Source organism: Rana temporaria, chromosome 1 (genome assembly GCF_905171775.1).
Source record: "Rana temporaria chromosome 1, aRanTem1.1, whole genome shotgun sequence".
Classification (NCBI taxonomy): Eukaryota; Metazoa; Chordata; class Amphibia; order Anura; family Ranidae; genus Rana; species Rana temporaria.
The window spans coordinates 245,517,870-245,589,958 of record NC_053489.1 but is presented as its reverse complement, the minus strand read 5'-3'; the positions used below and the strand labels follow the sequence as shown (position 1 = coordinate 245,589,958).

Sequence of the window (72,089 nt, the reverse complement as noted above, 5' to 3'; positions counted from 1 at the left end):
TTTTTTTTAAAAAATTTTACACACTTTGACCAGAGAAATATAATGTTACCATAGTAACATTGTACTACTCTGGGGAGTGATCCATTATTTTTATTTTATTTACACATTATGGGCCAGATTCAGATACAATTACGTTGCTCCACGGCAGCGTAACGTATCTGATTTACGTTACACCACCGCAGGTTTACAGCGTAAGTGCCTGATCCTCAAAACTCTTACCTGTAAACTTGCGGCGGTGTAACGTAAATGCGCTTGGCGCAAGCCCGCCCAATTCAAATGGGGCGGGCACCATTTAAATTAGGCGCGTTCCCACGCCGAACGTACTGCGCATGCTCCGTCAGGTAAATTACCCGACGTGCATTGCGCTAAATGACGTCGCACGGACGTCATTTGTTTAGACGTTAACGTAAATGGCGTCCAGCGTCATTCACAGACGACTTACGCAAACGACGTGGTTTTTAAAATTTCGACGCGGGAACGACGGCCATACTTAACATGGCTTAGAACAACTAGGGCTCAGCCCTAATTTTACGCGGCGTAACTCGACGGAAACTACGTAAAGTTAGATCGACGGGCAGCGCGGACGTTCGGGAATCGCCGTAACTAGTCATTTGCATATTCTACGCCGACCGCAATGGCCTCGCCACCTAGCGGCCGGCCTAGAATTGCATCCTTAAGATCCGACAGTGTAATTCAATTAGGGCTAGCTATGCGTAACTGATTCTATGAATCAGTCGCATAGTTAGGACGGCCGGAACACAGAGATACGACGGCGTATCAGGAGATACGCCGTCGTATCTCTTCTGTGAATCTGGCCCCATGTTTGCTTATAGCCGTCAATTGAATATAGGCTGGGCGGCAAGTGGTCAAAATAGCCAAATGTATGTTTACATAGTATAATTAATTTACAATTACTTACAAGTCAGACTCAGATGGGACATCAGCATTTATAATAATCAGAGATGATGTTGAAATCAACTGTATCAAATTATGTATAAGCAAATTTGATGAGACCTACAAGTCATGGACAAAATCCTTTGTTTTTCAAAATATGTTTTACTTAGGCTGGGTTCACACTACGATTTTCCCGTCCGTCAGCCGCATACGATTTCAGTATTGAAAACGTACGGGCCTGTACGGGAAAACGCATACATAGACAATGCATTGCAAATCGTATGCACTCAGATGCATCCGGGTGCGTACGATTTGCTGGCAAAACGTTTTTTAACAGTACGCAAAACCGTGTTCAACCAGGGTTTTGCTGCCGTTTTTGAAACCGTATGGCAAATGCATACGTTTTTTTTAACATTAAAGTCAATGGAAAACGCACATATGTGCGGTTCCATACGTTTACGTCCGTTTCAGCCGCATACGTTTTTTCATATAAATCGTATGCGGCTGAAGGACGGGAAAATCGTAGTGTGAACCCAGCCTTATTAGGACATTTCTGAAGATTATTCATGCACATAATTAATTGTGTTTCTGCCATTCATAATTTACACACATCTATTATCTATAGAGTTTGATGCATTGCATTTAAAAAAACTAAAATAATTGATAAATTGCAAATTTATAATTTACCTTTATAAGTTAATTGTCGAGTGATTGCATTTTTAAAATCATGGTTCTTTAAAGTATAAATAATTGGATTCAACATTGGTGTCACCACACTATACAAGACTGAAATCATTTTGTCCTTGCCTAAGGAGTATGTTGAAATCGGTCTCACGTAGTTGGAAATAGAACTTCCATAGTACAGGATGACTACAGTAAGATGAGAAGCACAAGTTGAAAATGCTTTCTGTCTTCCTTTATTAGACCTAATCTTTATTATAGTCACAATGATAAATATGTATGAGACGATAATGCTAAGGAAGGGTATCCACCCAATGAAAACACCAATGGAGAGCAACAAGGCCTCATTTATTGATGTATTATCACAAGAAAGCGAAAGAAGTGGTGGGATGTCACAAAAAAAATAATTGATCTTCCTAATTCCACAAAAGTGAAGGCTGAAAGTTGAAACAGTATGAACTATAGAGTTTACAAGGCCACTCAACCAAGATGCAGAAGCTAAGTTGACACAAACGTTGTGATTCATTATAACCTTGTACCTAAGGGGGTTACAAATAGCTAAAAATCTGTCATAAGACATAATTGCAAGAAGAACACACTCAGTGCCTACAAATGCTAAAAAGAAATACAGCTGAGTTATACAGCCAACAAATGAAATCGTTTTTTTCTTCACTAAAAGAATCTGCAACATTTTGGGCATGGTGGTTGATGTATAGCAGATGTCCAGGAAAGCTAAATTACCCAAAAAGAAATACATTGGCCTGTGAAGGCCTTTATCGATCTGTGAAACTACAATCATGGCTAGGTTACCTGTAAATGTTAGAACGTAGATGAGAAGGAGGATACAAAACAGAAACACTTTTAGGTCTGGCAGGTCTGTTAAGGCCAAAATCAAAAAGTCTGTTGATACTGTGAAATTTTCATTCATATTTTTTGTAATCTTGCACCTGAAATGACAGCAATCATTTTAATTTATAAGCATTTATACAAGGTAACATTTTCTTTTAGTATTTTTAATTCCTAAATCCTAGTTTAAAAAAGTAAGCATCATGTTCATGTTTTCCTTATTCTTTATTGTCTTGATTTATCTCTCTGTCGGGTGTCATGCACAAGCACACGTGTAGTCGACCAATCTTTAACCCCCCTGGCGGTATTCCCGAGTCAGACAGACAGTCATTTTTGTGCTAGGATCGGTAACCCCGAGTCAGACTCGGGCTTGCCTCGCTGGATCCACAGACAGTGTTTACTTACCTTGTCCCTGGATCCAGCGATGCCACCTCGTTGTGTGAGCGAGCGGGACCTCGCTCGATTCACAGAGCGTCCTCCTGTGCCGCCGATCTCCGTTCCCTGCGACGTTACGACGCACCGGAGCGGAGAACTGCGCCAAATTCAAACACATTACAAAAACAAAAACAAACAAAACAAACACATTACATACAGTACTGTAATCTTATAGATTACAGTACTGTATGTAAAAAATACACACCCCCCTTGTCCCTAGTGGTATTCCCAGTGCCCTACATGTGCTTTTATATAAAAAAAACTGTTCTTTCTGCCTGCAAACTGTAGATTGTCCATAGCAACCAAAAGTGTATTTTTATGTCAAAAATGGTTTTAGAGCAGCTAGAAAACAGCGATAATAAATTATAATCACCTGCAGAATTGTGCGATAGCGATTTGTGGGGAAATTCGTCATAAAAAAATTAAAGTAATGACAGCGACAATTCTGAAACTGAGCAAATTTCCGTGATTTTGAGTTGATTACATTATTGAATAATTTTTATTATAATTATATTATTATTTGTTATAATTATTTATAATTATTTATTATATTATAATTTATAATTTTGTTTTTAAAAAAAAATCATACCCAGGATGCCTACAAGACTCTTGTTTGGTCAGATTTAAATTAGTTATTCCTAAGAATTACAGGCCTACAGTATAAAACGCCAAATTTCCTTGCAAATAATGGTACCGCTTTTAGCACCTTTTTTCTGAAAGAATCATACCACCAGGGAGGTTAAAGCCTAGTACACAAACAGGCCAAATGTCATCTGGCATTGGCCAGTCCAACAGAAACCGGACGACATTCGGCCTGTGTGTATGGCAGCTGGTCCGACAGAACCAGGCTGTTGATAGCTTATGGCTGAAAAAGGTCTGCCGACTGGCTTCTGGTCAGCGCTCTCAGCAATGTCTGAAAATGCTGACTGGAGTATTCTGGCGAGGGGACCATCCCCTTGTCAGAACACAATAGAACATCAGGGGAGAACGCTGCACTAACATTGAATTGGCTCCGACCTGAGCTGTCAGTTTTTTTTCGTTCAACCCCCTAGGTTGAAAAACAAAAAAAAATAGTGTGTACAAGGCTTAAAACAAGCAAAGAGCCAGGCTTTGAGAAAGTACTGTACCTAGCATGAAACAACATGTCAGAATAGAATGAATTCCTGCTAGCTATTTTAATAAAGAAAAATTGCTTTACATCTTGGTGTGTGACATTCCTGTTGCTGATACAGTTAATTGCTTTGGTGAAGACGAGCCAAGCCAGAACCTGAGATGTGAGTGTGGAGACTGATCGAATCTGGCGCAGCATGTAAAATATTTGGCAACGATTTTTAGGCTGCATAACTTCATTCCCATATTAAGACTTTTGGCCTGCTCCTAGTACCAATCTAAAACAGGCTTGGAGAGGGCTATGCATTGCATAAAGAAGTGCAGACAACCAGTGATGATGTCTCAGGCTAAGATGTGCAATAAAAATGCAAAGGTTTTGTTTAAAATAGTTTATATTATGTTGAGGAGTAGGGGTAGTCAGGGAAGGTAAGAAATATGTTGGCAAACCTTTCCTTTTAGCCATTATTTTATTTGTAAAAGGGTTTTCCCAATTAATTCATGCTATCATTTTTTATTTGAACCTAAAATACCTTTTTAAACACTGCTGCTTTTTTTTTTTACCTGATAGTAGACTGCAGAATTAATTTGCTAATCATGCTGGAAAGCTGGACAAGGAAGTGATTTGCTCAAGTTGGATTTTAACCTCTTTGCGCCCGCGCTTTAGCCAAAAGACGGCTAAATTGTCGGGAGGGCATATATGTACGTCCTCCCGAGCATGCGCTGTGATCAGCGAGTCAATGACAGCTGATCACGTGATATAAACAAGCCAGTAATTTTTTTTCCCCTCACGCTATTAGGAAAAAAAACGATTACCTGCTTGTGCAAACAGGACATTGGTCCCGCACACAGAGAGCCACTGCCGCCTCATCAGTGCCCACCAGTGCCACCTATCAGTGCTGCCTACCAGTGTCACCTATCATTGCCTATTAGTGGCCATCAGTGCCACCTATCAGTGGCCTTCAGTGCCACTGCCACCTATCAGTGTAGCCTCATTAGTGCCTCCTGATCAGTGCCCACCAGTGACACTTCATCAGTCCATCAGTGCCACCTATCAGTGCCCATTAGTGCTGCCCTATCAGTGCCTATCAGTGCATCCTATCAGTGTCTCATCAGCACACTTTAATGAAGGAGAAAACGTACCTGTTTGCAAAATGTTATGATCAACTATGAAAACTCTTTTTTTAGTGTAGAAAAGAAATTAAAACCCCAGTGGTGAGTATATACCACCAAAACAAAGCTCTATTTGTGTGAAAAAAAATTATAAAAATGTCATTTGGGTACAGTGTAGCATGACAGTGCAATTGTCTTTCAAAAAGTGACACAGCTAAAAGCTGAAAATTGACCTGGGCAGGAAGGGGGTTTAGGTGCCCAAAAAGTGATTAAAGATCTGAAAAATGTAAGCTTTTCTATGATTTGACAGTTGTCCGAATCGTTTGGCAGGTATAAAAATGAAATCCACAGCTAGTATGAACAAAAAAGAAGGAAAACAAAATCAACAATGTGACTTTAGTTATTAGCTTGTGAGGTAAACATAAACCCTAAGTTGTTATGCTATGTCATGGCTAATAGTTTCTAATTCTATACATCAAAAAGCTTAATATCAGAAGGAACAACATGAGAACTATCAAGCACTTGCTGACTGCCCTTTTATGTGATATTGCTGCACATCTCTGACATAAGATTTATCAGGGGATACTAGATTAAATTAATCCCAAAGTGTTGAATGTTGAGAGACTTACCTTTAATATACTATGCATGAGGGATTCTTCCACTGTAGTATTCCTTTTATGCCGAAATTAACCTTTTGCGTACAAATTACTTAGCAAAAAAACATGAATCATGTTGAAGTAATATTTAAATTTCCTCTAATACATAACACTGTAATACATCACTGAGGAATGTAAAGGTCAGCGAATGACACATATAAACTGTGTCTTGAAAAAATATTAATTTTGTCATGTTACAACAAAAAACCTAAATGTATTTTATTGAGATTTTATGTGATAGACCAACACAAAATGGCACATGATTGTGAAATGGAAAGAAAATGATAAATGGTTTTCAAATGTTTTACAAATAAATATCTGAAAAGTGTGGCGTGTATTTGTATTCAGCCCCCTTTACTCTGATACCCCTAACTAAAATCTAGTGAAACCAATTGCCTTTAGAAGTTGCCTAATTAGTAAATAGAGTATATCTGTGTGTAATTTAATCTCAGTATAAATACAGCTGTTCTGTGAAGTCCTCAGAGGTTTGTTAGAGAACCTTAGTGAACAAACAGCATCATGAAGGCCAAGGAACACACCAGATAGGTCAGGGATAAAGTTGTGGAGAAGTTTAACCGTTTGCCGACCGCCGCACGCCTATATACATCGGCAGAATGGCACGGGCAGGCAAATGGGCTTACCTGTACGTCCCTTTAAATTCGCTGCCCAGCAGACGCGCCCGCCGCGTGCCTCGTAAGTGTGCCCATGGTCCCGGGAACTCGATGTTCACAGGCGGCCCATGATTGCGGTTGGCAAAGGCAGAACAAGGGGATGCCTTTGTAAAGAAGGCATTCCCCTGTTCTGCCTAGTGACATGTCAGCAAACTACTGTTCCCTAACAGTTATGCCTCGTACAGACGGGAAAACATGTACGATGAAAACGGTCCGCCGGACCGTTTTCAGCGTACATGCCCGCCTGGAGATTTCTGTATGATGGCTGTACACACCATCATACAGAAATCCGCGCGTACACGATACGCGGCGACGAGGCCGCGCCGTCGCCGCGACGATGACGCGGCGACGTGCGCGGCCCTGGCAGTTCAATGCTTCCACGCATGCGTCTAAGTCATTCGACGCATGCGAGGGATGGCGGCCGCTCGGACATGTACGGTAAGTCTGTACAGACGACCGAACATGTCCGACGGACAGGATTCCAGCGGGCATGTTTCTAAGCAAGTTTAGAAACATTTGCCCGCTCGAAAACGGTCTGGCGGGCAAATGTACGCTGGAATCCTGTCCGCTCGGCTGTACAGACAACCGAACATGTCTGCTGAAACTGGTCCGCGGACCAGTTTCAGCAAACATGTTTGGTCGTGTGTACGGGGCCTTAGAATCACTCCATAGGACACACTTAACCCATTCAGCGCCACCTAGTGGTTAACCCCTTCACTGCCAGTGTCATTTTTACAGTAATCTGTGCATTTTATAGCACTGTTCGCTGTAAAAATGGCAATGGTCCCAAAAATGTGTCAAAAGTGTCCGATGTGTCTGCCATAAAGTTGCAGTTATTATAAAAATCAAATCACAGATCACCGCCATTACTAGTAAAAAAATAAACAATATAATGCCATAAAACTATCCCCTATTTTGAAGACGCTAAAACTTTTACGTAAACCAATCAATATACGCTTATCGTGATTTTTTTTACCAAAAATATGTAGAAGACATATCGGCCTAAACTGAGAAAAAAATGTGCTTTAAAAAAAAATTGTGGATATTTATTATAGCAAAAAGTACAAAATATTGAATAATTTTCAAAATTCTCGCTCTATTTTTGTTTATAGCGCAAAAAATAAAAACCGCAGAGGTGGTCAAATACCACCAAAAGAAATCTCTATTTGTGGGGAAAAAAGGACATCAATTTTGTTTGGGAGCCACATCGCACGACTATGCAATTGTCAGTTAAAACGACGCAGTGCTGAATCGCAAAAAATGGCCCGGTCATTTGGCAGCCAAATGGTCCGAAGCTTAAGTGGTTAAAGCAGGGTTAGGTTATAAAAAATATCCCTAACATCTCACAGAGCACTGTTCAATCCATCATCCGAAAATGGAAAGAGCATGGCACAACTGCAAACCTACCAAGACATGGCCATCCACCTAAACTGACAGGCCAAGAATGGAGAGCATTAAACAGAGAAGCAGCCAGGAACCCCACGGTAACTCTGGAGGAGCTGCAGAGATCCACAGCTCAGGTGGGAGAATCTGTCCACAGGACAACTATTAGCCATGCACTCCACAAATCTGACCTTTATGGAAGAGTGGCAAGAAGAAAGCCATTGTTGAAAAAAAGCCAATACGAAGTCCCGTTTGCAGTTTGTGAGAATCCATGTGGGGACACAGCAAAAATGCGGAAGAAAATGCTCTGGTCAGATGAGACCAAAATTGAACTTTTTGGCCTAAAAGCAAAACTCTATGTGTGGCGGAAAACTAACACTGCACATCTCCCTGAACACACCATCTCCACTGTGAAACATGGTGGTGGCAGCATCATGTTGTGCACATCGAGTTCCTCGGCCAGTTCAGCCCTGAAGCCACCGAGGAGCTCGGCGGGCCGAGAGCTCCCATAGAACAACGAGGAAATAGAGAACATGTTCTCTATTTCCTCGTCGAGCTCCTCGTCGGCTTCCTCGGCGAAATTGTACACACGGCCGGGTTTCTCGGCAGAATTCAGCCAGAAACTCGGTCGGAATCTGAATTCTGCCAAGGAAACTGGTCGTGTGTACGGGGCTTCAGTGTGAATCGCTTATATTTATCTCCAAGTTTAAAGAAGAGGAACTGTGTGTGCACACATCCATTTCCTGTTAAATAAAATGGCGAATACTGTCCCAAAAGGATCCATGCCATAAAAAAGAAGAAAAAACGAAACATACAGATGGATAATACGTGTGGTGTATGTGGTCAGAGATAAGGAATAGGATCTATGGTTGAAAGAAATCAATATACATGTGGTAATTCAAAAACAAACCATTGTTGACTGATGTATCCCCCCTATCAGACCAACAGACCAATAAGGTGCGTCGGAATGATTAGGATATTGGTGGTAAAAAGTGCATTGGTTAATGGAACCGTATAATATTCCTACTGCTCCGGATTCCCAAATTAGCAATCCTCTAGATTGTCAATGGAATCCACCAATATATTTAATCAAGATTACCGAACACACATGTGTAGCCCTCCGCGTCAAAGTCACGCAAGGAGAACACACATGTATGTTTATAGGTATAATGTCTTAATGACTGGGGAACTCCTGTCTAATACTAAGTTACATCATATGACAACCTGCTCCAATCTCATGACTAAATGGTAAAAACATATACCACCTGCAAAAACATAAAGCATAAAATACATCATAAAAAAAACATCATACATAAAAAGAAGATGTTCAAATACGGAATGTTTCATATCATGTGTGATTCATTAGTTGGGTTACAGAAACTCTATGGAATGGGAGAAATGTCCCGTAAATATGCAACCCGACTGAAAGATTCTTTCCCAGTTCAAATATGTTAATTCGAAACCCTTGGAGTTTTTATAAAGAGAAGTTGAACAAAAAGGGAAAGAAAACATGAATAGATTCCGTTTAGCAGAATCCTTATACAAAATACATGCCCTAATAACCTGTGGCTATATATTATTCTCAAATGATAAGCTGTTAAGCTATAAAACTATAAAAACCTGGCTATTGAACATGACTGGGAGAAACCCGAAACAGAAAAAAAGGACAGATATTTTAGGAAAACAGTGAATGGATGAACTAGCATCCATCAAAGGGATTCAAGATAAGAATCCGTTTCCTTCAAGTAACTCTGGAGGAGCTGCAGAGATCCACAGCTCAGGTGGGAGAATCTGTCCACAGGACAACTATTAGCCATGCACTCCACAAATCTGACCTTTATGGAAGAGAGGCAAGAAGAAAGCCATTGTTGAAAAAAAGCCATACGAAGTCCCGTTTGCAGTTTGTTAGAATCCATGTGGGGAACACAGCAAACATGCGGAAGAAGGTGCTCTGGTCAGATGAGACCAAAATTGAACTTTTTGGCCTAAAAGCAAAACTCTATGTGTGGCGGATAACTAACACTGCACATCACCCTGAACACACCATCTCCACTGTGAAACATGGTGTTGGCAGCATCATGTTGTGCTGATGCTTTTCTTCAGCAGGGACGGGGAAGCTGGTCAGAGTTGATGGGAAGATACAGGACAATCTTAGAAGAAAACCTGCAAAAGACTTGAGATTGGGGTGTAGTTTTAAATAGACTTGCAGATGTAATTGCAGCAAAAGGTGGTTCTACAAAGTATTGACTCAGGGGGGCTGAATACAAATGCACCCCACACTTTTCACATATTTATTTATAAAACAAATTGAAAACCATTTAGCATTTTCCTTCCACTTAACAATTATGTGCCACTTTGTGTTGCTCTATCAAATAAAACCACAATAAAATACATTTACATTTTATGGTTGTAACATGACAAAATATGGAACATCTCAAGGTGTATGAGTACTTTTTCAGGGCCCATCCAATGCAGCCTCTCCAGTGCACATCAGTGCAGTCTGTCCAGTGCCCATCAATGCAGCCTCACTTGTGCACATCAATGCAGCCTTACCTGTGCCCATCAATGCAGCCTCTCCAGTGCCCATCATTGCAGCCTCACCTGTGCACATTAATGCAGCCTCACCTATGCCCATCAATGCAGTCTCACCTATGTAGATCAATGCAGCCTCTCCAGTGCCCATCAATGCAGCCTCACCTATGGACATTAATGCAGACTCTACAGTGCCCATAGATGCAATCTCACCTATGCACATTAATGCAGCATCACTTCTGCACATTAATACAGCCTAAACTGTGCACAATAATGCAGTTTCACCTGTGCACAATAATGCAGCCTTACGTATGCACATCAATGCAGCCTCTCCAGTGCCCATCAATGCTGCCTCACCTATGCACATTAATTCAGCCTTACCTGTGCACTTTAATGCAACCTCACCTACGCGCATCAATGCAGCCTCTCCAGTGCCATCAATGAAACCTCACCTGTGCACATTAATGCAGCCTTACCTATGCAGCTCCACCTGTGCACAATAATGGAGCCTCACCTGTGCACAATAATGCATCCTTACCTATGCACAGCAATGCAGCCTCTCAAGTGCCCATCAATGCAGCCTCACCTATGCAAATTAATGTAGCCTCACCACTGAACATTAATGCAACCTTACATGTGCACATTAATGCAGCCTTACGTAAGCACATTAATGGAGCCTTACTTGTGCATATCAATGCAGCAGAGGAGCCAAGGTGGGGGCTGGCCACAAGGATGGGGAAAACAACAGCTAGATATGTGGGGCAGGCCAGCCAACCAGCCCCAGAGCCTCGGGGACAGGACGAAGCTGATGAGTGTGCCCCTGGGTGGATGCAGCTCTGAGAGCCCAGGAGATTGCCGAGATGGCAGTGGCCGCGGGTATGCAGCTGGCGGCAGCTGGGTGAGCGGACTAGCTGGGAAATTGTGACTGGGATCAAAGCATCCACCGCGGCTCACTTGGCAACCCCCCCGCCAGCCGGGTATATGACCTTGAGGACCTATGGTCTAAAGGATGCATTTGTCCAGATTTTTGCAACATCACCAGCAGCACAGGTTATTCACTGGCACTCTGCCCTAAGACCAGATTCTCTCCTTTCAGGCAGGACAAGCTTCAGGCCTAAATCCAGGTATAATCTTCCAAGGAAATATAGGCCATCTCCCTTCCCTCTGTGACATCATCCACCACCACTCTCAGACTGAAAACAAAGAGAGGAGAGCAGTAATAATGGTGACATTGCAGAGCTTCCTAATACCACACCAGTAGAATATTTGTGCTTTTAAGGAGGACTGGGTCACCCCCAGTCACCTGCCCCTTATCTATTGATTAGCACACCTGTGCTCCTACTGAGGAGACTTTAAAATTCATAGTTAGGATTAGGAACTGCAGTACACAGAGAGCCTTGACGGGGCCTGCAGCTTACACAGGTATTTGCAAATGCGTGCAACTAAACATCTGTTTTAATGCATACAGCTAGACAGGTTAATTTGGTTTGCTTTTTTGGTTGGTAACTTTGAGCCTGGTTATTATATATATATATATATATATATATATATATATATATATATATATATATTTATTTATTTATTTAATTATTTTTGAATAATTGCTAAAAACGCATCTCATTTAAAGTCCCAAAACCTCCCCCCTTCTATCCATATACAGGGATGGAGGACTATGGTTGTTTATCATATGCCTCATGTAAAGTCCCAACCTTATCCCCCCATTTTTTAACACCCCAACATATAATCTATGAGGCATAATGAGTCTTTTGAACGTTTCATTTTTTTCCAGAACTTTTCGGAAAATGTGGAAAAAAAAGAAAACACATTTTTTTCCCAACATGTACATAGCAAAAATTACACCCCAAAATACATTCTGCTACTCCTCCTGAGTATAGTAATACCACATGTGTGAGACTTTTACACAGCCTGGCCACATATAGAGACCCAGCACCTCCAGTCATTCTAGGAGCAAAATTACACATAAAATTTCATGACGACCTATCAAATTTTTGAAGGCCCTTCATATTTCTAACAGATAGAATGTACATATCAAGAATTACACCCCAAAATACATTCTGATGAGCAAAGGGTAAACAAAAAATTACCTGTGGTTTTAGTAGTGCAGTTGTCCACAGGAGGAGAGCCCTGATCCAGGCAGCAGGCAGGAACGTGGCTAGCGGCAGTGAATAGAATTTTGTCCAGGCAGCAGGCAGGAATATTGTCCATAGTCAGTACAGGCAGGGTTACTGTCAATATACAGTTCAGGGTCAGTGCAGGTAGAGATATTGCCAGCAGTGCTAAAATATTGGTCCTGGTAGTAAGCAGGAGCAGGGTCCATAGTACAGGTAGCAGATCAGGAAAGAATGGGGACAGGGGTAGAGACTTCTCTCACCCAAAACTCTTTGAAGCCTCCAGACCCTAATCTGGGAATGAGAAAACTAAAAGGTTAGGCATCCAGAAAAACAATTCTGGAGCACTCACATATGTGAGACCCAAGTGTTATGAATCCCACTACTCCAGTAGCAGAGTAAAAGATCAGTCCAAGAGGCAGGCAAAAAATGTGGTTAAACAGTCCAGAGACAGTTTCAGATCGGGCAGAGGTTGATACAGTTTAGTGTTTGGCAGAAGTGTGATCGTATAACAGTCCAGAGTCAGTTCCAGATCAGGCAGAGGAAGGTACAGTTTAACATTAGACAGAAGCGTTTTCATATAACTGGCCAGGGTCAGTTCTGGAGAAGACAGCGGTATGTACAGTTTTTAGTGCATTTGCGTAAGGGGTGTAGGTAAATGACAATTACATTTACCATACTTCCCTAATAATTAATGTTGAGGGGAATACGCCTTATTCGATTTCGCGATATATCACGAATATATAGACGAATATTCGTGAAATATTCGCTAAAATCGAATATTCGTGATATTTTACCCCAAAAAATTTTTTGCAAAATTTCGCTAATGCGAATGCGAAATTGATTGCGAAATTCTGAAACATTCAATTTCACCTGCCATTTGGAAAAAGTGTGGTTTTACGTAATGGACCCTGCAACTAACAACAAGGTATTAATAAAATAAATACATTATTATATAGATTTGAGGGTTTACTTTGACCAATTTGTATATTGATTAGTTTAATAAATATTGAATAACCATAGATTTGGAAAATACAGATCTCTCCTCTATACTGACCTGTATTGAGTTAGGTAAAGATCAACCGCACACTGGGGCCCCTGATTCTGTTGAGTTAAAAAAAAGCCAAGTAAACCGTTTACGTTGACATCTCTTAAGGCCCTGTACTCACGACCAAACATGTCTGCTGAAACTGGTCCGTGGACCAGTTTCAGCGGACATGTTCGATCGTGTGTAGGCAGTAACGGACAGGATTCCAGCAAACATTTGTCTGACAGACCGTTTCCCAACGAACAACTGTTTCCTGGTCTTGCTTTAAAACAGTCTGCTGGAACCGTGTCCGCTCGGACATGTTCGGTCGTCTGTACACAAAAGCAGCGTACAAAAATCCCGCGCATGCTCAGTCAAAATGAGGAGACGGGAGCGCTCGTTCAGGTAAAACTCGCGTTTGTTTGGGATATGGCACATTCGTCATTTGAAAGCTTTTATTCTAGCAAGAGAACAATGACTTAAAACGACGCAATAAACAACAGTTTATTGCGTTGTTTTATTCATTCTTCTCTTGCTAGAATAACCCCGTTCTCTTGCTGATGCAATTTCAACTGAGTTGTCCCATACTGAAATGTGACATTTCTTGCTTGTGATGTAATCATTTAAAAATGTTTTCTAGGCCAGACGTGTGTTTTTGTTGGTGGTCCTCCATTTTTTTCACTTTTATTTTTGTAAAGGAATGTTCATCTTTTTTTTTTGTTGGTGTGTTTCTAGTTATGTCACCATTTTGTTCATTTTGTTATTACATGTTATATTTATTTTTTAGTGCATTTTTTTTAATGTTTTTTTTTGGAATATTTAACCATGTTGGCACACCAAATGTTACCCCCCCCCCCCAAGGAGTTTGTGTCCTTTGTAAATGACCCATTGTATTTTTTTGTAATGTTTGCTGCCTAATAATCCCCACAGTATAACAATAGACAGGTTTTCAAATGAAAGCAAAAAGCCATTTATTTTGGCAAATGTAATCCAAAAAAATAAACAGAACGGCAGCACTAGAAAAGATAGCAAACTATATGCAAACTTGCATTTCCAACATGGTGAAGGATAAACTACCAAACCTCAGGAGGCAAACAAAAAAATCTGATGAAGCAGCAGCACAGAACCAAAGGAACCCAAACTGGTAGTCCAAACAATATGTCCTTTGTGTGGAAGGAAATGGAAGGCAGGGAATCACCGTTTCCTCCTCTTTCCAGCCTTCCCTCCAGGCTGCCTTCCAGCGGATCTTACACGGGCTCTTGCAGGTGGGGTCAATGTGGCAGCAGGAGGATGGTGTTCAGCAAGCCAGGCCGGGTCACATAGCCCAGTGTCTGGGGTCAGCAGGTCCTTCTGCATCCACCAAAGGACCTGGTTGATCAGGCCCTTTGCCAGTCTTCTCTGCTCCTCCCCCCTTCATTTAAATCGTGTGCCAAGGAGGCACTGTAGGCCTCTGTGGGGTTGAGGGGGCCCTCATGATGGCGCTTGCCTCCTGGATAATGCGGAGGCTTGCCTCCTCCACAGGCCTCAACTGCCTCCTTCGGCCTGATGGCCTCACCTGGGGGGGAGAAGACTGGCTGGTGGTGGTTGTCCTGGGCGGGGGGACCTGCTGCAGGCCACTGGGCCTGGCATCCACCTGGCTGCCACTGACCCCGGTCTCCTCCTGGCTGACAGAGACGGGAGGATCTGCCACCTCCTGGCTGATCTCTTCTTCCTGTGTCAAAAAAAGGGACATGTTTTACTATTTCGCCAAATCAAACCACACACATTTTCATGTTTTTCTTTTATTATTTTTGGTTCATTATAACTTGAATAGACTCTCCTTCTGACCCCTGCAGTTGTCATCCCTGACACCTATTTGTCTGGCGACCTTTTTTTTTGGTTTTCCCAGCTTGGCTTTTCTTTTACAATATCAACTCATTAATCCACCAATAATTATTTACGCCAGAAATATAGAGGAAACTACTATACCTCCTCATCGAAGGGTGGCAGATCTGCATCTCTGTCAGCCAGGCCCTCTTCCTCCGACTCTGCTTGGGTTCCTTTGCTTGTGTTGCTGCTGCTCCAGACTTTGTATATTTATTAGCTCTGTATGCTCTTCTATATGTGCTTCTCAGGTTGGCAAGTTTATCCTTCACCATGTTGGCAGTGCATCCTGGCACCCATGTTTGCATATAGTTTGCTAGCTCCTCTAGTGCTGCCGCTCGTACATCTTTATTGCAATATAAAGTGTTTTTGGAATCCCACAGGATGGGCGTGTCCTCAAATTTGTCAAGTAAGGCCTCTATTGCTTCCTTCGTTTGGAGGAGGTCCATTTCCCGGCCTTATTTGCTGATGAGATTTTTGAGTCTAGATTAGCAAAACATAAACCAAATAAAACTAGATATTAAAAAGGCTCAGCGTTGACCTTGATATAATATGTGTCTCTAAATTTATCACCTATATATAATTACAAACACAGTGTCTCTTGTTGTAAAAATGATGGCCAGCTCGGCCGCATTGGTTGTACCAAACATTGATTTGCTACATGCAGACCCTTTGGTAACATTGCAGTAAATAATTTTAATATAGAAACATAAACAATGCTTACAAATGAGAGCATTCATCTAGGCACTCTTTCATGTGTAGATATCCTGCCCCTGAGCATGGATGACATAAAAGACACTTCCTAATGACCTCTGTACAACCAACACTGAACAATACTTTGCCTGATCTGAATACACCATTCAAAAAGATTTAAATGAGGTACAGCATTGTTCACATCTATATTTTGTGAGGTGTCCAAAAGCATTTGGATACCAAAATAACATTGTGGTACTCAAGAGACAGAATAGCTTAAAAAGGGTGCAACCAACAGACCAAACCCCCATCCCATGGCTCTCCATTTTCTAGGCCTCTGCTGATCCCATTTTGAATTTCCTTACCTTCCTGTCTTGCTCCTCGTTTCTCACGCTCGCCTAATTACCGCGTAACCTGCGTAATCACGGCGTGCGCCTTTTATACACTCCGCGTATGTATGAAACGCCGCCCTCGTCAGCTTTGCCATGCCCCTAATCAATGTGTTTCGGAAATATGGCGTTAACTGTGTATGTTCTGGAATCGCTCGAATAGTCTCCGCGTAACCTACGTAAACACGTTGTTTGCATTCTCTACACTCCGCGTATGTATGAAACGCCGCCCTCGTCTCCGCCCATGGCGGAACATTTCCTCTTTTCCCTGCCCATAATCTCTGTGGGAAGGAAAGATGGCGATGTCACACGAGCGGGCACGATGCTCTCAGGCTGCAAGTGAAGGGACAGAGGCAGGGACGTCCCGATCCAGGCAAAGAAGATACAAAGCCACTAATATGCGGTTCGAGGAAATGGTGGAGTTAGGCCCCTTTCACATTGAGGAGTTACAAAAACGCGGTAAAAACGATGTGCGTTATTAGCGCGTTTTTACCGCGATTTTACCGCGTTTGCGGTAAAAATAGCGCTAACGCCCATGCATTATTACAGCGTTTTGAAAACGTTTTTCAAGCATCAGCTTTATAAAAGAAACACCACCCCCTGACATCATATCCTGTCTACTTCCTGTATTTTCGTAAAGGAAAGAGTACAAGGATAAGATGGAGTATTATGAGCTGCTTTTGTTGTTTGTGTTACATGTTTGGCAACGTATTCTCCAACAGAGACCGCAACGTAGTTTTTGGGTTCATCCCATCCACCAAATGCATTCTGAGAGAGGACAATTTGTACTACTTTATCGTGAACTGAGAGAGCACCCTGATAAATTCAGAAATTATACTCGGATGAGCATCTCAACGTAAGTAAAAATATCCTACTTGTCAAAGCCAGACCCTGTAGTCCATCATCCCAGTTCTTGCCTTAAAAACCCTAATCCCACCCCTTCTACTCCAAAACACAACTCATGAAACATAATCCTACTGCCACTTGTTTAAAATCATTATGCCTAAACCTTAAACTATAATTAGCGGGATTAGGGTTAGGGTTAGTGATTTGTCTATTTAATTAGCGGGATTAGGGTTAGGGTTATTGATTATTATCATTAATTAGCGGGATTAGTGTTAGGGTTATTGATTTGTCTATTTAATTAGCGGGATTAGGGTTAGGGTTATTGATTAATATCATTAATTAGCGGGATTAGGGTTAGGGTTATTGATTAATATCATTAATTAGCGGGATTAGGGTTAGGGTTATTAATTAATATCATTAATTAGCGGGATTAGTGTTAGGGTTATTGATTTGTCTATTTAATTAGCGGGATTAGGGTTAGGGTTATTGATTAATATCATTAATTAGCGGGATTAGTGTTAGGGTTATTGATTTGTCTATTTAATTAGCGGGATTAGGGTTAGGGTTATTGATTAATATCATTAATTAGCGGGATTAGGGTTAGGGTTATTAATTAATATCATTAATTAGCGGGATTAGGGTTAGGGTTATTGATTAATATCATTAATTAGCGGGATTAGGGTTAGGGTTATTGATTAATATCATTAATTAGCGGGATTAGGGTTAGGGTTATTGATTAATATCATTAATTAGCGGGATTAGGGTTAGGGTTAGTGATTTGTCTATTTAATTAGCGGGATTAGGGTTAGGGTTATTGATTAATATCATTAATTAGCGGGATTAGGGTTAGGGTTATTAATTAATATCATTAATTAGCGGGATTAGTGTTAGGGTTATTGATTTGTCTATTTAATTAGCGGGATTAGGGTTAGGGTTATTGATTAATATCATTAATTAGCGGGATTAGGGTTAGGGTTATTAATTAATATCATTAATTAGCGGGATTAGTGTTAGGGTTATTGATTTGTCTATTTAATTAGCGGGATTAGGGTTAGGGTTATTGATTAATATCATTAATTAGCGGGATTAGGGTTAGGGTTATTAATTAATATCATTAATTAGCGGGATTAGGGTTAGGGTTAGTGATTTGTCTATTTAATTAGCGGGATTAGGGTTAGGGTTATTGATTTGTCTATTTAATTAGCGGGATTAGGGTTAGGGTTATTGATTAATATCATTAATTAGCGGGATTAGGGTTAGGGTTATTGATTAATATCATTAATTAGCGGGATTAGGGTTAGGGTTATTAATTAATATCATTAATTAGCGGGATTAGTGTTAGGGTTATTGATTTGTCTATTTAATTAGCGGGATTAGGGTTAGGGTTATTGATTAATATCATTAATTAGCGGGATTAGGGTTAGGGTTATTAATTAATATCATTAATTAGCGGGATTAGGGTTAGGGTTAGTGATTTGTCTATTTAATTAGCGGGATTAGGGTTAGGGTTAGTGATTTGTCTATTTAATTAGCGGGATTAGGGTTAGGGTTATTGATTTGTCTATTTAATTAGCGGGATTAGGGTTAGGGTTATTGATTAATATCATTAATTAGCGGGATTAGGGTTAGGGTTAGTGATTTGTCTATTTAATTAGCGGGATTAGGGTTAGGGTTATTGATTTGTCTATTTAATTAGCGGGATTAGGGTTAGGGTTATTGATTAATATCATTAATTAGCGGGATTAGGGTTAGGGTTATTGATTAATATCATTAATTAGCGGGATTAGGGTTAGGGTTATTGATTAATATCATTAATTAGCGGGATTAGGGTTAGGGTTATTGATTAGGATCGATAGAAAACATAATTCCGTTTTTTAATAATCCTAATCTCATTTTTGTTAACAAAACACACTTTGAATACTCGTAAATCTCCTTCCTATAGTCCCAAACTCCGAAGCTTACCCTAATCACACTCTACAATTTTAACCCCACCTTTTTTTTTTAAAGATTTGATTTTCTTCTTGATCTTCTGACACCATTCTTGTCAAGACAGGATACTAATTGCAGGTATGCAATCTCACCATGCGAACGCTTACTTATAACGTTACGGTAATTGGATATTTTTTTATTTTTTTTTAGAAACATTGCAGAATACTATAACAAAATCAGTTTTTTGGAACACAAAGATTTATTTACGGTAATTGAACATTTGTCAATATTTGTATTCTTCAAAATACTAAATGTCAACATTTAGAAAATAAATGCATCTATATCAAGACATTTTCGGGGTTAAATTCACCCAAATTAAAAACCTTGTTGGCTATTTATAACAACTTACAAATGTACCCAGATTTTTTGTACATAGTTATTCTCTTTTTTTGTCAAAAAGAAACATATCAAAAACACATCAATATATATATTTTTTTAAAACGAAAATATTGAAGGTAATCATTACATTACACCTCATTTTTACGAAAATTGACAAATGTCTAGAATGTAGACAAAAAAACATAAAAAATATCATTTTACGACAATTATCAACCCAATTTACGGCTCTTGGTAATATAGTTGCTGCAGGAGGGATTCCTCTTGCGAAATAGATGGACGAGGAGGAGGAGGAGGAGGAGGAGGAGGAGGAGGAGGAGGAGGATGGTGCATCTGAGAATATTGTTGGGGGAAATCATAGTGTCCCATTTGTGGCCTTAAATTATATTGTGGGGTGTTTTGCATAAAGTTTGGATTAAAGTGTGGCTGATATGAGATTGGAATACTATACGAAGTTTCTGGATTCTGGTGCCCATATCCTCCATGATATGCTGGTTGACTTCCAAGGGTCGGGGGGCGAGCAGCTGTGGACAGGTCTGCGGTTTTATGTTGATAATTTTGCACAAGTCTAATTATGTCCACTCGTAGATCACACAGTAGGGAGGGATCCACTTTGTCCACCTGTGGCATGAGGCTTTTGAAAAAGGTGAGCATTTCACTGCTTTCGTTTTTTTGTGCCGAAATGAGATGTTTTACTACTTCTATGAATTCGACATTTTGTTCTTTGTTAGTTTTTTTTCTGTACGTTCCCCCTTTTTTTGGGTGGCTGTACAGTGTCCTGTAGATCTTCATTCTCAAAATCCTGCGGTTCATTGGTCTCACTAGTCCCGGGTTCATGCTCTTGCTCCTCGTCCTCAGTGTTGTCTGAGCTGAAATTGCTTTCAGTTCTGCCCAAATGGAAATTAAAGAAGGTTATACTATGCTACACGGTAATTTTATTACTTTAGTTAATAATAACATTTTTGATAAAGTTTTAAGTATACTTACGGTCTCTGCTGCATGACTGGCTTCAAGAATTGTAGCTCAGCATAATGGCAGTATGTCCGGGAAACCTTTGCTCCCGAACCACTACGCACATTTTCTTGACGGAGATGTTCACGTCTATAATTATCCCTTAATGTTTTCCATCGCGATTTGATGGTTTTCACTGTAAATAAATAATATAATTTTATTTTTACAGATATCTTGCCACAGGGAATAGTTATTCATCACTGCAATATGAATTTAGAATTGGAATCTCAACTATAAGTGAAATTGTGAAGCAAACATGTGATGCAATATGGACCCTGAAATGTAGATTCATGCCAATTCCAAGCAAAGAAAAATGGGAAGATATTGCCCAGCGTTTTTGGATGAAAACGAACTTTCCAAACTGTTTAGGAGCTATTGACGGAAAACATATTAGGTTAATAAAACCATGCCATAGTGGAAGTCAATTTTTTAATTATAAAAAGTTTTTTTCCATAGTTCTATTGGCTGTGGTCGATGCAGACTATAAATTTATTTATGTTGATATTGGAGCTTTCGGAAGCAGTGCAGACTCTGGTGTTTTCAAGCATAGTAAATTTGGAAAAAAACTGGCATCTAATGAACTAGATTTGCCTGACAACCAACCCCTGCCCGGAACAGAAGGACCAGATATGCCATTTGTTTTTGTAGCCGATGATGCATTTGCTATTCACGAACATCTAATGAAGCCCTTTTCATTGAGAAATCTTGATACACGAAAAAGGATATTTAATTATAGGCTGTGTCGGGCACGTAGACTGGTAGAATGTGCTTTTGGTATACTATCAAACAAATGGCAAATCTTTCTCAAACCAATGAATCTCAAAATAGAGAATGCAGCAAAGGTAGTAAAGGCTGCATGTGTGCTACATAATTTAGTATGAGAGAGAGATGGAGTAAATTTTGAGGATACATTGGCAAACAATATGGAACCTGCAGATTTTATTCATGTTCGTGGTCCAATAGTGGGTTTCTCAATTAGGGATGAATTTGCGGACTACTTTATGAGTCCTGCCGGGGCAGTGAGTTGGCAGGAAGATATGATTTAAAGTTTAAATTGACCAGCTTCACTATAGTTGACATTAATACTTTCATTAAAAGCTTAAGATTTATGTGATATTCTAGTGTGTTATTAAATTTATCAATGCAATACTGGCGTCTTTATAAATTCACTCTCGATCATTTTGGTATATTATTTATTAGAATTAGTCCATTATATATGTATAAACATTAAGCACTAGGTTTAGAAGTATGGGACTAATAGGGATGTGACTTGGACTATTATAAGTGGGATTAGGACTTCTAGAACTTCGTTTAATAATACTATTAGTAAATATGACTATTCTTCATATAATTAGGAGTATTAGATAGAGGATTTTGACTATTATAGTAGTCATAATCCCACTTGAAATAGTCATAATCCCACCCCCATAGTCATAATCCCACTTGAAATAGTCATAATCCCACCCCCATAGTCATAATCCCACTTGAAATAGTCATAATCCCACTTGAAATAGTCATAATCCCACTTGAAATAGTCATAATCCCACCCCCATAGTCATAATCCCACTTGAAATAGTCATAATCCCACTTGAAATAGTCATAATCCCACTTGAAATAGTCATAATCCCACCCCCATAGTCATAATCCCACTTGAAATAGTCATAATCCCACTTGAAATAGTCATAATCCCACTTGAAATAGTCATAATCCCACCCCCATAGTCATAATCCCACTTGAAATAGTCATAATCCCACTTGAAATAGTCATAATCCCACTTGAAATAGTCATAATCCCACCCCCATAGTCATAATCCCACTTGAAATAGTCATAATCACACTTGAAATAGTCATAATCCCACTTGAAATAGTCATAATCCCACCCCCATAGTCATAATCCCACTTGAAATAGTCATAATCCCACTTGAAATAGTCATAATCCCACTTGAAATAGTCATAATCCCACTTGAAATAGTCATAATCCCACCCCCATAGTCATAATCCCACTTGAAATAGTAATAATCCCACTTCAAATAGTCATAATCTCACTTAGAATCGTCAGAGATCCACTTCTATGAGTAGTAAAAGGACTAGAAAAAGTGGGATTAGGACTAGAAAAAGTGGGATTAGGGAGACAAAAAGTGGGATTAGGAAGATTAAAAGTGGGATTAGGACTAGAAAAAGTGGGATTAGGAAGAGAAAAAGTGGGATTAGGACTAGAAAAAGTGGGATTAGGAAGAGAAAAAGTGGGATTAGGACTAGAAAAAGTGGGATTAGGACTAGAAAAAGTGGGATTAGGAAGAGAAAAAGTGGGATTAGGACTACAAAAAGTGGGATTAGGACTACAAAAAGTGGGATTAGGAAGAGAAAAAGTGGGATTAGGACTACAAAAAGTGGGATTAGGACTAGAAAAAGTGGGATTAGGAAGAGAAAAAGTGGGATTAGGACTACAAAAAGTGGGATTAGGAAGAGAAAAAGTGGGATTAGGAAGAGAAAAAGTAGGATTAGGACTACAAAAAGTGGGATTAGGAAGAGAAAAAGTGGGATTAGGACTAGAAAAAGTGGGATTAGGACTACAAAAAGTGGGATTAGGAAGAGAAAAAGTGGGATTAGGACTAGAAAAAGTGGGATTAGGAAGAGAAAAAGTGGGATTAGGAAGATAAAAAGTGGGATTAGGACTAGAAAAAGTGGGATTAGGAAGAGAAAAAGTGGGATTAGGACTAGAAAAAGTGGGATTAGGAAGAGAAAAAGTGGGATTAGGACTACAAAAAGTGGGATTAGGACTAGAAAAAGTGGGATTAGGAAGAGAAAAAGTGGGACTAGGACTACAAAAAGTGGGATTAGGACTACAAAAAGTGGGATTAGGAAGAGAAAAAGTGGGATTAGGAAGAGAAAAAGTGGGATTAGGAAGAACAAAATGGGGAGTATGGCCTCATGTATGAAATAATAAAATGAATAAAAGTGTACCATCATCCCAATTTATAATAAAAAATGGGGGAGAGTGGGGGGGAAGGGCTAGTAGCTGAAGCTAGACCCAGAGCCACCCACTCAATTGGTTTGGGGGGGACTATCACGGTACTGATAAATATGCATAAAACATAATAATGTAAAAAAGTTTATTGATTAATTAAAATTGCAAAACAAATAATTATACAGTTCATTGATTGGTCAACGTCGACTAGTTTCGCGGGGTTTCCGCTTCGTCAGGACAGCCAATCTATAGAGTAATGCAATAAGAATATGTAACAAACATCAGCAATACAGTAATAATTAATAAAAAAAAAAAAAAAACTTTGGTAGTTGCTTACCGAATGAGTCAATTGATAATGCGCGGAACCAGGCGGCCTACGGGGGGGTCCCCCCTTGGCGGGCAAGGGGATAGTTGATCGTAAAGGTCTGGGTGTAAATAAACGATATAAAGATATGTATATATGTATATATGTTTAACCCCATAGAATCGGTGGGTAGGGAAGGGTATAAGGGGGGGGGGGGGGGGAGGGAAAAGGAGGAAGAGAGAAAGGAAGAGGGAAAAATGGGAGGCAGGGGGAGAGGAAGAGGGGGAATTGAGAGGGGGAGGAAGGGGGGAAGGGAGGGAAAAAAAGGGGGGGAGGCAATCGGAAAGGAAGAGAAAAAGGGGGGGGGAGAAAGAAAATTAAGGGGGGGGGGGGAGGAGGGAGAGTGGAGAGGCATGGGAAGGAGGGTGGAATGGGCGAGGGAAGACAGGGATGGTGGAGAAAGGGGGGAGGGAAGGGAGTGGGAAGGAAGGGGGAGGGAAGAGGGGGAGGGAGGAGGAGCACCCACGGATAACTAGTGAGGGAAAGATTAAATGGGGGACTTACCACGATAGAAAATTGTGAGGAATACAACCAGGCCAGGTGGAATAAAGTGCTGGTGTAATGGCCCCAGATCTGCCGGACAGAGGACGTGGACAAGGCAGCACAGTGGGGTATTACCAGGGGCGCATAGGTACACAGGTCCAAGGATACTGGCGAGTCCAGTATTAGGTCATCTAGGAAGGGTATCCATGAGGATGACAGATGCATGGTAATGCACGGACTAGAGGGTAGCGTGAACTGCGCCCAGGGAGAGCCCCAATCTGAAGCCGACCACATCCTGGGCTATCACAGCCGTGCCATCGGACTGCCGATGGACCGACCGACGCTGCTTATCCAATGGCCTGTCGGCCATTAAGTAAGCATCCCAACCCGGAGACGCCATGAGCGCCGCTGGACGGCCGCGCCATGACGTCACCGGGTCAGTCTCCCCGTACGACGCAAGTGCGCAGTAAGCGCTACTATGCGTGTACGATCGACTCAAGTCAAGGGGCGGAAGGCCCCAAGCCGAGAAGGAACAAGAGGGGGTGAGACAGAGTATCACCCCCGCCAGGAGAGACACAAGTCCGCCGTGGGTGGGAGGTGCAGGCAGCCAGGACCGCATCAAGGGACTCAGAGGGTAATGGAAATACAATACAAGGGAATTGAAAAATAAATAAAATTGATAAAATCAAGGAATTATAATAGTAACAAGTGGGCGTGTAAGTCCCACAATAAGAATGCTAATGGTGGTGGCCTGAGACATTGTTGCCTAGCTGATAGCTGAAAAACAACACAAGGCAGGAGGAGATAGATCACTAAACAGAGCAAAAAAGAAAATACACATATAAGTGACACACATACAAGGGATGGTAAAGGCTAGGGAGTGAGGTGCGGGAGAATGGGGTGTGTGGTTATTAAATATAATCTGGGGTGATAGGGCATTAGAGGCCACCAATAAAAAGTGCCACAGAGCCCTAGACCCGAGTGCATGTTGCCAAAAAGATAGTGAAAAAGGTGCTGCAAAATATTGCGGCTGAAAATTAAATAATAAGGAGTGAAAAGGGGATAAGTGGAAGGAAAGAAAATAAAGACACAGTAAGGTGCCGTGACAATGGTATGAAGGAAAAATGGGTGTAATAGAAGGTGAATATCGAACCCAAAATTGGGACGGGGGAGTGTAAGTGTAAATTAATAGTGCTTGTAGAATAATAAAGAAGAAACGAAAAAGTGTACATGTTAGAACAAGTAGCGAATTAAAGGAAATAGTTGTATGGGAAGGATTACCCATACAGGGGTACCCCAGTGGAGTTGAAATTCCCAAATAAATAGGGAATAGAGGAAGAACCTAAGGTTGCTGGAATTAAGAGTGTGAATAACACATAATAAATCCTATACGGTAGGGGGGTAACCCATCCGCAATGGTACATGGACCTTTGATAGGGGTCAATGATTCTTAGATAATACCACCCTAATGAGAGAATTTCAAGCCATTCAAGGGGTACATATAATTAGTATATTTATATCAAATCAAAAATGGAATAACAAGCATATATTGAATTAATATATTATTTTGGACAGATAACGTCCACTCATACAGTGCCGAGAATGTCTATTAACCAATCAAACATGCAAACAATGTCAATAATGGGATCACTAAGCAGACTAGGGTATATTGGATGGTATATAAAATAAATAGCAAGTTAGAGGCACTCAGGGGAAAAGAGAAACGGGTGTGTTATCCACCCAATATTATGAACAAAATGGGGAGTATGGCCTCATGTATGAAATAATAAAATGAATAAAAGTGTACCATCATCCCAATTTATAATAAAAAATGGGGGAGAGTGGGGGGGAAAGGGCTAGTAGCTGAAGCTAGACCCAGAGCCACCCACTCAATTGGTTTGGGGGGGACTATCACGGTACTGATAAATATGCATAAAACATAATAATGTAAAAAAGTTTATTGATTAATTAAAATTGCAAAACAAATAATTATACAGTTCATTGATTGGTCAACGTCGACTAGTTTCGCGGGGTTTCCGCTTCGTCAGGACAGCCAATCTATAGAGTAATGCAATAAGAATATGTAACAAACATCAGCAATACAGTAATAATTAATAAAAAAAATAAAAAAACTTTGGTAGTTGCTTACCGAATGAGTCAATTGATAATGCGCGGAACCAGGCGGCCTACGGGGGGTCCCCCCTTGGCGGGCAAGGGGATAGTTGATCGTAAAGGTCTGGGTGTAAATAAACGATATAAAGATATGTATATATGTATATATGTTTAACCCCATAGAATCGGTGGGTAGGGAAGGGTATAAGGGGGGGGGGGGGGAGGAGGGAAAAGGAGGAAGAGAGAAAGGAAGAGGGAAAAATGGGAGGCAGGGGGAGAGGAAGAGGGGGAATTGAGAGGGGGAGGAAGGGGGGAAGGGAGGGAAAAAAAGGGGGGGAGGCAATCGGAAAGGAAGAGAAAAAGGGGGGGGGAGAAAGAAAATTAAGGGGGGGGGGGAGGAGGGAGAGTGGAGAGGCATGGGAAGGAGGGTGGAATGGGCGAGGGAAGACAGGGATGGTGGAGAAAGGGGGGAGGGAAGGGAGTGGGAAGGAAGGGGGAGGGAAGAGGGGGAGGGAGGAGGAGCACCCATGGATAACTAGTGAGGGAAAGATTAAATGGGGGACTTACCACGATAGAAAATTGTGAGGAATACAACCAGGCCAGGTGGAATAAAGTGCTGGTGTAATGGCCCCAGATCTGCCGGACAGATCCCCCCCCCTTTTTCTCTTCCTTTCCGATTGCCTCCCCCCCTTTTTTCCCTCCCTTCCCCCCTTCCTCCCCCTCTCAATTCCCCCTCTTCCTCTCCCCCTGCCTCCCCTTTTTCCCTCTTCCTTTCTCTCTTCCTCCTTTTCCCTCCTTCCCCCCCCCCCCTTATACCCTTCCCTACCCACCGATTCTATGGGGTTAAACATATATACATATATACATATCTTTATATCGTTTATTTACACCCAGACCTTTACGATCAACTATCCCCTTGCCCGCCAAGGGGGGACCCCCCGTAGGCCGCCTGGTTCCGCGCATTATCAATTGACTCATTCGGTAAGCAACTACCAAAGTTTTTTTTTTTTTTTATTAATTATTACTGTATTGCTGATGTTTGTTACATATTCTTATTGCATTACTCTATAGATTGGCTGTCCTGACGAAGCGGAAACCCCGCGAAACTAGTCGACGTTGACCAATCAATGAACTGTATAATTATTTGTTTTGCAATTTTAATTAATCAATAAACTTTTTTACATTATTATGTTTTATGCATATTTATCAGTACCGTGATAGTCCCCCCCAAACCAATTGAGTGGGTGGCTCTGGGTCTAGCTTCAGCTACTAGCCCTTTCCCCCCCACTCTCCCCCATTTTTTATTATAAATTGGGATGATGGTACACTTTTATTCATTTTATTATTTCATACATGAGGCCATACTCCCCATTTTGTTCATAATATTGGGTGGATAACACACCCGTTTCTCTTTTCCCCTGAGTGCCTCTAACTTGCTATTTATTTTATATACCATCCAATATACCCTAGTCTGCTTAGTGATCCCATTATTGACATTGTTTGCATGCTTGATTGGTTAATAGACATTCTCGGCACTGTATGAGTGGACGTTATCTGTCCAAAATAATATATTAATTCAATATATGCTTGTTATTCCATTTTTGATTTGATATAAATATACTAATTATATGTACCCCTTGAATGGCTTGAAATTCTCTCATTAGGGTGGTATTATCTAAGAATCATTGACCCCTATCAAAGGTCCATGTACCATTGCGGATGGGTTACCCCCCTACCGTATAGGATTTATTATGTGTTATTCACACTCTTAATTCCAGCAACCTTAGGTTCTTCCTCTATTCCCTATTTATTTGGGAATTTCAACTCCACTGGGGTACCCCTGTATGGGTAATCCTTCCCATACAACTATTTCCTTTAATTCGCTACTTGTTCTAACATGTACACTTTTTCGTTTCTTCTTTATTATTCTACAAGCACTATTAATTTACACTTACACTCCCCCGTCCCAATTTTGGGTTCGATATTCACCTTCTATTACACCCATTTTTCCTTCATACCATTGTCACGGCACCTTACTGTGTCTTTATTTTCTTTCCTTCCACTTATCCCCTTTTCACTCCTTATTATTTAATTTTCAGCCGCAATATTTTGCAGCACCTTTTTCACTATCTTTTTGGCAACATGCACTCGGGTCTAGGGCTCTGTGGCACTTTTTATTGGTGGCCTCTAATGCCCTATCACCCCAGATTATATTTAATAACCACACACCCCATTCTCCCGCACCTCACTCCCTAGCCTTTACCATCCCTTGTATGTGTGTCACTTATATGTGTATTTTCTTTTTTGCTCTGTTTAGTGATCTATCTCCTCCTGCCTTGTGTTGTTTTTCAGCTATCAGCTAGGCAACAATGTCTCAGGCCACCACCATTAGCATTCTTATTGTGGGACTTACACGCCCACTTGTTACTATTATAATTCCTTGATTTTATCAATTTTATTTATTTTTCAATTCCCTTGTATTGTATTTCCATTACCCTCTGAGTCCCTTGATGCGGTCCTGGCTGCCTGCACCTCCCACCCACGGCGGACTTGTGTCTCTCCTGGCGGGGGTGATACTCTGTCTCACCCCCTCTTGTTCCTTCTCGGCTTGGGGCCTTCCGCCCCTTGACTTGAGTCGATCGTACACGCATAGTAGCGCTTACTGCGCACTTGCGTCGTGCGGGGAGACTGACCCGGTGACGTCATGGCGCGGCCGTCCAGCGGCGCTCACGGCGTCTCCGGGTTGGGATGCTTACTTAATGGCCGACAGGCCATTGGATAAGCAGCGTCGGTCGGTCCATCGGCAGTCCGATGGCACGGCTGTGATAGCCCAGGATGTGGTCGGCTTCAGATTGGGGCTCTCCCTGGGCGCAGTTCACGCTACCCTCTAGTCCGTGCATTACCATGCATCTGTCATCCTCATGGATACCCTTCCTAGATGACCTAATACTGGACTCGCCAGTATCCTTGGACCTGTGTACCTATGCGCCCCTGGTAATTCCCCACTGTGCTGCCTTGTCCACGTCCTCTGTCCGGCAGATCTGGGGCCATTACACCAGCACTTTATTCCACCTGGCCTGGTTGTATTCCTCACAATTTTCTATCGTGGTAAGTCCCCCATTTAATCTTTCCCTCACTAGTTATCCGTGGGTGCTCCTCCTCCCTCCCCCTCTTCCCTCCCCCTTCCTTCCCACTCCCTTCCCTCCCCCCTTTCTCCACCATCCCTGTCTTCCCTCGCCCATTCCACCCTCCTTCCCATGCCTCTCCACTCTCCCTCCTCCCCCCCCCTTAATTTTCTTTCTCCCCCCCCCCTTTTTCTCTTCCTTTCCGATTGCCTCCCCCCCTTTTTTTCCCTCCCTTCCCCCCTTCCTCCCCCTCTCAATTCCCCCTCTTCCTCTCCCCCTGCCTCCCATTTTTCCCTCTTCCTTTCTCTCTTCCTCCTTTTCCCTCCTTCCCCCCCCCTTATACCCTTCCCTACCCACCGATTCTATGGGGTTAAACATATATACATATATACATATCTTTATATCGTTTATTTACACCCAGACCTTTACGATCAACTATCCCCTTGCCCGCCAAGGGGGGACCCCCCGTAGGCCGCCTGGTTCCGCGCATTATCAATTGACTCATTCGGTAAGCAACTACCAAAGTTTTTTTTTTTTTTTTATTAATTATTACTGTATTGCTGATGTTTGTTACATATTCTTATTGCATTACTCTATAGATTGGCTGTCCTGACGAAGCGGAAACCCCGCGAAAACTAGTCGACGTTGACCAATCAATGAACTGTATAATTATTTGTTTTGCAATTTTAATTAATCAATAAACTTTTTTACATTATTATGTTTTATGCATATTTATCAGTACCGTGATAGTCCCCCCCAAACCAATTGAGTGGGTGGCTCTGGGTCTAGCTTCAGCTACTAGCCCTTTCCCCCCCACTCTCCCCCATTTTTGGGATTAGGAAGAGAAAAAGTGGGATTAGGACTACAAAAAGTGGGATTAGGACTACAAAAAGTGGGATTAGGAAGAGAAAAAGTGGGATTAGGAAGAGAAAAAGTGGGATTGGGACTACAAAAAGTGGGATTAGGACTAGAAAAAGTGGGATTAGGAAGAGAAAAAGTGGGATTAGGAAGAGAAAAAGTGGGATTAGGAAGAGAAAAAGTGGGATTAGGACTACAAAAAGTGGGATTAGGACTACAAAAAGTGGGATTAGGAAGAGAAAAAGTGGGATTATGATTACACTAGAGATTACATGAGGGTGTGTACTTACTTTTTGCCTGTTTATCTTTTTTGCCCAAGATAGCCCAATTATGAATGTGGATTAGGGCCACAGCATTCCAAGCTGCCCTTTTTTTTAAACGGTTGGAATACCATTCATGCTTCTTGTCCCATAGTTCAGGGTGATTTCTCATGGATTCTATAAATTCCTCTGGTTCAGAGCCTCTTTCTTCTCTCACTTCTGCAGATGTTGGCTGCATTTGTCTACTGCTGCTTTCCTGCATGATGACACTTTCTGTTTCTCCTCTCCTCTTCTCAATCGGATTTCCTGGTATCCCAGCATACTTCACTCTAGTGCGATCATGTGACCTCCACACAGGTTATGAGCGGTATTACAGCGCTATTACTGCGGTTTTAAAGCGGTACCCATTCATTTCTATGGGGATAGGCGTTTTTACAGTGCTATTTTCTGCGCCCAAAAGAAGCTTCAAAAATGCTGTTTGTCAGACTTTTTTCAACGCCCAGCCAGCAAAACTCCTCAGTGTGAAAGGTTACATTGAGATACATGGGAGGTGTTTTTTTAACGTTTTTATAGCGGGAAAATTAGCGCAAAAACGCCTCTAAAACTCCTCAATGTGAAAGGGGCCTTAGTTTCCATCATGCGGAGGAAGGACTATGATGGTGAATTAGGGCCATACAAGACCCCTAACCGCCGAAAGGCACACATTATGGACAAGGTGGCGAGGAGAATGCAGAGGATGTTTGGTGTCACCAGGTCCAAAGAACAGCTCAGGAAACGCTGGTCCGACTTGAAATTGAGGGAGCCACATCAGATGAAGAAGATCCTTAAAATTCTGCGTAAAAGTAAGTTAATATTTTTGGGGTTGGGGGGGGGGATTGTCTGCAAGAATGTGTTGACATGTATATTTCGACATCTGCCTCCTTGGCCTGCTTGTACTTTTGAAGACATGTTGAAATTTAATGTTTTTTTTACGTAAATACCTACCTTTTGAAAATAGTGTTCTTAGTAAACCGCATAACATCACATCGTTTATCAGAAATGCAAGGTTATTCCAGGAACAACACACCTGGACATGGCTCACTGGCCAAAAACTTGGTTTGCAAACATTGTGTAAAAGCTAGTTTTGAAAAATCAAATTAAGAGAATGTGAAAGGCAAACAGGATTCATTCTCAACACTGATAATAAAGCAGATGTTTTCCCATCTGCAATGCAGAGCACCTGTGTCTCCAAAATAAATGTACATTTTTTGGTAGGGTCTCCCAGAAATAAAGTTTAGGGGGGACATCCATGTGTGTCACTTTGCTAAAAAGGGGCAGGATCAGAGCTTGGCATAGAAGTCTGTCAAAAATGTAGGTTTGGTGAAAGAAAAAACAAAATAAATGAAAGCCTCTTCTAAGCAATGTATGCGATTTCTGCTCTCCAATATCTGTGTGCTGATGAGTATACCTTTTGTTTTGTGTTATTTAGGGGAAAGAAGACGCCAGCATTTGGAGGAGGCAGAGAGGGCCAGACAAGGCCAAAATCTTCCATCTCGCCATGTGGAGGAGGAGGAGGATGTGGAAGGAAAGGAGGATGTGGAAGGAGAAGAGGATGTGGAAGGAGAGGAGGATGTGGAAGGAGAGGAGGATGTGGAAGGAGAAGAGGATGTGGAAGGAGAGGAGGATGTGGAAGGAGAAGAGGATGTGGAAGGAGAAGAGGATGTGGAAGGAGAAGAGGATGTGGAAGGAGAGGAGGAAGGAAGAAAGGAGGAAGGAAGAGAGGAGGAAGAAGTAATTTTGGATTTAGAATTTATAGCAGATGAAGGGCAAGTTGAGGAAGAAGAATTTGGCGAATTGGAAGAAGGTGGATTGATGGATGAAGGAGGAGTTGATGATGATGGGGAAGTGGTTGAAGAAGGAGGAGTCGTGGAAGATGATGGGGAAGTGGTGGAAGAAGGAGGAGTGATAGAAGATGGCGAAGTTGTGGAGGTGGAAAGGAGAAGACCATCAGGTCAGTGTCACCCCAGCTTTATTTGGAAAAACATATGTAGATAGGCCTCATAAAATATTTTAGTTTTGATTGCCCATTTAAATTTTTTTTTAGGGGATGAAGATGGTTTTGCAAATTTTTCGCGTGCAAGTGCTGCTATAATTATTCAGCAGGTAATGGAGTGCAGCACTGAAATGGACAATATGCGTGAAAGGATGGTTGTCATGGAACAGAATGTAACAAATGTCCTTTTGGAGTGCAGCACGGAAATGGACAATATGCGGCAAAGAATGATGGTCATCGAAGCAAATTTTAAAAATATTATTGACATGATGGGCCGTGTCAAAGACTGAAACACCCCCCGCCCATCCCCCGCCCCCACAGCCATTTTTACTTTTTGAATAATGAATACGCCAAAATTTGAAGATGCACACACAGTGTGCCAACATGTGCTATCTGCCATCACAGAATATCTATTGTCTGTGCTTGGTGGATCCAACCCCCTCCTCCATCCTCAAGTAGTTGAGAGGAAGGGTTTGCTCCCACAAAACACAGACATTGATCACCCATGATGTCAGATAGCACATGTGGCCATTTGTCTGTTGAACCAATGACATTTGGCGATTTTTCACTGAATGTGTGCATCTTCAAATTTTGGCGTGTTCCAGTGTGAAAGCACACCATGACTGACTGCTGTTGTGAATTCTTATATTTTTATAAGGTTTAAGTTCTTTTGTTTGTCCATTTTGTCATTTTTGGATACTAAAAAGTTTATACCATAAACAATCAAAGAATAAACACCAAACAAAAATATATATATATAATTATATATCTTAAAAAAGCCTAAATTTAGGTAAGTCGAGATTTGACACCAAAATCAAAAACAAATTAAAAAAATTTTAATAAAAAAAAAGAAAAAAAAATCTTTACCAAAAAAATATAAGAACAAACCCAAAAAAAATATAGTTTTTAAAAAATAGAAAAAGATAACATTTCGAAAAATCGAAACTAAATATTTCTCAAAAATATAAATTATTTTATTTGGAAACAAAAGGTCCCAAAAAAAAATATATTTATTTTTTTGAGAAAAAAAACAGCCAAAAAACACCAAATAAATGGCGGTAAACACCCCACAAAAAAAATATTATCTATATATCTCTCTATTTTTTGAGTTTATTGGCCAAAGTTTTACTACATTATATATATATATATATATATATATATCTATGTAAAAAAGAAATAGAACTATATTTGATAACCAAAAATGTGAACTTGTTTAAAAATTTATATTCTTGAGAATATTTTTTGGTAAATAAATGAAAAAAATTATAAAAAAAGGACTAAAAATATTGTAGACTCCTAAGTCCAAAAGCAGGGAGTACTTTAAAAAACAAAAATTTTTTGTGTGGTCATGAACAAGCAGAAAATAAAAAGCTTGACCTCAAAATTTGAAAATGGAGTGGCTTCTTATTTCTAGAGTCAATACCCAGTTTGGAGATGAGTGAATATTGTGCAATTGTGGTGATTTCATAAAACTAGAGAACTAAATGTGTCAATAGAAGTGCAATAGTTATTTTGAAAACCAGGAAGACAGATAAAAAGAGAAAAAGCATTAATGACAAACAACTGTATAAAGTCCAATGGTCTAATTATTTATTAGTTCTGTGAATATTTCTTTCTTTTGGGGGCCGAATTAGAAAGAAATATGATCTGGCATAGCAATGGCCCCCCGACCCATGAAGTACTCAACATATTTGTCTCGTACCTCACGAGCTGATTGGGTGGCCAAGCCAGCGCGACCAGTGTCCAGCCCGGGAAGGGGATCTGAGGGTAGTCTTGCCTCAGAACCGATGTCGGGTAGGTGCGTCTGGGAGTGCCTGCGTAAAAAGTTGTGCAAAATGCAGCAGGCAAATACAACGGTGTTCAATTTATATTCCGCCAAGTGTATCGCTGTCCTGAACAGGCGGAACCGGTTGGAGAGGATCCCAAAGGCATTCTCGACTACCCTCCGAGCCCTGGCCAACCGATAATTAAACACCCTCCTCTCTGAGGTGAGGGTCCTCTGGGGAAAAGGCCGCATGAGGTGAGGACCAAGCCCGAAAGCCTCGTCCGCTAGGAACACAAACGGAAGTCCTTCCACATTATCTTGTTGATATAAGCTTTCCATGTTTTATTCTTGGCCTACCTGCATATTTGTCCCTTACCCAATATTAACCTGTCCAGCATGCTATCCTAGGGACAAACCCACCTTGCCAAATTTGAAAACAGGACTTTTTGGTTTTTCTGTTCCAACCCCCCCCCCCCCTTAAAACTTTTTTAGTCCCCATCAGAGGGCTGTGGAGTCTCTTAATTAAGTGGCCCTATATATGGCCCTATATATTTCATTACCCAAATTCATTACCCAGACCACCAGCTTGGAGACGATCATAGAAATCAGTCCGTGCGAACACTCCCCCATCAGACAGCCGGACGTTCTTCCCCACGTCCACATATAGAAACTCATACTGTGCCGACACCACCGCCATCAACACAATACTATGATAACCCTTGTAGTTATAATAGTAGGACCCCGAGTGGGGTGGGGGCACTATGCGGACGTGTTTCCCATCTATTGCTCCACCGCAGTTCGGGAAATCCCACCGCTGGGCAAATTGGGAAGCCACAGACTGCCATTCCTGTGGTGTGGAGGGTAGCTGTGGAGACAAACAAATAAAGAGATTTAGTACTTTGGCACATAAACATTGAAAACATAATCCTACAAGCATCCTTGTGCTACTTCACAGTATTAAAATTGCATTTCAAAAATGTGCAGGGAGAATTTGGGTAATGAAATATATAGGGCCACTTAATTAAGAGACTCCACAGCCCTCTGATGGGGACTAAAAAAGTTTTAAGGGGGGGGGGGTTGGAACAGAAAAACCAAAAAGTCCTGTTTTCAAATTTGGCAAGGTGGGTTTGTCCCTAGGATAGCATGCTGGACAGGTTAATATTGGGTAAGGGACAAATATGCAGGTAGGCCAAGAATAAAACATGGAAAGCTTATATCAACATGCATAGGGAGAAAAGGGAACGTTAGTTAAACACACAGCATATCTGGGAAATAAAATAAATAGTTAGTTGCCCACATTATTAAAGACAGATTGTGAGGTTAAAATGAGGAAACGTACCTTAATATACTCCTCCTGCAGAACTTTGATGATGGCAGCACACATGTATCCGGTATGATGACCCCAAGCGCCTGCAGAGAGATGCCTGTCGAGAACTTGAGGTCCTGCAGGCTCCTCCCAGTCGCCAGGTACCGCAACGTGGCAATAAGCCTCTGCTCGGCCGTGATTTCTTGGCGCATCACAGTGTCCTGCCTCGTGATATAGGGGGACAGAAGATCCAGCAGACGGTTGAATACGGGGTCCGTCATGCGGAGAAAGTTCCTATAGTCATTAGGATTATTCTCCTGGAGTTCCCTAAGCAGAGGCATATGTGAGAACTGGTCACGCTGGCGCAACCAATTCTTGGTCCAGAAACGCCTCCGCCCCCTGTTTCTGGCCAAAGTACTGGAATGATGAACATATCCAGCAGCCATCCCATAAACAGCACCAACTCGCGAAAATTGACGCTGCTGCTCCGTCATGGCTTCAAACCGGCCGGCTGGTCAGTCAAGAACACACTCCAACAGAAAGCACTCGCAAATCCAGCACTACCTGCGAAGAATGCGTGACAAACAGATACGAGCGTACAGGACGCAACTGCAAAAGCAGAAACAACCTGCAAGCCTATAGCCGAATGACAACTACGATCCCGCAAGCACACGCACTGAACCCGTGAATACAACCTGGAAAAGCGTGGAGACCGAAAAGCGTGAATCAGCTCTAACCAAACCTTCACTAACACGAGCAAACCCGTAACTAGCAAAAGAGGAACAGAGGGCGGCGCCATTGACTTTGGTCTTCCCCTTTATATTGACGTCGTACGTGGTTTACGTGCACGCGTTCCGGTACGACGGGAATTTGGTCCGCTGGTGTGTACAAGCCAGCGGACCAAAAGACAAATCAGCTTTGTTCGCCGGAAACTGTCCGTCAGACAGTTTACAGCGGACAGATCCGGTCATGAGTACAAGGCCTAAATGTCTTTATGTTAAACAGTTATTATTCTCATTAAAGAGGTGAAATGCAAATGATGACACGGGACAAAAGATGGAAAATTCTTTGAAGATGTGATACACTGGAAAAACGCACAGAAACACTCCACTCTCTCTAGCCACCTTGTGAATCTGCACTGAAATACTGCTGGGAGTGATCTTATATACTGGTCGTGCAGGCAGGTTCCTATTGGTTGCTATGGAGGTTGCTAACCTCTGACAACTGTGGTAGGAGAACTCTGATTGGCTCTGATGCAAAAGAAGGGCGGAGAAAGTATTCGCGAATATTCGTAATACGAATATTCACGATTGCGAATATTCGGCAACATAAAAGGATCGCCTCAGCTTAGCTACTCGGCCCAGGGTCTCTAATCATACCAGCAATGCTTTTAGACGTTGATGGAGATCACTAGGATGTGATCTGTTTTAAAAATAAATTTGAAAAAATACGAATATTCGGAATAGCGAATTTTGACCGCGAAATTCGAGATATTCGCGAATACTCGAATATGACATATTCGTGAGCAACACTACTAATAATGTAGAGAAGTATGGTAATGGTGGAAACATTCACCTATACAGAGGCCTTATTCGGAAGGACCTTGGAGACTATAATATAAGGTGTCTCTTCTAAATCGTCCTCTGGAGCACACCCAGCATTTCTTCTGATGTTTTCTGCCTGCTTCATGGTGGGGGAGTTTCTCATGGAGTCTGCTCACTGAATCCGAGTGAATGCTTTCTGGTGGGCCTTCAGGTAACTGGGGGAATTTCTCAGAGAAATGGCCAAATTTTCAATAATTTGGCATATGATGGGTCATTCGGGGAGGGCACTGGGTGTTGTCATTGTAATGGAGGAAACGCATAATCATAAGGTATCTTGATCTTGGCATGATGGTGGATGAGGTTGAATAGATTGGCAGGGACAGAACTTGACAGAAAGGTATATATTTATTCTCAACACATCTATACACAATATCAAAAAAAGAAGTTTGCTGACATTACTTTTGTGCTCAAAATGTCTATTGTACAGGCGTTGTGTAGTAGTGCTGATGTAAATAAAGTTTATATATGGGACCCACACCATACAACTATATCTAAAAATGTGTATAACACACCACTGCTGTAGCATTAGAAGCCCAATTCAAATCTAACAAATAAATTCACATTATACCTGCATAGTATAAATATCAGTTCAAATGCTGAGAAAAAAATAAATATATAATAACTGTGCCCAAAGTGCAATAAAAATACAAATAGCACAGCCAACTAATGTTCAATCCATGCAGATGTTGAATCAAAACAGCTGGAATGAAAATGAAATGATTGTACCAAATTTGGTCTATGCCTACCAGTGTTGCCAACCGTCCGTATTTTTACGGACAGTCTGTAAAAACGGGCACTTTTTCCCCCCGTTCGTAAATGTCTGTGGTTGCGGGAATGTGCAAGTAAAAATAGCCAAGATCGATTCGGCTTGGAACTGCTCATGGAGATTGGAGGCAGGGGGTGATTGGAGGCAGGGGGTGATGGTGGCTGCGGTGGCACCACAGAGGGATATGGAGGCAGGGGGAGATTGGAGGCAGGGGGTGTTAGTGGCACCGCCAAGGGTGGGGGATGGAGACAGGGGTTGTTGGTGGCACCACAGAGGGGGATGGGGGCCTGGGGGAGTTGGAGACAGGGGGTGTTAGTGGCAGGGGGTGATTGGAGGCAGGGGGTGTTGGTGGCACCGCAGAGGGTGGGGGATGGAGACAGGGGTTGTTGGTGGCACTGCAAAGGGGGATGGAGGCAGGGGACGATGGAGGCAGGGGGTGATTGGAGGCAGGGGGCCTGGGAGACATTGGAGGCAGAGGGAGATTGGAGGCAGGGGGTGATTGGAGTCAGGGGTAGATTGGAGTCAGGGGTAGATTGGAGTCAGGGGGAGATTGTGGCATTGCAGAGGGGGGTGAGGGCAGGGGGTGTTGGTGGCAGAGGGGGATGAAGTCAGGGGGTGATGTGACTAAATAATTTGCCCTTAATATATCGAAAATAAAAACAAATGTATTTTTACCTTAATATCTACCTTAAATCACATTGCTATTTGCCCAACGTACTTGTTTGTAGCCTAAATTCTGAAATTTGCACCTAAAAATGTAATTTAGTAACTTTTGTGAAATGCCAGTAAAAACGTGGCTGTGCCAGTACATTTCGGGTGTCGTGCCAGTACATTTGGTAGGTTCGCAACACTGATGCCTACATTTGAATTGTACTGTGATGAAAAGGAACCTTTTTTTCATACTATTTCTAAAATGTATGCCTTGTTAATTGCTCCCTCGGATGACTTTTTGATGCCGGGGTCATAGTAAATGGGAAAGAGATCTCAGTAATACCTTTACACCACCTCAGCGTCAGAATATTATTCATATTTCGTTGAACTTATCTATTTGTGCGCAAATTCAGGAATCTAATTATAAATTACGCGTTGGTACTATACCGCGTCAATTCCACTGGTCCACTGTTGGCGATGTAGAGAGGAACAGGGGACTTTACTTCATATCTTCTGGTCTTGCCCAAAGATTAGACAGTATTGGTACAGAGTATTTCTCAAAAACTTACAGATCTCCCAACACCAGAGGATCCTGCTTTTTTCTTGCACCACTGTTCACAAATCCTGCTTCAGATATTAAAAAAATCTGTACTTTGTCACTTGGTTAATGCCGCCAAAGCCTGTATTATCCTGTGTTGGAGGGATTCTAAACCTCCTTCCATCGCTATGTGGCTTAATAAGGTCCGAAGTATCGGTGCCATGGAGGACCTAGTGCTTTCCACTCTGTTTATATATTCAGAAGAGGCTACTAGAGAGTTTTTTGGTGGAGTGAGGTCCCCCCATCTTCGTTTCCAGCAATACACGTAAGTAATCCACCTCCTCTGGGACTTGTCCTTGTTTGTTTGTTTGTTTTTTCTCCCATTTTTTCTCTCCCTTCCCATTTAAAAAATAAATAAAAACAAAAATTAAAAAAGGGGAATTGAAGAGTACATTTGGGTAAATCTTGATGCATTAGCGGTAGTTCCTTTTTTAAATATGAAGGCAAGAAGGAGCTTTATTGAGGCTGGAATATATGTATTTAGTTGTGGAGTATTAAGCTATCCTAAAATGTATCAGTATTATAAGAGATTTTGTATGTATTTTGTGGAATATTGATGGTTTAATGGACTCTCAGCTCTTTTGTATAAATAAAGAATAATAATAATATAAAAAGATAAGTAAAGCCTGAAGAATGTCATAGATATATCAATATGACACATTTTTAAAGACAGGCTTTATTGTATTTAATTAATGTAATGGGGTTTAATATGTCCTTTTAAATGTCAGTGTTTAGAACATCAACAATTTTTATAACCACCCTTGTTTGTACAGGGAATTAGGAAATTACCCTTCAAAGATGCTGTTCTGTTTCTCTGGAATCTAGTCTCTGACATCTGCATTTTTTCTCTACGACTTCTCTCAATGACTTGGTCTTACCTCTGACTTTACCTTGACTATGACACTGCCATTCAGTTTAGTACTCTTTCTGCTTGTCTGGCTTTTGATCACCTGTAGTCTCTTAGATGTCACTAGTGGGGCAATTCCAAGGACAACAAGGATTGAAAAGGAGCCAAGTTTCAGCTTTTTAGGTGTGTGTGTGTGTGTGTGTGTGTAGGGGGTGTATAGATTCTTTAAACTAAACTTCCTGGCAGCCTATGGCTACTGCTGGTGATACAAGTGATCAATTATTATCTATAACAAAAACATGAATATCTGCAACACCTATACAGGGTATGTCAGAATCCATGAATCAGACGGAGACAGAAAATGAAGTAAAAAAATCACACCTTTTAATATAGTGGTAACAATGGTGCAAATAGTAAACGTAATCAAAACATAGCCAAGGTTCAGTAATCAAAGCGGGTAGTAAGTACAAGCCAGTAAACCAGGAAGCCAGAGATCAGCATAGATGGAGACAGTAAACAGAATGAGGAACCAGAAGGGATGTCAGCCAGGCAAACCTTTAACAGGAACACAGCAGAGAATCTTCAGATATGTTGACCAAGGCAAAGGCATGGGAGATATAAACCAGGCAGTTCAAATAGCCAGAAGAGGCTGGTTGATTACCAGGTGAGGCACTGAGGAACGATGAGTGCTGACAATTAACTGACACAGCTGAGCACTGAGAGGGGAAGGCTGAGCCCATCCCTGACACTATAAACAGTTAAATCAGGCCAACACACTAAAATTCTTATATCAGAAAACTGTTTTGAAAACAGGACTCTGAAAGATTCTATGGTTTCAAAGGAAGAGAGAAGGCAGCATTGTCAAGATATTAACTAATATGAATATGGTTGAACCGAGTACAATAGTTAGGAAAAAACATGCTTTAGAAGTCTTTTTCTTTAGGGAAATGGTCCTTGACTTTTCTGTGACTCAAATATTAACTTGTATATATATTTGACTTTTATTTTGCTTCTTTCTCATTTAGACTTGTGCGGGCAGTTGCCACATTCCCTAATTAATAGCTGTTTTAGGTATTTCTAGTGCTACTTCTTCTACTTACTATCTTACTTACTATCCTATGATTAAGTGGCGTGTACAGCCACGATACGTGTGAGGAAAGGAGGAGAGCCGCCGGTGACGTCATCCCTGCTCGCGGCCGAGGATGGAGGACTATATCTGCATGCTGTTGTCTTTCTAACTTTCCTGCCTGGATTACTTTCAAGGGGCTGTGAAAGCCAGAGTGTGAGCTGCTGCTGCGGTACATTGGAAGGCTTTTACCTAAGCCAATAGAGGTGAGAGGCGGGGTAGAGCAGGGTCACCCTGAGTGGAACACCTGGCAGTGTTTGCAGTGGATCATTTGGTGTCACTATACACGTTGGAAGTTTATGGACTTTTACTACAATTATTCACTTGTTTTTCTGCATGTCAATGGACAGTTTCACTTAATAATAAGGACATTCCTTCTGAGAAAACGTTCACATTTTAAATGCATGAAGTTTGTTTTATTATAGCATTCGCATCACTGCACTTTATTGGGAATATCTGCACATAGTTGTTTGCTTGGGAAATATTATATTCTTTATAAATATTTTTGCTAGTTTTCATTTACACTGGATCCTATATTGGTTTAACACATTCACTATTATATATTTCATGATTTTTTTTGCATGGAGTTTATTTCAGATATTCTATGTTCCTTTAGTTAGTGCACCAGCAGTGGGCTCTGGATGGTTATTTATCACCCTAGCCAATTATTATATAATTTACACTCGTTTCACCCTCCACATCATTCTGTTGATGTTGGGCGGGTAGCAATTGGAGTGGAACACATTTTCTATGACTCACAGGATTTGGAATCACGCTTTATCTATTTAAATATTTATTTTATTTATTACCAGCAAGCGCCATTACACCCCCCTTGATAACTTCTTCTGCTACTTTTCTTTTACAAGTACTGTTTTTCAGAGAGACATTAAAGTGGATTTCCACCCAAAAGTGGAAGCTCCACGTATCTGCTTCACTGAGCCTATAAAGTCTGTTGGTTTGGATCGGTATCTTTTGACAAACCGTTCTGTTATGTAGTGTAATTTATTGCAATGCTATGGCTGAAACCTAAACCAGACACATTTTTACGTAAAGATTTTTTTTTTTAAGTAAAAGTGTCTTAAGAAAATCATAGTCTTTGAATGAACTGCCTATCAAAAGCTTTTTTAACATCTTGATTTTTCATTGTGTATATAATAGGGTTTAACATTGGTGAAACAACACTATAAAGAACTGAAATCAATCTGTCTTTGGCCATAGAGTATGTAGAAATTGGTCTCACATAACTAAAGATTACACTACCAAAGAATATCATCACCACTGTTAGGTGAGAACCACATGTAGAAAATGCCTTTTGTCTTCCCTCAGTGGACTTCATCTTGATTATAGTTACAATGATATATATGTAAGACACAAGGATGCAAAAGAATGGTGTCCAGCCTATAAATACCCCAATAGACAAAAGGAGCTTTTCATTAACTGAAGTATTATCACATGAAATGGAAAGAATTGGAGGTATATCACAATAAAAATAATTGATTTTGTTGGAAGTACAAAAATGTAGCCGAAAGGTGAACACAGTATGAACTACTGAATTCAACAATCCACTCACCCAAGACACAGCTGAAAGGGCAATGCAGTCTTTGTGAGTCATACAAGATGAATATCTCAAAGGGATACATATAGCTAGAAAACGGTCATAGGACATTACTGCAAGGAGAACACACTCAGTTCCTACTAGGGCAATAAATGTGTACATTTGAACTACACACCCAAGGAATGAAATTGATCTTTTCTCTGCTAAGAGCAATTGCAACATTTTTGGCATTGTGGTAGAAGTATAGCAGATGTCCAGAAAGGATAAATTCCTCAAGAAAAAGTACATTGGCATATGAAGGCTTGTGTCCAACTTTGAGACCAAAATGATTGCAACATTTCCAAACAGAGCAAGTGCGTAGATTAAAAGTATTGTGCAAAACAGAACACCTTTTAAATTAGGTTGGTCTGTTAGTGGAAGAATGGAGAAATCTTTGAACAATGTCTGATTTGTGTTCATTATGCTCACCCTGACATTCACTTTAGATCCAAAAAAATAGATTAGAACAATCAATGCATATTTCTAGTACATAGATAGAATATAGTTAACTTTTCTTTTAAAATATTCATTTCTCCTATTCAGCATGATGATTCACTGATGGTCTTCAGTATGTCTGATGGATTAAATTGAAATAGGGTCAGGGTTACTAACTTCAGGCATTCAGCAGCAGGGAAGACCAGATCTGTGACCAGATTGAGACCAGACTATATATGACTTAAGCAAGATTTATTTGCAGTAAAACAAAAACAAAATATACAGCAAACCTGAAAATGCAAGAGAACCAACTGACAAAAAATCCTAATAAACAACCTAACTAGGTAACACAAAGCCTTTTTAGCAACTAACAATATACAATAAATACAAAATGGGGAACACAAATACACAATGGGGAACACAGAAAAACAGGGCAAGGAAGGAGGGAACCAGGACTAGAAATAGGAAAAAAATAGTTTTTTTTCAAATCTTGGTTCATACCTACCCAAGATAATAATGACATTTTGAAAAAAATATAGTTCAATGAGTTACAGTATGTCTTCCTTATGTATTTCTACTTGCTGCTTATGCAATATATAGGATTTCTTGAAACAGCTTTTCTATGTCAACAGATTAAGAAAGCACCAGAGAAATGAAACTATTTAGCTATTTAATAATTAAGTGTGGCTTGTGAGATATTAACAGAGCTTCTGGGCTTTTGGTGTGAAAATACTCCTGGGTTTCTGTAATTGACTAATAAAGTCTGCTTGTTTACAAAACGTTTACTTAGAATTGTATGAATAAAAAAAATATTGTAAATGTTTAAAAATACAATGAGAATGTTAGTTCTGTTACTGTAGAAAATTTACTTTGGACATCATCTAGTGCACTTGACAGTTACATAGACATTTCAGTTTAATGTTGTCCCTTTCTTCCATTGACTACGACCCCTCTTGTTGTATTTTGTAGTCTGGTAAGCAGAGCAATAAAGAAGTGATTTATTGACAAGTTCAGGCAGCCATCATCTTCACGCAGCTAAGACAGTACTAGAGGACAAGAACTTTGGGCCAGATCCACAACCAGCGGGCTTAACTTAAATGTTCCGATTTAAGTTACACTGCCGCAAAATTTCTACCTAAGTGCCCGATCCACAAAGCACTTACCTAGAAATTTGCAGCTGTGTAACTTAAATCTGTCCGGCGCAAGGCGGGCCCAATCTAATGGGGCGAGTCCCATTTAAATTAGGCACGCTCCCGCGCTGGACGTACTGCGCATGCTCCCGACGCTATTTTCCCGGTGTGCTTTGCGTTACGTTACATTGCGCCGAGTTTTGTGAATCGCGACGGGTAAAAAAGAGATGCGGCGGGAAATTTAAAAAAAAAAAAAAAAATTTGACAGCGACGCGGGAAAGAAGGGTATACTTTTACATGGTGTACTAAGTTTACACTTTGTAAAAGCAGCCCTAATGTTGCGACGGCAAACTAACACTTACGGAGAATTAACGAAGGGAAAAACCTTCGTGGATCTCCGTAAGTGCTAATTTGCATACCCGACGCGGAATTTCAACGAGAAATGCCCCCAGAGGCGGCCGCGGTACTGCATCCTAAGATCCGACAGTGTAAAACTATTACACCTGCCGGATCTTAGGAATATCTATGCGTAACTGATTCTATGAATCAGCCACATAGATAGAAACAGGGATACGACGGCGTATCAGCAGATACGCCTGCGTATCCCTTTTGTGGATCTGGCCCTTTATTCCTAACAATCTAAGTGGTACTTTGATAGACTACTGTATATAAGCCAGAGGTATGAATGCCACAAATCTAAACTACGCTTTAAGAAGCCATGTCAGTTCTCTAAACAAATGAAAATGCAAATTCCCAGAAAAAGCAGATGTAGTATACTTACCTTTGAAAAAAAGGTAAGTATACACTACCCAGAGGCCCGTGTCTCCTACCTTCTATCCGGTCTGGTATTGATGTCATGGGCAAACCTATACAAAAACAGAAAACAATGGGGTTGTAGGAGTGGACAATGTTTAACCATAAGAGGACAAGGGTAGGAAGAAAAGAGAGAAGAGGAAACAAGGGAAAAATAGGACAGAGGAGGCAAAAGGGAGGGGAAAGTAAAAGAATGGTTAGGGAATTGGATTTTTTTCCTTTTTTTCCAATCCCTAACTCCTCCTTTCCTTTCTCCTCCCTTTTCCCTCCCCTGTCCTATTTTTCCCTTGTTTCCTTTCCTCTCTCCCCCCTCTCCCTTTCCTTCCCTGTCCTTTCCAATTGTCCTCTTATGGTTGATCATTGTCCACTCATACACTGTCATTATTTATTGTCCACTCACACACTGTCATTATTTATTGTCCACTCATACACTGTCATTATTTAATATGGACATCCGTCCATTTTTGCACATCCCCCTTAGCCGCCGTGGGGGAACTCTGGTGATGCTCTGGCTCTGGTTAGGTTTGGGTCCCTGGTAAGTGACATTGATCTCCCTTTTTCCCCCATTCTACCTTATTGATTGTTCAATAACTCCTCATATATTGTGATATTTGGTGTTTACTATCCCAATGATTGATTACAGATATTCACCTGATGAAGCGGTAGAATTCTGCAAAACATGTTGAGAACAATGATATTCGTGGGAATCCACCATATCTTGATCCTCCCTAGCAGGGGACATGTATGTTGGTGATATACATGGATTGTTACCATGCACCTTTTATGATGTATTTGGATATCCTGTTTTTATAATTCTTTTTATTAATAAAAATTGAATACTTCTTACTTTATTTCTGTATGCAATTGGACTTAGATCTGAGCCAGCCTGTGCTAGATGTGGTAACATAGGTACGCTAAAACACCCTTTGTGGAGGTGCCCAAAACTCCAAAGATACTGGGCAGAGGTGATTGGTACTTTAAATGGACTATTGGATATTAACATTTTGGTTGAACCACTTATATGTCTACTGGGCTACTGTGACACGTCTACTTATACCTCTCCTATTGGTAACACAATAAGGCGTGCACTTTTTGTTGCCCGCAGACAGACTGTGTTTTTTTTGGGGGGGGGGTTGTGTTTGGTTTAATGTGATTCTGTTTAAACAATTTGTTTGTATTGTTTTAACCACTTCATTACTGGGCACTTAAACCCCCTTCGTGCCAGACCAATTTTCAGCTTTCAGCGCTGACGCATTTTGAATGACAATTGCGCGGTCATACAACACTGTACCCAAATTATATTTTTATAATTTTTTTCCCACAAATAGAGCTTTCTTTTGGTGGTATTTGATCACTTCTGCGATTTTTATTTTTTGCGCTATAAACATAAAAAAACAGAACATTTTGAAAAAAAACACAATATTTTTTACTTTTTGTTAAAATAATATCCCAATTAAAAAACGAAATTTCCCTCGGTTTAGGCCGATACATATTCTTCTACATATTTTTGTTAAAAAAAAACGCAATAAGCGTATATTGATTGGTTTGCGCAAAAGTTATAGCGCCTACAAAATAGAGCATAGATTTATGTTTTTTTTTTTTTTTTTACTAGTAATGGCGGCGATTTGCGATTTTTTGTCAGGCCTGCGATATTGCAGCAGACGTATCGGACACTTTTGACACAATTTTGGGACCATTCACATTTATACAGCGATCAGTGCTATAAAAATGCACTAATTACTGTATAAATGTGACTGGCAGTGAAGGGGTTAACACTAGGGGGTGAGGAAGGGGTTAAATGTATTCCCTGGGTGTGTTCTTACTGTGTGGGGGGAGGGGACTGACTGGGGGAGGTGACCGATGCTGTGTCCCTATGTACAAGAGACACAGATCGGTCTCCTCTCTCCCTGACAGGACCTGGAGATCTGTGATTACACACAGAGCTCCACGTCCCTGCTGTGTCACCGACGATCGCGGGTGTCTGGCGGACATCACGGCCGCCAGGCACACGCATCGGCTCCCGAGCGATGCGCCGGGCACGTTGTTTCCCCGCTGACAACAACAGGACGTCCAGGGACGTGTGGTTAATGTTTGCATATAAAAATAAAAAAAAGATCTGATGGATGAATAATAAATACACACAGTTTTTGACATTTCCTTTAACCATTTGCCTACAGCGCACTTTTACCCGCTTTCTGCCCAGGTCAATTTTCAGCTTCCAATTCTATTGCACTTTGAATGACAATTGCGCACTGTACCCATATGAGCTTTCTTTTGGTGGTATTTAATCCCCACTGGGTTTTTTATTTTTTGCTAAACAAATGTAAATTTTGAAAATATTTTTTTTTTATTTGATTCATTCTCTAAATAAGTAATTTTTCTTCTTCACTGATGTCTGCTGATGAGGCTGCACCAATAGGCACTGATAGGCTGCACTGATGGGCCCTGGTGGACATTGATGAGGCTGCACTGATGGGCACTGATAATGCGGCACTGATGGGCACTGATAAGCTTCACTGATGGTCATTGATGGGCGCTTATAAGAAGGCACTAATGAGGCTGCACTGATGGGCACTGATAGGTGGCACTGATATGCTGCACTATTGGGCAGTGATATGCTGAATTGATGGACACTAATTGGCACTGATGGGGCTGCCCTGATAATCTGGGCACTGATTATTAGTGTAAATGTGTGCTGTCACAGGATATCCAGGTTTGTCTTTTTATTTCCTCACACAGCGACAGCACTGAGGAAAGGACATGCCGAACTGGCATTTGTTTACATGGGATCAGCTGTGATTGGACACAGCTGATCACATGGTAAAGGGTCGCTGTGATTGACCCTTCACCTTGATCTGTGATCAGCTTTTAAAGGACACAGCGATCACAGAGCATGCGGGCGGGGGTTCTGAGAGGACGTCAATAGACACCCTTTCCAGACTGGATGACCGCGCTGTAGCTGTAGCTGTCTTTCAGCTATAGCACGGTTGGCAAGTGGTTAATAAAAAAAAGAAGTGCCACAATGTAAATCCACTTAGTCTTGGAATGTGGTATGGATAAGGAGGTACCTCAATATATGTCCCTCATTGTAAATCCATTGTCATTCATGATGCCCCACGGCATGTAGACTCACCACAAAAAATACCTGTCAACCTGGCATACATGGCTGATGCCAACAGTACTCATAGCTGAAAGACAGCTGCCCAAGCTGTATCTATCTATAAAAGGGAAGGAGCAAGAATAGTGGTGACATCACCGACAAAATATGGCCCATATTTGGGATATAATGTCACCACTGCCCCGCTACTTTGGTTCGATGAACAGAGATTCTTGGTGACATCAATGGTTCCTAGGGATGCAGTGGGTGCTTCCCTAACAGCCAGTGACAGATGAATGCCATCATATATAGAAGCAGTAGAAAAGGAGTAGAAATGCTGGTTCTATATATATGATTTTCAGCTCTTTCAGCTCTTGGCCAAAAGTTTGCTGTGAACTGTTGGCTCATCCCTACTCCTAAGCTTTGTTCCTTCTTTTTTGAGGATAGTGGTCTGCAGCTGGGAGATACAGGGAAGTATTAATTAGGGATCTGAGAGGTGCGTTGCTTTAGGTTGGAGGGAGAAGGGGGGGAGCAGAGAGTATGGCAACCCATGAATAAGTCAAGTGGCTATTGACGATACGCGCGGGGGAGAAGCCGGGTGACGCGATCGACGGTCGAATCCGTCCTTCTGAGGAGATCGTAGCACTGAGCGGCGTTCAATGACTGATTGCAGTTGAGCCTTTTTACCATCGAGGTTCCGTGAGTGCAATCATTGTATTGCAGGGTTCATTTCCCATTTTATTACGTTATTTGCACCATATATCTTTCTTTTCTCCTTATGAGCGGCTGATATCCTGTGTTAATCGGGGAGTCCAGAAGGGAAAGGTTTGCTATAATGACAGCTGCACACCAGAGGATTGTGGATCTCACACCTGTCTCCTATTAGCCTATGTACTGAACTGTGTTTTTTCCATGAACTATTTTTGCTGGTTCTATTTGAATTTTTTCACATTATAGTTTTTGAGTGGTTTTTGTTTATCTTTTGCACATATACCTCCCTGATTTGAGGTGCAGGGGGTTCTTATTTATGTATATGGTATATATATATATATATATATATATGTATGCAATTTTTTACTTGATTATCAGCGCAACACAATATTTTCTTATTTATTCACTTTGGTTTTGTGCACCTCACGTGTCTGCAGCTTATCTTTAGTATTTTATATGGTTTTAGTAATAGCGCTGTAGTACCTTTTTACAGAGAGTATGGCCCGTATTCACAAAGCACTTGCGCCGACGTATCTCAAGATACGCCAACGTAAGTACAAATGTGCGCCGTCGTATCTATGCGCCGACCCACATACTAAGATACGCCTAAAAATAGGCTTTCTACGACCAACGTAACTTGCCTACGCCGTCGTATCGTGGGGGCATATTTACGCGGTTTGCGTAAGTCGTACGTCCGGCGTAAAGTTATTCCCCATATATGAGGCGCAACCCATGCAAATGTATGGACCAGGGAACACAAGCCGTCGTATCTTTTGTCGTTTAAGTTGTACGTGAATATGACTAGGCGTAGGTTACGTTCACGTCGTAGGCAGTGATCCGTCGTATCTTAGGGAGTAGTTCCGACGTGATTCTACACATGCGCACTGAATGCGTCCACGGGACGGTGCATGCGCCGTTCGTTATTCGTATCTTTATGGCGCTTGGCCCATCATTTGCATGGGGTCACGCCTCATTTGCATGGCTCACACCCACTTCCACTTACGATGACTTACGCCTAAGAAACCCAGCGCAGATTTGGTGGCAAGTACTTTGTGAATTCGGTGCTTGCCTCTCTGCGCTGCGTCGGCGTAGCGTAAAGAAGATACGCTACGGCGGCATAAATATTTTTTTAAGTGTTAAGTTATAAGTTAAGGGGTTGAGGGGGTTAAGTTTAGGGGTGAAGCATATGTAAACTAACATTGAACTTTAACAATGACATTTAAATTAATTTTGGGAGGGACCCTAGTCACCCCACAACATTTTTTTGTTTGTTTTTTTCATAAGCCTTACTGTTTGCTTAACCACTTACAGACCAAAATTTTTTCCCCCGTAATGACCAGGCCATTTTTTGCAATATGGCACTGCGTCTCTTTAACTGACAATTGCGCGGTCGTGCGACGCTGTACCAAAACAAAACTGACATCCTTTTTTTTCCCACAAATAGAGCTTTCTTTTAGTTGTATTTGATCACCTCTGTGGTTTTATTTTTTGCGCTATAAGCAAAAAAAGCGCCAATTTAAAAAAAAAAAATGATATTTTTTACTTTTTGCTATGATAAATATCCCATTTTTTTTTTTTATCAATTCTTTATCAGTTTAGGCCAATATGTATTCTTCTACATATTATGGGTAAAAAAATCACAATAAGCGAATATTGATTGGTTTCTCCAAAAAGTTATAGCGTCTAAAAAATTGGGGATAGATTTATGGCATTTTTATTATTATTTTTTTTTACTAGTAATGCCGGTGATCTGCAATTTTTAGCAGGACTGCAACATTGCGGTGGACAGATAGGAGACTTTTGGCACTGTTTTGGGACCATTGACATTTCTACATCAATCAGTGCTATAAAAATGCTATCAAATTTAAGAAGAAAGGTAATTTATTTGCAAAGTTTTATAATAGAACTATGCAAAATGTATTTATTTTTTTTGTATTTTTTTTATTATATAGTAAAAAATAAAACACAGTGGTGATTTAATACCAAAAAAAAAAAAGCTCTATTTGTCTCAAAAAAATAAATATAAAATGTATTTAGGTACAGTGTTGCATGACTTAGTAATTGTAATTCAAACTGACAGTGCTGAAAACTTAAAAATGATCTGGACTAAAAGGGGGTGAAACAGTCTGGTCTTCAAGTGGTTAAATATTAACATTAGGCCCCGTACAGACGACCGAACATGTCTGCTGAAACAGCATACATGTTCGGTCGTGTGTAGGCCCGAGCGGGCAGGATTCCAGCAAACATTTGCCCGCCGGGCCTTTTCCCAGCGGGCAAATATTTCTGGGCTTTAAAACAGCCCGCTGGAATCCTGTCCCCTCGGACATGTTCGGTCGTCTGTACAGACCTACCGTACATGTCCGAGCGCCCGCCATCCCTCGCATGCGTCGAATGACTTTGACGCATGCGTGGAAGCATTTAACTGGCAGGCCCGCCCACGTCGCCGCGTCATCGTCGCAGCGACGGCGCGGACACGCCCCGCGTATTGTTTACGTGCGGATTTCTGTATGATGGTGAGTACAGCCACCATACAGAAATCCCCGGGCAGACATGTACGGTGAAAACGGTCCGACGGACCGGTTTCATCGTACATGTTTGCTCGTCAGTACCCAGCATTAGGGATCAGGAATAGGAATCTAGGAAACTTCAGTCAGAAAAACAAAGGAGAAATAGTGTGGCTTTCTTGGTTAACAAAAACAAGTTTTTGGAAAATAAACATGCTCATACTGGTAATGTAAAAATTGCTCTGATCCCTACCTTTTTACTGCCACAACATGTGTGATACACCAGTTGCATTGGGGGGGTGGAATAAGTGAAAAAAAAGCATAACAAATTAACAGCCAAGCCCCAAACCCGCTCCCCCTCCCAATAAAGGAGCCCACCCTGCTCTATATTCATGAACATAGGTACATACTGTAGGTATGTAAATGCACATATCAGGGGTGTCTACATACAAAATATATTGTGCTACACATGTTCCATATCACTAAATACCCAAGGGTAAGAGCAATATTTCTAAAGCCATTATTCATGGTTGACCCTAAACCCATTTGAAGAACGAGGGCCATTAAAGCGACTTAGTAACTGTTTGCGGGCCAAAATAAGTGGAATGGGCGGAAGACAGGTCTGTGTCAATGCTGCATATGCAGAACGGATCCAGACATAGCCCACGCTACTCTATGGGCCCTCCAATTCAATCTGCCCAGTTGAAAGGGGACAGATCCCCTTCTTTTTTTTTCCTTTTTTAAGCGTATCGGATTGGAGGTAAGCAGGGGTGAATGGATGGTCTGATTGGGTCCTAAGGCTGCTTTCACACTGATGCGCCACGTGCACACGTGGCTTTCCTGCAGGTTAGCTGCACTTTGCTGTAGACTTTTATCACATCCTGATGGTATAGTGCACTTTCTGAAAGAATACCAAACCCAGATAATAACAGAATTCTATAGCTCAGTGCAGATAACCTGCAGGTGCAGGATTAGTTTAAAAGCAGCCTAGTAATCACTGCCGAACAGATATACCCATATAGACACTGTGATTTCAGTAATAAACTTACCTTTAATAACAGTCTTCCATTCAGTTTTCCCTGGTTCTTGCTGTCCTAGGCAGAGATCATTTGGTATTGATTGTGACAGGAGCTGGCGCTGTATGGGAAGCATCAGCTTATGCAGGTCTGCTCTGCAGCTGCTTGCTTTCTCTACTGCCGGCTTTATTTACAACACTGATACTCTGGGATGGCGGGTCGGCAATCTGTGATCTGATCTTGCCAAACCAATCCCAGAGCAGGAGGTCACGGGCCACATTAGAGGGCTCCGCGGGCCACACGTGGCTCCCGAGCCACTAGTTGGGCACCCCTGCCCTAAACCGATGTCCTGTAGGGGCTTTTAAAATGTCGACTACATAAAATATGGGTACCAACACTGTCACTATTTCGCGGTGCACACAATTTTGAGGCTTGATATTTATTTACTCAAAGGAACTTAATCTTTTACAGTATACAAAAAATATGTAATGTGCTGCTTTTTTGTGCACTAAAATTAACATTATTTTATTTCCAACTGAGAATTTACACTTGATAAACCATTGCACTAATATTGTGTGACATTGAAAAAAGGATCTACCACCATTTTGTTCTCAAGGAACCCTGCTTTCGGAATAGATATTCTGTTTGGAGGTTTTAACTAATATTCATGCCTAAACTAAAACACAGAAATTACTGTGACAGGTACTAATCAAATGTGCCTGACTATGTCTGCCCTTTCCGTCCAACTCAAGCTTCTATGAGTGAAACAGGATGTACCCCTCCCAAAGGTGTGAATGGAGGGGTAGGGGGCTTCCAATCACCTGCCACAGCTCCCCCAGTTCTGTTAACCCCTGACGCATAATGGTTGCGGAGGTGGAGGATTAGAGGAGGAAGATTTCACCTAAACCAGGAGGCAGCAGCACAAAGAGAACCAGGGCAGCTGATATAAATCAGCTTACCTGACGGGACCCCCTTCAGCCCCACCCCTGGTCCATCCTTCAGCCCCAAGCCTGGTCTCACCCCTTTACAGAGAGGCTAAGGTATACATAAAGGCTAAATTGTGGGCTTGGCTAATTTAAATATATGTGCCACATGGAGCTGAAAAACGGACGTGGTTTAAATTACGCTTAATTATTGGAAAACAAAAATGTGTAGCGCTACGGTCAAATACATATATAGTAATATGAATAGTGATTTTTCCTGTAAACAAAAGATAAATCACATGGAAATTCCTGTATGGAATTTCATAAATGAAACAAGTGGAAAGAAAAGTCCAATATGTGCAATAAAGTCCATAAAAACAAATCACTACGTGCAAGGTGGAGCGAATCTTGATGATACTCCAAGTATATATATTCAAGTGTGAGTGATCACCGCCACCAATAGGGATAAATGGAAGCTTACCAGAGCTGATGGACTTGAGCTGACATACGTCACTACAAGTCTAAATAGGCTTATGGTACTAGGTAGAGTACACGGATCAGACGGTACAAACATCCAGGGCCTTTGTTAGAAGTCAGGTGCTGTCACTTCATGTATAACAATGTAACGAGAAAGCCTTTGATCCATAGAGCTCCGCAGTGAGCCGGGTAGTTTAGAAAAGGCAAGGGAAGAAAGATAGCCACATAGTGTAATCCAATGAAAAACGATGTAATTTATTTAAAATAGTCAAGTACACTCACATGTATCCTGAATTAAAATCGCATGGTAAAAATGGTTTGAGGCGGCAGTGGAGACGACCCAACGCATTTCGTGTTAGTAACACATCATCACCAGATGATGTGTTACTAACACATCATCCATGAATTTCCATGTGATTTATTTTTTGTTTACAGGAAAAATCACTATTCATATTACTATATATTTATTTGACCGTAGCGCTACACATTTTTGTTTTCTACTTTTGCCTAGCTGATTTGTCTTTATTAGCTTTGTTAGCAGCTGGTCTCACACTTTTATAAGCAGCGCAGTATACCCACTTTTCGTTTACGCTTAATTATTGGGCATGGCTTAAAGGGATGTGTTTAGAGTCTAAGGCCCCTTACACACGACCGAACATGTCTGCTGAAACTGGTCCGCGGACCAGTTTCAGCAGACATGTTCGGTCGTGTGTACGGCCGATCGGACAGGATTCCAGCGTACATTTGCCCGCCAGACCGTTTTCGAGCGGGCAAATGTTTCTAAACTTGCTTAGAAACATGCCCGCTGGAATCCTGTCCGTCGGACATGTTCGTTCGTCTGTACAGACTTACCGTACATGTCCGAGCGGCCGCCATCCCTCGCATGTGTCGAATGACTTTGACGCATGCGTGGAATCATTGACCTTTCAGCGTCGCGCACGTCGCCGCGACGGCGCGAACACGTCACCGCGCTGTCTGTCCACGCGGATTGTCTCTCATTTCTGTATGATGGTGTGTACAGCCATCATACAGAAATCTCCGGGCGGGCATCTCCGCTGAAAACGGTCCGGCGGACCGTTTTCATCGTACATGTTTGCCCGTGTGTACGAGGCATAAGATGACTGTGTGTAGGATGCAGATGATACTGTGCTGCGTTCAAAACTGCACTGTCCAATTTCTCACAGTCAAACATTTCTACATGAAAAAGCTAAGCCCACTTTTAAAAGAAAAAACAAATTCTAAACTTTTAATGAGAAGTAATATTATGTCTAAGGCCCGGTTCACACCATGCCTGAATCTAAATTGTGAAGGAATGTGCTGTGGATTTCTGTACAATTCAACTTGCATGCAAAATGCATTGCTTTTGCGATCTGCAGCAGGTGTCAATAAAAAGTTAATGACACCTCAAACGCATGTCGCAAACATAGTGTGTTTGTCCTGATCCTGCCAACCCTGGATCACCATGTGATCTGGTTGCAGTGCATTTTAAAAAGTAGTGCATACAGTACTTTTGGTGCATTGCAATTTTAGCCCATTCAAAATGAATGAGCTTGAAATTGCACTGCACAGACCCACACGTGAATTGCACAGGAACGCAGTGTGCGTTCCTGTTTGATTCAGGTCCATACATGGTGTGAACCAGTGATCTAAAAATTTAGATAGAAGTAATAAAAAGTGGGGTTTGCTGACATTGATGGCATTTCTTTTTTATGTAGCACTTCTGTGAGAAATTGGGCAGTGCAGTTTAAAACCCAATATCTCACAGTCAGGACAGCTGTGCTACATGAAAAAGCAGACATTAAACTTTACATTGCAGTTAATGTGACGGGGCTAACCTGCAGTCCCCTGAGAATTCAGATCCATTGCCACCATATTGTTAATGCAGCTCATGTGTGCACACCAGAAGAAGCCAGGAACGATCATCCTCAAAGCCGGCCACACCCCCATCCCGTCCACTCAAACTACAGGATCCCACAGTCAGGCTCCGCCTCTGAGATGTTTAGCCCAGAGTGCATGCTCATTGAGAACGGCTGAGGGAGGAGCAGATGAGGAGGGAGTTGGAGAAAGACTTTTCATTTTTTTCACTCTGTTCAGATTGGCCAGGCCTGTTACAACAGGGCCATTTGTACTGGCTTATCAGCGGCCCTGGGGAGAACATCACATTGATCGTACTGTAACATTGCTTCTGTTTTTCTTAAAACTAAACTAAGGCTTTAATATTAACACTGTTAAAGGAGAAAATTCCCAGAGAAAAATACTTGCCCATATGCAAAACACTCTTTGACAAACAGCAGACTGAACTCTAAAACCTGGACAGTAAGAATAAAACAGAAAATTGCCTAGCTGTGCAGTACTGAATATTACTCACAGAAAATACCCTTTTCATGTGTTGTGTGTATGTGCTTATCAACATAATTAGTAAATGATGTTACTAACAAGCATGTTTTACATTTTTTTTCAAGGTAAATTAGTTTATAAATTCATATCAGTTCTTAATTTTCCAAAGACAAATCCCATCCTAGGATCCCAAACCACGTAAGAAAAGTAATAATGTGAAGAATAACAGTTACAACATTAAGGATTGTATAATACCTGAGATAACCATACCATATACTAATATCCTGTAAATTCTTTTTTTTTTTTTTGTTTATTTGATCTGTTTGTTTTTTTTACTTATTTTAATCCTTAAAATGGATTTCCACTCAAAAATGGAATTTCCACTTTTCGGAATCTCCCCCCCCCCCTCCGGTGTCACATTTGGCACTTTTCAGGGGGGAAGGGGGAGCAGATACCTGTCCAATACAGGTATTTTGCTTCCACATAGACAGATAGATAGATTGATAGATAGATAGCCAAGCCACCCGCAGCTATCTACGCCACATCCAGTGCCTCCTCCGTCCCCCCGCTGTCTTCTGGGAGACACGCGGGTCCCAGAAGACAGCAGGGACCAGTGGGATAGCGCAGCGTGAGTCGTGCATGCGCAGTAGAGAACCAGGCTGTGAAGCCGCAAGGCGAGGGACAGATTGGCTTCAGGTGCCGACATCACGGGTGCCCTGGATAGGTAAGTGTCCTTATTTTAAAAGTCAGCAGCTGCAGTATTTGTAGCTGCTGGCTTAAAAAAAAAATAAAAAATTGGGCGGAACTCCGCTTTAATCAAATTTCCCATCAATAAAAAAACTGACTATTGCAACAACTGCCAAAAAACAGCGTTGTTGTTTAAAGGTTAAATCAGACTTGTTATATGAAACTAGAAGGGGACTTAGTTTGGGAAATGTTTATTAGTCAGAATTCTATCCATCTATGTGCATAGCATTTTTACCATGTTAGCAGTTTTGAAATGAATGGGAAATGATTACAACCCCTGTTGGGTTTTACCTGCTATACAAGAAAGACCCCTTGACCTGGGATAGGGAGAAAGACTTTTAATGTTATACAAAAAAAAGCACATGTTGATCTTTATTTTAATCCAAATGAATAACGCCACAGTGTGTAGATAACTTTTACATCAGAACAATTAAAGTTAACATACTGTAAATAAACGACACATTAATACTGTAATGATATCATGTAATGGGCACACAAAAAGCTGTGTCTGGTGGCCATCTTGTTCAGGAATCATAGGTCGGCCATGACGGTTTTGTAGAACAGTAAACATTGCAGAAGCTAGGAGTGTATCTCCATAGCCTTCTAACTTAGTCACATTTAAAAGAGCCTGTAATCTCAACTTAGGGACAGCAGATACCAGTACCCAGGCTTTTATCAGAGCTGAAATGATCTAATTGAGATTCTGGCAGGATGTCTGTAAATTTTTGCTAACCATAAACATCGTACAGATTATTACTTCCCTCTGACAGCCACATACCTAGTTAGTGAGCCCGACGTGCAGAGAAAGGCCTCTCGTGCAGCTCTGGCTTGGGGACTACTGATAGTGAGACAGTAACCACAAGAACAAGGCGAGGTATGAGCGCCTATGATCAGTCCAGTAGTCTGCGCCAAGATCAGAGGTCAAACCCAGGAATCAGGAACACACTCACAGAACGCTGTAGACAAAACAGCAATTAGCCGGTGCAGTAGCTCTGTTTAAAAAAGTCATGTTTGTGAATGCGTGAGCATATCTTCACCTGCTTTTATTTATTAAACCAACAATTTTAATGATGCACTTAGTTTGGTGCCCCTCTGTTCCTGCTTTAACCTACAGAGTCCACCACTTCGCTCTAAGGGTGCTGCCTCCAAGTACTGACTGAAAACCTATTATGGACTTCCTGGACTGTTAAATCCTATTATGAGGTTTTAATTACATTTTATCCACTAGAGTGTCATTGTCAGGCGCAGTCTGACCCTCCTTCATATAGGATCACACATTGATTTTATTTATTTCTGTTTAAAGTTGTAATTGTTTCCACACATCCCTCTAGCACCACTGTTTACATTGTTTTTGTGATGTTTCAGAGACCGCTGCCTCATTCACAATTTCAAAGAATCAACGCACAATTAATAAAATCAAACAAGACACATTAATATTAAAGTGGATGTAAACCATGTCACAATGTAGAGTATACGATGTCCTGTCATCTGTGCCCAGTCTTGCCACACAGAGTTAATCCAGCTCTGAGAAATCCTCTTTTATTGTTCAGTGAAAATTAACAGACTTCCAGATAAAAACCTGTCTAAATAAAAAGTCCTTTCCTCTCTCCTTGCTTTGAGTGACAGGTTATTTACATATCTAGCTTGGACATGTTTATCATATGTTATGTTATGTTTATCATATTATGAGGTAATCCACAGTATAAAAAGTGAGAAATCCACCCCTTCCCCACATAACACATCCTGGTAATATACAATAAACTGTGGATCGCCTCATATTATGATACACATAACATAACATATGATACACATGTCGAAGCTAGATATGTAAATAACCTGTCACTCAAAGCAAGGAGAGAGGAAAGGACTTTTTATTTAGACAGGTTTTTATCTGGAAGTCTGTTAATTTTCACTGAACAATAAAAGAGGATTGCTCAGAGCTGGATTAACTCTGTGTGGCAAGACTGGGCACAGAGGATAGGAAATCTTATGACTAAGCTATAGTATACAGAAGGTAAGACAGCTTGTCCTGGGTGACACGCTTATATGAGATACCCTGTGTTTAGTATCCCTGGACACAAAATTCAATGCTGAACAAAAATCTACCAGTTTCCAGAATGCAAACTGTACATATTGGAAGATATTAATATTAGTATAAACCTTTGTGTAGGGGCGGGCCATGATAAAGTTATAAACCCAGTGATATTCCATGGCCACTCCGCTTAATTGGTTAGATGGTCTCTGACAACACCCCTTTGATAATAGAGAAAAAGAGAACGCTCCTGAAGTTGACAGCTCTTGTGTACCATCAGGCAACTGAAGATCTGTCAAGTTATGAGTGCCAATATACTATCTTGTTCATGGACTGAAACAGGTCTTGCAAGAAGAGATGGGACAAACACCCCCGGTTCGGTTTGAGACAGAACTTTCAAACATTGAAAGTTTGGGACGAACCCCATTGAAGTCTATGTCTATGGGACCCAAACCTCAAAAAATCAAAAGTCCCTATTTTGAAAGCTGATATGCAAATTATTGACCATTAAAAGGGTATGGGGCCTGGCTACTGCCGTGGGAGACATGTACCAATGCAAAAAATCTTTTAAAAAATATTGTTTTTAAAGGAGAAGTGATTTTAATGATGCTTATAAAGAAACAATAATAAATGAAAAATTCCTTTAAACACTTGCCGCCCGCTTTATGCAAAAAGACGTCGGCAAAGCGATGATCATATGATGTCCTCAGGATATTGAGCCGCTGCGCGCTTCCGGGGGCGCGAATCGCGGTGATCGTTGTTGCAGGGTGTCAGTCTGACACCCCGCAACACCGATCTAGGTAAAGAGTCCCCGATGGAGACTCTTTACCACGTGATCAGCTGTGTCCAATCACGGTTGATCACGATGTAAACAGGAAAAGCCGGTAATCGGCTTTTCCTCACTCGCGTCTGTCAGATGCGAGTAGAGGAGAGCCGATCGGCTGCTCCTCTGATGGGGGGTTTGTGCTGATCGATTATCAGCACAGCCCCCCCCCCGAGGATGCCCACGCTGGACCCCCAGGGATGCCACTAGACCACCAGGGATGCCCACCACAGGTATGCCACCCTAGACCACCAGGGATGACAATCACAAATTATGGATGCCAATCAGTGCCCACAATGGATGCCAATCAGTGCCCACAATGAGCATCACTGATTGGCAGGCATTATTGGTTGGCACTGATTGGCATCCATTAGTACAACACATACATTAGTACGTTAGTGCCACCTATCAGTGCCCATCTATGCCCATCCATGCCACATATCCGTGCCCATCCATGCTGCCTATCTGTGCCTATCCATGCCACCTATCAGTGCCCATCCATGCCACCTATCCGTGCCCATCCATGCCGCCTATCCGTGCCCATCTGTGTCGCCTATCCGTGCCCATCCATGCCGCCTATCTGTGCCCATCCGTGCCGCCTATCAGTGCCCATCCGCGCCGCCTAGCAGTGCCGCATATTAGTGCCCATCATCAGTGCCCATCAATGCCACCACATCAGTGCCACCTCATCGGTGCCCATCAGTGCCGCCTTATCAGTGCCCGTCAGTGCAGTACCATCAGTGCCCATCCGTGAAGGAGAAAACATACTTATTTACAATGTTTTATAACTGAAACAAAAAAAATACTTATTTTTTTCTAAATTTTCAGTAATTTTTTTATTTTTTTTTGCAGAAAATAAAAATCCCAGAGGTGATCAAATACCACCAAAAGAAAGCTCTATTTGTGGGAACAAAATGATAAAAATGTAGTTTGGGTACAGCGCAATTGTCATTCAAAGTGCAACAGAGCTGAAAGCTAAAAATTGTTTTGGGCGGGAAGGTGTATAAGTGCCTTGTATGGAAGTGGTTAAATATAGTGTCTGGGGGGTCACCTTAGTCTTCCTGTAAATTGTCAAATCTGCACTGTGTAAAGAACCTGCTGCATCAAAACTGACATTTATAAAGAAAAAATAAATTACATTTAAATTGATTTCCCTGAAAGCTTTCTTTATTTTGTAAACAACGGTTTGGGGAGCCAGTCTGTATGATGAGGCCACAATTTAGTGCACTCTGAACAAAAATAGAGATTTATTGGATAAATGGTGGTGCCTTCACACCGTAACCTAGTATAGAGGCACTCTTGATGAAAGCAAGAATTGGCCTTGCTGTAAAAAAATAGAAATTCGTCGAACCTCTCAATCAATTGCAGAAATATTGTTGTTTGGGTGTTGATGGTCCCTTCACCCCATAACCTTCTAGAGGTACTCTTGATGAAAGCAAGAATTGGCCTTGCTGTAAAAAAAAAAAAATGTAATGCCCCTGTCACACAGTCATGGAAAAATTGATCTTTGGGTGTTGGTCGTGCTAACCCTATAGAGGTGCTCTTGATGAAAGCAAGAATTGGCCTAGCTGTAAAAAAAATAAATAAATGATGCCCATGTCAAACAGTTGTGGAAAAATTGGTATTTGGGTGTTGGTGGTGCCTTCACCCTGTAACCTTCCAGATGTTCTCTTGATAGAAGCAAGAATTGGCCTTGGTGTAAACATTTTAAATGTGATGCCCCTGTAAAACAGTTGTGTAAAAATTGGGCCTGTATGTCTTCCTCTGCTTCTATGCCTCCAAAACTGCCATAATTCTCCTCCTCCTTCTCCCTCTCCTCTTGTGTGTTCTGTGGTGTCGCAAGAATGGTGTCTGCATTACGTGGGCCTTGAGAGGAAAATAAGTTCTCCTCTTCTTCCCACTGCTCTGCCTTGAGTGCCCTGCCCATAATGCCACACAGAGTATGCTCCAGCATGAACAAAAGAGGAATTGTGTCACTGATGCATGCATTGTCATGGCTCACCATCCTTGTCGCCTCCTCAAATTATGACAGTACATTGCATGCATCCTTTATCAGCAACCATTGGCATGGAGGGAAAAAACAGAGTTGCCTGAGCCTGTCTTTGTGCAATACTCACACAGGTATTCGTTGACAGCCCTCTGATGCATGTGCAGCCGCTGCAGCATTGCCAAAGTTGAGTTCCACCTGGTAGGCATGTCACAAATCAAGAGGTTTATAGGCAGGTGGAATTTCTGCTGAATTTCAGCCAACCAAACACTGGCTGTGTATGACTGCCTGAAATGACTACGGACTCTTTTGTCCTACTTTAGAAGACCTTGCAAACATGGGTACCTGTTTAAGAAATGCTGCACCACTAATTTGAGGACATTTCCCAGGCATGGCTCATGTCCCAACTTTCCCTGTCGAAGGGCGGACAGAAGGTTAGTGCCATTATTGCACACCACCATTCCTGACTCCAGCTTCTGTGGCGTAAATCCCTTCTGTGCCTACCCCTGCAGAGCTGAAAAAATCTTGTCCCCTTGACAGACCAGTTGAAGTACTTCAAAGCATCTTTTAGCCTGACTTGTTGAATGGCCACTTGAGCGATTGGGGGTACTGGTGGTTCATAGGACAATCCAGCAGAGAAGGGCATGGAAGATGAGGTGGAGGGGGCTGAGCTGACAGATCTCACATCGTCATCACCAGCTGTATGGACAGTGGCGGCAAAACAAGCTCCAGCACTGAGCCCTGTTCTGCATCCTTTTGAGTTACACAGTGTACTGTGAATGAAATATATTGTCCCTGACCATGTTTGCTGGACCACATGTCACCAGTAAGGTGGACCTTGCTGCTGACTGCCTTACCCAATGATGCCTAAACCTTCCACATAATGGTACAGAGCTGGAATGGCCTTACGTGCAAATAGCAACTGGGAACCTGCCATTTTGGTACAGCACATTCTGCATATTAACAGAAGAGGGCAGATTCCACCAGATGGAAAGGCAGGAGTTGTAAAGCCAACAATTTGGGCAGGCTGGAATTTAGACATTAGGCAGGTGGCAGGGAAATTGTTTTTCCCGATGCAGCAGCTGGGACAGAAAAATGTACCTGCTATGCTCTATGTAACGGAATGACCCGGGACACCCAGAGACTTTGTGAGGATGGGGGATACTCCTGTGTCAGCGTCACTGATAACTCTTGGGTCTGAGTCCACCCTGTACCCTTTGGGCATGGGGTGGCAAGTGAATCATAATTCATGTATTACATGAGATGGGACATCACTGATAGTTCGTATTGCAGGATTCTGAGATACTGCAAGATGTTGGCCCAACCAGTCAATAGTGACTCATTCTATGATTAGCCCTGACTAGTGACATGCTAATTGAGTCAGGGCCTGGAAGACATTTCATTGTCCTTGTGTAAAGGTGTTGTAACGGACAGGTGTTAATCCAAGTCTGCTCCCAGACCTCTAATTATGTATGCTAAATACTGTTTATGTGTGGAATGTACTATGCGGAGACGGAACGTCTGCCTAGGGAACTCAGTGTGTGATGGTGTTTTGTTTGTAATGCTGTTAATGAAGGAATGTTTAGTAATTAGCCTTAGTGTGTGGGTGGGGAGTTGATTGTTCCTTTAATGCCTTGTACTGTATATAAGCTGAGAAGAAACCATTAAAATTGTCTTCATTTGAAACAAGTACAGAGCTGAGTGTCTCGTCTTGATTCTGGGGAAATGGGAGGCCTGCTGGTTTGCCTGTGTGTCAGATGAGCTCGTAGTTGATGGAAGGTCATAAACGGTGGTGACCGTTACACTCTACAACTGGTGGTGTACTGCTGGAAGATGTGTTGCAAAGACCTGTGACGCGATTTGCTATAACATCATCAGTGGAGGCTACTGAGAGGTCATGAGATATACTGTAGCAGGGGAAGACGTGAAAGGTGAGGAGTGAGGAGGAGAAGAACTGTATCTCTTGTGTGTAGCTTTCAGGTGCTCTTGAAAATGGTCTGAATGGTGGGAGGTTAAATGCCTTGTCAAGCATGTGATACCCAAATGACTGGCGTTTTTGCCATGCTTGATCTGCTTGTGGCAGGGATTAAAATTGCTACTGTGCGATCAGCTGCACATGTTCTAAAAAAAGGCCCAAACAGCTGAGCTGTGGGAAGTGGGCCAGGAGATAACAGCTCCACAATCTGATGGAATAGGGTGGCTGCTCCTACATGATAGCTGCCTCTGGAGGACATTCTACCTTGTTGGGGTTGTTTCTCCCCTTTGCTTGCCTTCTCTGCTCTATCCGGCACCCAGGTCACATTAGTAACCTAATCATCGTTATCCCCTCCATCCTCATCATCACTGAAGCCAACGTGGCAATGCGATGCAGCTAGGGGAACATGACTGCCAATTTTTTGTTTATTAGTGTTCTTCCCTCTCTGTAGGCTCAGGTTACTACATCCATCTACCTCAGAACCAACATCAGAATCAAGTAATGTCTGTGCATCCTCAATAAGCAAGTGGATGATGCTGTGTTCAAATAATTCAGCTGACTCCTCCATGCATGATTCTGGAGCTATGACAGAAATAGCTGTGGACAAGGATGCAGAATAATCTGCACTGGCAACTGCAGTGGACTGCACACTACACTACTGTACCAACATTCATGAAGAGGACCTCTTCCCCCCATGACTTTCCAAACTACTCTTTACCTTCATAGAAAAACTAATAGATAACAACACCTTTGCAAAATACTAATTGTGTATACCTCTTCCCAACTAAAAACATACAGACCAACATTCTTGAATTGCATGCGATTTACATTACTATAAGTCAACCATTAGAACAGCCTATGTGGCACCCACCCCATTCTGTTCTGTCTGACAAAATTAGACACAGCCCAATTAACTAAAATGGTAGCACAGTATATGGCTTCATGTGAGATAGCACCTCTGCATACTACCCTTGGTACAATCTCTGACCACAACAAAATTTAGGATGGGCAAAGCTCGCATATGCAGATAAAAACTTGCTTGATATCCGCAAAGTCTGCATACAGACATTAGCTCCAACATAGCAACAACAAAACACAAATAGGGGGGCACAAAGGCCTTGTGCATTACCTAATGTAAAATGTATTAAATATATGACACTGCCAAATACTGTACATACTCAAAGTTTTACATAGACAAAGAGTGATAAAAATTATACCCAAATGACAGAGTGGTCAGGCTGTAGATAAATATATATATATATTGCCATGACCCAAGCATAAGTCTTGCAAGCTGACGTTTCGAGGGACATACCCTTTTCCATAGAGCATAGCATGAGCTGCCACATTCACCACCTAAATCCCAGGGGAAGTCCCATCTACGCAACCACCAAGCTAGCCTGGGAATCACCTGATCCTGGTTAAAGTGATAATAAATCTAAAAATGTTTTTACCTTAATGCATTCCTTGCTTTAAGCTAAAAAAAAATGTTTTTCTTTACGCCCCCTTCCCTGTGTTAAAGGGAAGAGAGTGCTGTGCCCCCTCTCCGCGACACCGTGCCCTCCTGATCCCAGTATTGTGCCCCCCGCCCCCGTACTGTGCATTTTTGCCTCCCCATCTGTACTGTACCCTTTGTGTTAATTAGCCTTTGATTTATGGCATGTCCTTTTTATTGTTTATAACAGATTTTATTGAAAGTACTAATAAATATATGAAAATATTGAATTCTATCAACTACTTATACTTTAAATCTTGAGAGTAGGTGCATATATTGGGGCAGGCAGGTAGTGGTCCAGGGCATTACTTTGCCCAGGGGCCCATGATGCTATTAAGACGCATGATGGCAGAATAGAGGCCAAGTATACAATCTCACAATGAGGATACTGCTGTTGGAACCGGCTGACGGGGTCACAAAGCTTCTAAGGAGATCGATGGTAAGATCGTTGGCTCTCTGAGCTGGAATACACAAAGCAATATCCATCACTTTATTGTGAGATCATATCCATCTGGTAAGAGGCCTCTTGATTTAAAAAGCACCCTTTTGGATAGGATAGCAGACACATTTGTTAAATCAGTAAAAAATATATATATATAAAAAGAGTAACGATGAATAAATTGATAATAATATATTAATTCACCATACTTGGCTTTTTCATTCCACAATGGTCCAGTGTACCACAATATTTTTGCTTTATTGTGCTTTATGTGTTTATCATGTGTCAAAGTCCTGATCATTGTTCTTGTAAAAACAGAAGCAAAGCTGTGCAGTCCAATTTATTTCTTCATAGCAAATTTCTCCTTTTTGGAGGTATGGTACATGACAGTATCTATGCCATGAACGATACGAGACCAACTGGAATGTGATACATTCATTTCTTTCATTGCCCAAGTAAAATTTTTTTATGATATGTGGAGCTAATGAACCATGTCTGCTAGCTTTTTTATTATATGATAGATTTATTGCTATCTGCCACCCTCTGCAATAACAGACAGTTATGAAACAAAAGTATTGTGTCAATATGATCCTTTGTGCTTGGTTCATAGGTTTGGTGACTCCTATTTCTACTGCATTCTCTTTCTTCAAAGCTAAATATTATGATGGTAAAATAGATCACCTTTTCAGTGACATGTCTCCATTATTGCAGATATAATGCAATCATATAAACATTTGGGGAAAAGGAAGGGGAAAAGGGGATATGTGCAAGTCTGATTCAGTAAATAGTGAACGTATGTGGGATCGCCCGTCAATTGATGGGAGTGAGGCCGTAACCGTAACATGTATCAAAAATTAAAAGAGAAAACAGTTTAGTGCTAAGAGAAGATGAAAATTGACCTTAGATAAGGTCATGGAAAAAAAGAGGTTACTATGGGCCAAACTATAATGATCCTGATCCTAGTAATAATAAACGTGGGATATAGTATCAAAAGGTTTATTTTAGTGATTCAATTAATCAAGTAGGATCACATTCAAATATCACAACACAGTTTAAAAGAACATGGTATTGGGTAATTGATATCTGACCATGAACACACATAACATACAAGACATACAATAGACAACATTAACACACGACGCTGTCCGGACACTGTCGGGGTCAGTCATTGGTTGTCGTCACAATAATACAATGTATTTGGGATGATGTGGAATATAACAGTATTCACTTAGTGGTGACAGCTGACATCCAAATTGTGGCCCTAGTGGTGTACTAACCAATGACTGAGCCCTGAAAGGGTAGAGGGGGGGAAGGAGGGAGAGGGAGACGGGAAGGGAGTGTGGAGATTGAGGTAATGGAACTGCAGCAGGTTTGATTGATAATGCCTGTAGGCAGGAGAATTGTATAGCGAGCTAATAGTGAGTTCACTATAAATGAGAGGGAAACTTCCTCTCATAGGAGTTGCAAGAATGGCATCAATTCTCAAAATTTTCACTCTGTGTGAGATTGTGACATTTTAACAGTCATTCGAATGAGTGATAGTTCACTTGGTCTGAATGTACGCTGAATAGCCTTAGCAGTCTGGTTATGTGTTCAGTTGGTTGGATTGCATTACAAGCTGTACGCAGTATGCTGTCAGTCAGAAAGGCATTTAATACCTGGAAATACACAGGTATGTTAATTGGATGGTATGAGTATAATGTTGTATAATGTTGTATGTAAATCATACACAGCAAATCCTGGATGTAATCATCCTATGGAGGCTGTGCCGTGACAGCGGGGCAGGGGGGTTGGCGCTGACGAACAAAACAAAGTCAAGTGGAGTCTTCTCTTCTCTCTCCTGCCATGAGTTGCTAAAGTCAGACAAAAAAAACGGGGGGCGTGCCCCTGTGCGAGTTGCTAAAGGTGGGGGGGTCAGACAAAAAAATGTAAATAAAAACAAAAATGGGGGGAGGCGGGCCCCTGCCACGAGTTTCTAGCGGTGGGGGGGTCAAATGAAAAAAAAACGGGGGGGCGGCTGGGCCCCTTACAGGTGTAATGCCTGTACCCCCCTGATGGCGGCCCTGACCATAGTTTGTAGAGGCTATAACATTCAAGGAAACCAATCAATATACACTTGTTGGGATTTTTTTTTACCAAAGACATGTAGAAGAATACATTTGGGCCAAAATGTATGAAGAAATGGTAATTTTTTTACTTTTTTTTATTAGATAGGTTTTTATATCAGAACAATATTTTCTGACTTATTTTCATTTGTAGCGCAAAAAAAAAAAAAACAGCGATGATTAAATATCACCAAAAGAAAGCTCTGTTTGTGTGAAAAAAATCTATAAATGTAGTTTTTGTACAGAATTGCATGACTGCGCAATTGCCTGTTAAAGTAGAGAATTGCCGAACTGCTAAAAATGGCCTGGTCACGAGGGGATAAAATCTTCCCGAGCTTAAGTGATTAAAGAAGTCAGACAAACGACCTTTAAATAATTAGAAAATATAAAAATTGCCCTATTTTTCCCTTGGCATCCCATAATGTTTGTAGAACGTCCCAGTAGGGTCTCACACATTATATAAGACAGCTGTAATTTACTTTGTGGGAATTTTTTCTCTATCATTAGATGTTGTTCATTCTGTTATACATTTACAAGTGTCCAAGCATTTGGTCAAGCATTAAGCCTCCTTAGGTAGAAAATATATTCATACTATGGAAAAAATATGTTTTTTGTATGATTTAGGAGAAAACCTTATCCAATTGTATCTAATATTCTTTTCTCTGGTCATCTCTAGGAATGATTCAATTTTTCTTGAAATTTGTAACTGATGTATTTGCCCCTTTGTGCAGAAAATTCCAATTTGTTGTCATTGTCATATACATTTTGAAGAGGAATATTGTTGAAAGTGATATCCATATACAGCGCTTTAAGTTACTGTTTGTATATTACTAAAGCTGTTAATATAATTACTCTGATATAACTGTTTTAAAATCATTATTGATTACTACATTACTTACCTCTGACTGCACGCATATGCACTGACTGAATATGAAACCAAACGCAAACCAGGATTCTGGTGTTGAGGAATCCCACTATACCCTTCATCAAAATACCCATGTGCTAAATATATACAGTGTACATATTCTTCATTATGCAAGTGATCCAGTTCATATGGCACCTTTAAGTTTCAGTTCATTTGCCCTAATATAAAGTTGCAGTTATCACACTAAACCATGAGAAATGGTTCCATTGTAAATGAATTCATCTTACTTGGTTTTTCTGTTCCACATTGGTCACGTCTGCCTCTTTCCTTCTGTTTCATGTTGCTTTATGCCTTTATTATATGTGGCAATGTCTTGATCATCATTCTTGTAAAAACAGAAGCAAAGCTGCACACTCCAATGTATTTTTTCATAGCAAATTTCTCCTTTCTGGAGCTATGGTACACTACGGTAACTGTACCAAGAACAATACGAGATCTAATAGTGGATGATACATCTATGCTCTTCATTTCCTGCATTTTTCAGTTCTATTTTGTTATGGTCTGTGGGGGTAATGAACATTGTCTTCTAGCAGTTTTATCGTATGACAGGTTTATTGCTATCTGCCACCCTCTGCATTACAGTACGCTTATGAGACCAAGGACATGTGTACAGCTAATTGGTGGAGCCTGGATCATAAGTTTTGCAGTTCCTGCTTCTACTGCATTCGCCCTCTTCAAAGCTAGATATTGTGATGACAGCATTGATCATTTTTTCTGTGATATTTCTCCGTTGTTGCAGATAGTATGCAGAGAAAGTGCAAAAGCAGGAATAGTTTTCTATATGTTGGCTGCTGTTATTATTCTAAGTTGCTTTTTTATGATATGTCTATCCTACTCATTTATTGTGTATACTGTGCTCAGCATAAAATCACATGAAGGACGTCAACAGGCTTTCACAACCTGCGCTTCCCACATTACTGTGGTTTTGATTTTTTACAGTTCTTGCATCTTCATGTACATTAGACCAAGTGCCCATAAAACTTTTCATGGAGATAAATTTGTATCACTAGTTTATACTCTTGTTGCACCTTTGTTAAATCCTATGATATATACGTTCAGAAACCGGGCAATGAAAGCTGCTATAAGAAAGAAATTTAATATCCAAACAAAATTAATATTAATGGTCAGAAATATTAGGGGGTTCACAGGAAGGACACTGACAATATAGTAAAAAAACAATATACTAACACAACACAAATGAACCAGTGTTCACTTTAAATATCTCCTCCTGTGCAGAGGTTCTTTATTTTTTAATTTCCCTACACATGACTGGGTGCCCGAACACAGGTTCACCACAACTCAGTTTACTGCCTTTTACCTCACTTCCTACTTTGCTAGGCCCAGTAATGGTAACAGAACCAAAATATTTTCCTAAAGTGGGACCTTAAGTGTCGGTTCACACAGGGGCGGCACGACTTGCCATGCGACTCGGCAAGACGATCTGCAGACGACTTCAGAGACGACTTGCAAAATGACTTCTGTATTGAAGTCAATGGAAGTCGCCCTGAAGTCGCCCCCAAAGTAGTTCAGGAAACTTTTTCTAAGTTGGAGCGACTTGAGTCGCTCCTATTACAACGGTTCCATTGTACAGAACGGGACGCGACTTGTCGGGCGGCTGAGTCGCCTGACGAGTCGCCCCTGTGTGAACTGGCTCTAAATAGCACAGTGACAAGTAACGTGTATGAATTCAAACGTTTAAAAAAAATGTTTTATAGTTTATTTATACAATAGTTAGAAGTTGATAAAAAAAATACATACATAGAAAACAGCATAAGTTAGGGTAGTTAGTCACTGTTCTCTAGTATTATGTAGCATCTTCTGATATCCGAAGCATTTCAGAAAAGAGTCTCCTTCATCAGGGTGTACAGACATTATCATATTTAAAAAAAAAATTGGCAATAGTATATGCTGATTATGGCAAAATTCCAACATCACACAGATAAGTATCATGTAAAATTTCTGTTACCAAATGGATTTGAGATATACTCCCAAATATTTTAGCAATAAGGTAAAATATAATACTACAGTGTAAAGTGCTGTATGAATATATAGTCAGAGCCCCAAGCTCAAAACAGGTTTGTTTGCTTACAAGGAATCCCAACCCTAATAATTGACACGAAAACAGTAAAGAATAGAAGGAAGTGGTGATTCCCTGATGATATAGCATACACGTAGATTTGTAAAAACAAACGTTTATCGAAATATACATGGAAGATACATATCTAAATACATAAAGTGGGCTGACAAGGAGTCTCCTATAGCAATAACATTACCACATATTCAGTTGTATAATGTAAAAACTTGTCACAGCATAATGTCAAATGGGTATTGTATGGAACTTGCCAACATGTTTCCAGGCGCAATGGCCGCTTCCTCAGGGCTTCATTCCAGTTTAACTCCACACCTATGCTCAAAACTGTTTGGCGCGTCTGAGCTATAGGGAGACTGTCCAATCAGCCACCAACATACAGGAAAGGAAACACAGCTATATCAGAGGATACATGGTATTTTTCCCTCAAACCTGGATATGATGAGTCACTCAAAATTCAATCAGTGGTTAGGTAATCCCTGCAACAAGTGCATATCACCCAATGGCTCAATCAATCCAAAGATCCTTGTTTAATATTGGGATATATATTGCCCACCAATGACATGAATAAAGGGTAAAGATGTCTCACATCTTTGCAAATTGCATGGAAATACCTCCCACATGTGAGGCGAACAGAAACGATAAGGATCCGGGTCTCCAGAAGAACTTGCTGTCGAGCCAAAATATTATATAATCCTGTTACTCACACTGAATTGAACAGTAGAAGACAACAAATATGCCGTGCAAAATTAAAAACATGTGTTAGTTCCTTTAGAAGTCCTGCTCAGTTATTCCATATCAGATGCAAAGGGAGGGGGAAAGAGCCACGGTGGCCACAGGACCAGGAACCAACACATTTTTTTAATTGTGTACAGTATATTTGTTTACTTCTACTGTTCAACAAAGTGTGAGTAACAGGAATTCTATAATATTTTAGTTTATTGCTACAAAATTTGGGAGTTTATCTCAAATC

General features: G+C 41.2%; 4 protein-coding genes and 3 long non-coding RNA genes across 7 annotated transcripts; 2 read left to right on the top strand and 5 right to left on the bottom strand.

Moving 5' to 3' along the window:
• Nucleotides 1-1,570: 1,570 nt before the first annotated feature.
• Nucleotides 1,571-2,506, bottom strand: LOC120946170 (olfactory receptor 5V1-like). Its single transcript, XM_040361008.1, has one exon. It carries the CDS (start codon nucleotides 2,501-2,503, stop codon nucleotides 1,571-1,573), a length of 933 nt encoding a protein of 310 aa, XP_040216942.1. The 5' UTR covers nucleotides 2,504-2,506.
• A 13,236-nt stretch (nucleotides 2,507-15,742) lies between these two features.
• LOC120946102 lies at nucleotides 15,743-31,392 on the bottom strand. Its single transcript, XM_040360901.1, has 4 exons — nucleotides 30,801-31,392; nucleotides 20,578-20,737; nucleotides 20,336-20,477; nucleotides 15,743-15,820 (listed from the first exon to the last, which is right to left on the bottom strand). Exons 1-4 carry the CDS (start codon nucleotides 31,030-31,032, stop codon nucleotides 15,743-15,745), a joined length of 612 nt encoding a protein of 203 aa, XP_040216835.1. The 5' UTR covers nucleotides 31,033-31,392.
• LOC120940035 lies at nucleotides 26,434-27,175 on the bottom strand. Its single transcript, XR_005749387.1, has 3 exons — nucleotides 27,095-27,175; nucleotides 26,565-26,651; nucleotides 26,434-26,473 (listed from the first exon to the last, which is right to left on the bottom strand). It is a non-coding gene; the product is annotated as an uncharacterized LOC120940035 (long non-coding RNA).
• Nucleotides 29,216-30,286, top strand: LOC120940028. Its single transcript, XR_005749386.1, has 3 exons — nucleotides 29,216-29,635; nucleotides 30,074-30,160; nucleotides 30,252-30,286. It is a non-coding gene; the product is annotated as an uncharacterized LOC120940028 (long non-coding RNA).
• An 11,160-nt stretch (nucleotides 31,393-42,552) lies between the features above and the next one.
• On the bottom strand, nucleotides 42,553-43,479 carry LOC120946039 (olfactory receptor 5V1-like). The gene has a single exon (XM_040360772.1). It carries the CDS (start codon nucleotides 43,477-43,479, stop codon nucleotides 42,553-42,555), a length of 927 nt encoding a protein of 308 aa, XP_040216706.1.
• Nucleotides 43,480-43,930: 451 nt separating this feature from the next.
• LOC120924870 lies at nucleotides 43,931-56,241 on the bottom strand. Its single transcript, XR_005746460.1, has 3 exons — nucleotides 56,001-56,241; nucleotides 45,455-45,490; nucleotides 43,931-44,464 (listed from the first exon to the last, which is right to left on the bottom strand). It is a non-coding gene; the product is annotated as an uncharacterized LOC120924870 (long non-coding RNA).
• Nucleotides 56,242-69,217: 12,976 nt separating this feature from the next.
• Nucleotides 69,218-70,195, top strand: LOC120945985 (olfactory receptor 6-like). Its single transcript, XM_040360645.1, has one exon. The coding sequence runs from the start codon at nucleotides 69,218-69,220 to the stop codon at nucleotides 70,193-70,195; it is 978 nt and encodes a 325-aa protein (XP_040216579.1).
• The last annotated feature ends 1,894 nt before the right edge of the window (nucleotides 70,196-72,089 follow it).

Excerpts from the sequence above, each read along its gene's own strand:
- LOC120946170 (XM_040361008.1), bottom strand. The coding sequence starts at position 2,503 with ATGAATGAAAATTTCACAGTATCAACAGACTTTTTGATTTTGGCCTTA.
- LOC120946102 (XM_040360901.1), bottom strand. The coding sequence starts at position 31,032 with ATGCAGGAAAGCAGCAGTAGACAAATGCAGCCAACATCTGCAGAAGTG. Across the intron at positions 20,738-30,800 it reads AAAAGATAAACAGGCAAAAA|TGAAAACCATCAAATCGCGA; the intron begins GTAAGTACACAC and ends ATTTATTTACAG. Across the intron at positions 15,821-20,335 it reads CACCCAAAAAAAGGGGGAAC|ACTCAAAAATCTCATCAGCA; the intron begins GTACAGAAAAAA and ends TTGCTAATCTAG.
- LOC120946039 (XM_040360772.1), bottom strand. The coding sequence starts at position 43,479 with ATGAACACAAATCAGACATTGTTCAAAGATTTCTCCATTCTTCCACTA.
- LOC120945985 (XM_040360645.1), top strand. The coding sequence starts at position 69,218 with ATGAGAAATGGTTCCATTGTAAATGAATTCATCTTACTTGGTTTTTCT.